The 71,254-nt window shown below is 46.7% G+C and overlaps 1 protein-coding gene across 2 annotated transcripts; it reads right to left on the bottom strand.

Annotated features, from left to right (window-relative positions):
- Positions 1–5,236: 5,236 nt before the first annotated feature.
- On the bottom strand, positions 5,237–54,064 carry xxylt1 (xyloside xylosyltransferase 1). 2 transcript variants are annotated; one of them, XM_078410908.1, is made up of 4 exons: positions 53,563–54,064; positions 46,159–46,306; positions 33,399–33,531; positions 5,237–8,595 (listed from the first exon to the last, which is right to left on the bottom strand). In XM_078410908.1, the coding sequence occupies exons 1-4, from the start codon at positions 54,031–54,033 to the stop codon at positions 8,199–8,201; spliced, it is 1,149 nt and encodes a 382-aa protein (XP_078267034.1). In that variant the 5' UTR covers positions 54,034–54,064; the 3' UTR covers positions 5,237–8,198. The 2 variants fall into 2 exon arrangements, with proteins under 2 accessions (XP_078267034.1, XP_078267035.1); XM_078410909.1 differs by lacking the exon at positions 53,563–54,064 and adding an exon at positions 48,391–48,773.
- Between the last annotated feature and the right edge of the window lie 17,190 nt (positions 54,065–71,254).

Raw genomic sequence — 71,254 nt, forward strand, 5'->3', positions numbered from 1 at the left:
GCAACAACTGACCTCATTAACACTTGCGGCTGGTGAACCCACGCTTCCTGCCTGTTCCTGTCCATTGTTAAATGTTACTTCCTCTAATGGGGCAACTTTGTCAAAGGACCATATTTTGACAGGACGTCACGGTACCTTACCGAGACAAAAACAAAAACTAAAACTCGGTGAAATCATCCTAACAAGTGCAAAACTGTCAATAGATGTTTGTGTCAGTCAGTTCAGTAATGGAAGCTGCGTGTCTTTGGTTTGTTTGCTAAAACCTCCACCACTCCACCTGCACTGTTTCATGATTGCCAGGAGCCATCATTCACATTCTTTACCCAGAGAAACACAAGCTTTTAAACAGTCATCAGCCTGATTGATCACAAGGTTTTTTTTTTTGTCATTATGGGTTCTGAATTGCTTCTAGCTTCAATAATTACAGGCGTAAGGTGAGAGGAGAGATTTGAGAGGGACCTCAGGGACAAGCTTTTCACTCAGAATGTAGTTCGTATCTGGAATGAGCTGAAGAAGGGTCTCAAGCCGAAACATCACCCATTCCTTTGCGCCAGAGATGCTGCCTGTCCTGCTGAGTTACTCCAGTACTTTGTGCCCATCTTATGGAATGAGCTGCCAGAAGAAGCTATAGAAGCAGATACAATTATGACTTTTAAAGGACATTTGGACAGATATATGGATAGGAAGGGTTTCGAACTATATGGGCCAAATGCAGGCAAATGGAACTAGCCCAGTATGCCAACATGGGCCGAAGGGCCTGCTTCCGTGCTGTACAGCTCTATGACTCTAATCAACAGGAGCAGGAGGAGCAGCACTCTAACTGGAAGACATTTCTGGCCAGTATTTGAAGAGCTCAGAATCATGCACTTCAAGATGTAAAGACAAAAGGAACTGCAGATGGTGGTCTACAAAAGATGACACAAAGTGCTGGAGTAACTCAACAGGTGAGGCCGCACCTCTGGAGAACATGGATGGTGACATTTTGGGTCGGTTCTTTCTTCAGTCTGAGTGTGGTGGTGTGGGACAAAGCTGGGGAAGGGGAGGTCAAAGGCTGGCAAATGACAGCTGGATAAGGATGAGGGGAATTTAATCGGCCAATGGGTGGAAAAAGACCAAAGATGAAAAGACACATGGCTGTGAGATAAGAGCACAGAATGTGATGATGGACGGGATGTGTATGCACTGGCCGCGGACTGGGGAGAGACGGGGGTGGAGGGGGGGTTCATGAAATTGGGGAATTCAGGGTCCATGCCGTTGGATTGTTAACACCAGGACTTTGTGTTTTTCCCAGGATTTGTGTCTCCTGTCAGGTGCTGCAAGAAGTCTCAACAAATGGCCTCTCAGTAACTGTGTGATTATCACCCGCACCTGCAGTTATAACCCTCAAGTGTGGCTGCATCAGGAGGAAAAGCAAGAATGTGTTCCTACAAGGAGCATGAATGAAGCGATACAGGTGTGGAACCAGGTCAGGCCAGCTCACTTCAGCAGAAGCGCAGCAGACACAGTCATGCCAGTGTGGTCACGTGGCAAGTTGGGCCTCAACACTACTGAGTTGACTCCATTGAATATATAGACACAAATTTACAGAGCGGTTTTCTGCAGTTTTTGTTTCGCATATTTTAACGATCACCCATACACTACACGTTGGGGACAATTTACAGAACCAATTGATGTACAAAATCTGTACGTCTTTGGAGTTTGGGGGGAAACTGGAGCTCCTGGATAATACCCACGCAGTCACAGGGAGAACGTACAAACTCTATACAGATCTCTGTACAGACAACATCCGTAGTCAGCATTGAACCTAGGTCTCTGGTGTGTAAGGCAGCAACTCTACCGCTGCACCAAAGATAGACACAAAATGCCGGACAGGCAGCCTATCTGGATAGAAAGAATGGGCAATGTTTCGGGTTGAGCCCCTTCTTCAGACTTCAGAAGGTCTCGACCCGAAACGTCATGCATTCCTCTCCAGAGATGTTGCCTGTCCCGCTGAGTTACTCCAACATTTTGTGTCTATTTTCAGTGTTCCTACCTACACATGGTAAATATACAATAATCATTTGACTGTGATTAAAGAGTAAAACAGGAAATAAAATGAAACACATAATTTGGTCTCCAAAAGCATGTGGATGATATTGAAAAATTGAAATAAAGCATATTTGTGATGACTTTCTGATTAAAGGTCCTGCACTTAAATATTATCTCCAGGTTCAAGAACAGCATCTTCCCAAAAACCTTAAGGCTCTTGAACACTACAAATGCCAACTAATATATGAACTACTAACTCTCTTGGTTGCACAGAGGACTTTGGGCTTTTTGCGATAACAGTTTAAAGAAAATTATTGAATGATTTGTTTACTATGTTATCCATGAGTACGATGTTTACACGTCTGTTAAGCTGCTACAAGGATTTAATTGTTCTGTTACCAGTACACATGCCAATTAAACACTCTGACTCTCTTGAAATGACAATGGAAGCAAAGAGCCCTAGTTTCCTTATTTCCCACCACAATTTGTCACCTTATGCCTTTGTATAAGTTGTCAACTGTGCATTTGCATCCCAGTTCAGTTGGTATGCAAATACTTACACTTCAGCATAAGAATGAGTTACACGGTTCAATTAAATTGCACAACAAATCAAATATACAACGCAGAAACAAGGAACTGTGGGTGCTGGTTTACAAAAGTCAGAGTGCTGGAGTAACTCAGCAGGTCAGGCAGCATCTCTGGAGAACATGGATAGGTGACGTTTCATAGAGTGCTGGAGTAACTCAGCGGGTCAGGCAGCATATCTGGAGAACATGGATAGATGACGTTTCACAGAGTGCTGGAGTAATTCAGACAGAAGGGTCTCAACCCGAAACGTCACCCATTCCTTCACTCCAGAGATGCTGCCTGACCTGCTGAGTTACTCCAGCATTTTGTGATACGTATCTATGCCTTTCATCATTTTACATAGTTCCCTCAGTTCACCCCTCAGCCTCTGACATTCCAGAGAAAACAATCTACAAGTCTGTCCAACCTCTTCTTATAACTAATACTCTCCAATCCAGGCAGCATCCTGTTAAAGGTCTTTCACTAATACTTTTATACAGGTGCAATATGACTGCCTGGCATTTATGCTCAGGGCCTGACCAATGAAGGCAAGCAGGCCAAAAGCCACCTTTACCAATATATCTACCTGTGTTGGAAAAGAAAAAAACTGCAGATGCTGGTTCAAATCAAAAGTAGACACAAAATGCTGGAGTAACTCAGCGGGACAGGCAGCATCTCTGGAGAACATGGATAGATGACGTTTCACAGAGTGCTGGAGTAACTCAGCGGGACAGGTTGCATCTCTGGAGAGAAGGAACCAAAGGGTCTCGACCCGAAACATCACCCATTCCTTCTCTCCTGAGATGCTGCCTGACCCGCTGAGTTACTCCAGCATTTTGTGTCTACCTCCTATCTACTTGTGTGGCCACTTTCAGGGAGCTGTGGTCCTGCACCCCAAGGCACATCTGTGCATAAATGCTCCTCGTGGTCATGTCATTTACACTCTACATTCCTACAGCTACTTCCTCACCTGCTCAGCCATGATGGTCAAGTGTGACAAAGAAAGGGCAGAGGAAGTGGACCAGGGGGATTGAGGGCGAGTCTGTCGGGGAGCAGGGGGGAGAGTGGGCAGAGGCCCCTCCATCAAATCTATTAAAAAACAGGTTTAGCTCGTTGGCCCAGTCCTGATTGCTTTCCCTCACCAGGCCACTGGTCTTCTTGTAGCCTGTAATGCTCATCATACTGCTCCACACATCCCTCATGGATGCTGCCTGACCCGCTGCCTTCCTTCAGCACTTGCTCCAGTCTCAGCAGCAGCAGCAGCCTCTCGTGTGTCCTGGTGCTTGGTCTCCATTCTCTGACTGCCTCACTAGCTGTGTGTAAATAGACCGCAGCACGCTGCACTAAACCAGGCCACCAAGATTCCCGCAGTGTGCAAGAAGGAACGGCAGATGCTGGTTTAAACCGAAGAAATGTATTTCTTTATGGAACTGAAGGAACAAGATAATAAACAAAGCTTAAAAGGCTTACGTGCATGAAACATAGACAAGTACTCAGACAAGTTACTTTGAAAGATGTACCAGTGTTTGCATTGTTGATGCAGGCAATCAGTCAGAATCAGAAACCGGAGTGAGCTTCACATCAGGTATTTGTACCAGCATCTGCAATTATTTTCTTATATTTCACATCAGGTATTGTTACTAAAATAGCAGACTGCATTTCACACACACACACACGACACCGAAACCAGTCTCTGCTGCAGGTACACACAGTGAAGAATGTCAGGAATGTGACCACACCTGTGCATTGCTATGAACATGATTCCAAGCATTGTCTTGGCTCCATTACCTGGGGCTTGATATTAAGTTCATGACATTTTTGGAATTGAATACTTGACAATAGCCATAAAGACTTAATTATGATTGATAATTCTTCATAAGCACAATATAAAAGCGTGATCTGCCCATTAGCTGCAAAATGGAACTATTTAAAATATACATGTCCACTGGCCCAATACACTACTGATGTGGAAGGAAACTTGAGCTAGCTCCCAACACCAACATAGAGCCACGCAGCACAGAAACAGGCACTTTGGCCCAACTCGTGCAGACTGATCAGCTTTTAGGGTCATAGAGAAATAGAGTGCTGAAAAAGGCCCTCGACCCAACTTGTCCATGCTAGGCAAGATACCTCATCGACACGCGTCAGACCTGTCCATGTTTGGCCCATATTCTTTTAAACTCTAAATGTGCTGCACCAGAATATTGCCAAGCTCATGCATGTTGCCATCATGTTGAGGAACAACTTAAACAAAGCAACAGAGCACATTGGGTCACAGCGCCTGGGCCAGGAGAGGAAGCATCCCAGCGTGTGCAGTGCATGCGGCATGCTGCAGAGGGAGACGCTTGAGGTTGCTGCTCAATCAGGGCATCGCTGCAGGATTCCTCAGGCTGATTCACCAGTGATATTTCCCCCACTGTAAGGTCACAAATAGAAGTATTCACTGACGATCACACAACATAAAGTTCAATCTGCAACTGCAGAGTGAGTGACGCATCCCAGCCTGCAGGTACCACACCCAGACCAGTCGACCAGAGATTGCACAAGTGCAGTGAGGTACAGGTACAATGGAAATGTTGCTCGCAGCAGCTCAGAGGCAAACAGACTCAGACACAACGCAAACACAGAAATTAGATGTTCATTTTATAAGACAGTGAAAAGAACAAGACGACACGACATGAATGTAAAATACACTGAGACAACACTTCCAGGGTAAAACAAGAGGCGTTCCTGCATGTTCTGTTGTCGAGATAAGCTCTCGGTCATTTCACAGCAGGAGTACCCAACTCCAAAAGTAAAACCTCTTCATTTTTAAAACAATGAACAAGCAATAATAATAATTTCAATAATTAACAATGGTCCTGTCAAGAATGCACGATGCCACCTGATCAACGTTAGATAAATGTCGGAGTAAAACATAATTTCCATTCACTCCCACTGTAATAACTGTAGAAAAGCAGGAAAAAAATACAAGTCAGTTGTACAAGTTTGAACTCGGAATAGTTGTGAAAATGGTGTAAGAGCAATGAAACTGGTCACCTGGCTCGATATTTGTTACACTTCTGACCAGGAACGATCGCCGATGATTTGCGTATGGAGCTTCCTTTGGACAGGAAGGCCTGATGGCACCTTGGATGCAGCAGGAAGGTAGTTCTCTTTGGTTTTGCATTCAATACCCGGCCTGATCACGTATTGTCTTTCCACTGACTGGTTAGCACGCAACAAAAGCTTTTCACTGTACCTCAGTACACGTGCCAATAAACTAAACTGAAAATGCATGCCGCATTGAATCAACCTAGTTAATAATATATTCCTTTATTCGTCCCACACCAGGGAAATTTACAGTGTTACAGCAGCAAAGTGGAGAGCAAGAGATCATTCATCATAAATAAAAGATAAATTGTCAGCAGTTTTCTGTGTGTTCTTAGCTGTTATTGTTGACTCGTCTGCTGGGAGCAGTGCTGGTTGTGCAGTCTCACAGCAGTGGGAAGGAAGGACCTCCTATATTTCTCCTTCACGCACTTGGGGTGAAGGAGTCTGTCACTGAAGGAGCTACTCAGTGCAGTGACAGTGTCCTGCATGGGGTGGGAGTCGTTGTCCAGCAGCGATGTTTGTTTTGCCATCATCCTCCTCTCTCCCACCACCTGCACTGAGTCGAGGGGGCAACCCAGGACAGAGCTGGCCTTCCTGACCAGCTTGTCGAGTCTCGTCCCTTCCGCCGCTGAGATGCTGCTGCTCCAGCAGACCACTCCATAGAAAATGGCCGATGGCCGATGCAACCACCGTGTTGTAGAAGGTATTTAGGAATGTCCCCTGCACTCCAAAGGACCTGAGTCTCCTTAGCAGATAAGTTACCAGATCCATAACTTTCTATCAGATCCATACCTTCCTATCAAGATCCATTTTGCTTGGAGAAATTATTTGAGTTAAGTTTTTTTTAACCAAAAGAATGTACTTTCAGGGATGTGCCATTGGTGTGTTGAAATGTGCTGAGCGCAAATTATGTACAAGACCAAATCTTGGCTCTGTTGACTCAATTTGCTGTCACTTCAGATATACTAGTGTTTGCCTCTGTGGACAGTGGTATAATCATTGCTGAAGGAAGTCCCATACACTCACAGGCTGAGAACAATCACAATCTTTATTAACACGGCAATCTCTGAACTGCAAATACCATTCCATTCCCCAAATCCTTCCACTGCCACGTGCCAGCTGGAATTCAACCTTTCAAAACCATTGAAATTAGACCAAATCTATAAAATGTTAACAATTAAATGAAAATGAGAGATGTGCATAAATAACAGAGAAAGTTTATCAGCAGGGATTAATGCAGTGATCTCTCTGTTCTGTAGGAAGACACAATAATGTGCACACAGATACCTCAACATTTTTGTCTTCTTCATCTTCACAGGCTCGTTCCGGTGAATTAAGGTACGTTCGGGCAAAACGATCATTTCAAATATGTTTCATACAAACATGTGAATAAGGAGGAGGACACCACCCCTTTATACCTGAACCCGCCTCGCCCCATTGTTTAACATGATCACTCATCTTACTGTAACATCAATTCTACATTCCCGTTTGCCTGCAGCAATCTTTCACTCTCCTGCTCTCCAAATATCTGTTTCCCACTGCCTCACGCACATTGACACCACTGTGTTTGCTGCCATTGAGGAAGATGCTCTAACTTGGGGAGACGAAGATTTGCCTCCACTCCATCTTAAATGAGTGAAGATTGATTTTTAAACGGCGATCCCTGGTCGTTGTTTCGCAAGAACAAACATGTTTTCCACCTGCACCCTGTCAAGACTTTTCAGGTTCTTCTGTGTAAATCTTCCAGATCTTTATTGTGAATTCATCTACCACAGTGTTAAAACCAGCTACCAGCAAGAACAAACATCTCTACACAGGATATCCAATGATTTAACAAACAAACATCTCTGATAAAAATGAACGTGAGACAGATGTTTAAAATACACAATGTGAGCAAGACAATGGAATCAGGTGTGGGGTAGAGTTGTGAGCTTGCCAAGGCTTTCTCAAAGAGGAGAGGGAAGAAAGCAACAGCAGACAAAGAACGGAAATGTCACAGTTAAAATGGAAAATGCTTGGGAATACGCAGCAGATCAGGCAGCATCCACACAAATAGAGTTAGTGTTTTAGGTTGACAATCTTTCACTCATGAACTGTGCTTCTCTCTCCATAGATGCTGCCTGACCTGCTGAATATCTCAAGAAATCTTCTGTTCCGATTTCAGTTTTCACTTTTGTAGCTTTTTTGCATAGATTGCAAGTACATGATTATACATTGGTTTGTATATTGGTTTTTGTGTACACGTTATGTACTCCTGGAAAGCAGTGACGAGTTTAATGAGAGCTTAGATTTGCCAGGATGTACTCCACTTTGATAATGCAGTTTTCCACACAACAAATGTATTATCTGTATCCATCACTTACAGAATGACAGAGACATAACAACGAGCAGATAAAAATAGAAGTTTCAAAATGAAAACAAAACATTTCTTATAAAAGGAATAAAGTTTTCCAGCAAAGGGAATGTTGTGCTTTCCGAAGGATCGGTACAAGTGTCCAAACGTTGTGCGTTTAATCATCTGGGATTGGAGTATTACAGTTTCCATGGTAGATTCTCACTTTCCCCTCACACTTGAAGTAGAGGTCAAAGACGTCGGAATACCCGTGGTCCCGCCACCAGGTGCAGAGCTGTCTGTTGTTGGTGCAGTGCAGAACGTGAAAGAGCTCAATGTGCTCCATTCCAATCAAGGTGAAGAAGTCCTGGTCGCCAAGGTGACCCTTGAAGTGGTACTTGTCTGCAAGTTTCCTTACCTTCTCTGCATCCAGGAGCTGATTGTAGAGAGCAGACTGCCGCATGGCTTGGAGATTGAGCAGCAGCACTCCGCTGTTGAAACCCGGGCGGCCATCTGGTGGCGGGTCCCCAACTTTAGTGTCAGGGTTCTCTTGGCGGTACTGCCAAAAGGTGTGCCTTGAGAAAACAGCAAAACACATCAATTCAACTAACAGGATCTCTCACGGTAGGTGGTCAGTAAAGTAACAGCTTGGAGAATAATCTTTGATAGAAACATCGTCCAGATTTTCCTGCAAAAGTACAGGCCTGCGATGTTTAATATAAACAGTACCATCTGCCTACTGCTTTTAGATAATTAATTTCTCATTTTTACTGCGAAGACCAGTCCAGCACAGGAACAGGGCCTTTTGCCCACAATGTCTGTGCAGAACATGGTGCCAGCATAAACTAATCTCCTCTGCCTGCACATGATCCATTCCCTGTGCAAAAGCTGATAAACACCACTGTTGTACCAGCCTGCACCAGCACTCCTGGCAGTGCGATCCAGCACTCACCACTTTCTGTGTCAAACACTTACCCCTCACATCTCCTCTCAGCTTTCCCCTTTCATCATTTATGTCTTTCTATCAGGTCTCCGATGTTCAAGAGAAAACCACCCGTTTATCCAACTCCTTGTGGCTAATGCTTTCTAATTCAGGCAGCACTCTACAGACTCTAAACCCTTCCAATCCATACATGTGTCCAAATGCCTTTTCAAAGTCATAATTGTATCTGGTGCTCAACTTTCAATGCACCTGGTGGCATATCACACTGCGTCGAACAGGAGTTGAACCCATAGAAAGAAGCCAATTCATTCTAAAAGAGGTCCATGATGTTACTGGAGTTTTTACTCAAAGGGGGCATGAGAAATAATGAATTAAGAAACAGCACCTGAATGTGACGCTCATCTGAAGGAACAAAATGCATTAGTCTGTATCCAAATTAAGACCCAGCAAATAATTACAGTCTTAAGCTTCCTGCCATCCACCAACAGCAGGCTCTACAGTGAAATCCTAAATAAACCTCTGACAATGCTTTTGAATTGGAGTCGGTAGGCAGTAGGAGGTCAATAATAAGCTGTGAAGAAATCAAGCTGCTAGAAATAACTGAATATAATTATGCAGCAGAGCCCTTGATGTTTTCATGCACAGACCCATACGTTATATTGTTGACTGCAGATATTCTACAATAGAACACTTTTAGAACGCACATCCAAATTCTTTTGACGAGAATAAACACACATGACGCAATGTTCTTGTTGGAATGTAAACAAACAGAACATTCCTGGAAGCTGCTACTGCCACGGACATTTATCTCAACAATGCATTATTATTCTCGAAGTGAAACAACCTGTTTGTGACAAGCTCTTTCTGCCAAACCTGCGTGTCCATCCCTGCACTACACTGGGACTTTACACATGCCTTTAACTACCTTTTCAATATGACAGTGTAACAAAGCCTTTGAGGGTATCATTTTGATATTTTTTTATAATGCATGGATTTGGTTATGATCGGGTTTTACTGAACCTTTTGTAAATTCCGTGGCAATACGTGCTCCATGCCGGCAGTCTATCTGTCAGACGAACTATCAACGTGACTGCCAATCGTGCCCGGGGAGATGGAGTTGGGAACTGAACGCTGGTTGAAGGTGATGAATCTTATTGACTCTTGTTTGCGTCGGACCAAATCACTTTAGTAATCTGCATGGCAACATCCTCTTTTGGTTCACAATGGAAGACTTCACAGAAACTTCAGAGAACAATCTGCTGCGCTTATGTGGGTTCACCACCATGGAGAAAGAGAAAGGTGAAATACTGGGAGCAGGAGTGGGCCAGGAGTGAGCCTTCTTCACTCAATATGATCACAGCCGATCGCTAAATTGCCCAAATCTCTTGCTCTCTCTCGCCATGATCTAACTTCTCGTTGATGACGATCTTGACTGCCTTCTGCGGTAGAGAATGCCACAGGTCACCGCCCTTCCTCATCTCAGTGCAAGCTCTCTCTGGAATGGTGAGGCTGTGATCCGCTCACGTCACCAAACTCAATGGTGCAGTGCATGATGGTTCCTCACAGAACAGTACCAGTCACTTCCCTCCAATCTCAACCAGGTGAATCATTTATTTTCCAATCCACAAGCTCACATGATGTGAGGTGGACCTCACCAAATCTCTTCCAGAATTTGACATAAACCTGGGCTGCAGACAGTGCTCCGCACACGACTCTAGTTACATTCGATAACTATCTCCTGCCCGTCACAGTGCTCTGCACACGACTCTAGTTACATTCGATAACTATCTCCTGCCCGTCACAGTGCTCCGCACACGACTCTAGTTACTCCAGTTACACTCATTAACCACCTCCTGCCTGTCACAAACACACCTGCATCTCTCCAATTGCCTCAAAATTCCCTCTTCAAGCCTCAACAATTTTCCCACAATGTATAGGGAAAACTGCAGATGCTGGTTTAAATCAAAGGTATTGAAATCAGTCTGAAGAAGGATCCCGAGCCGAAACGTCACCCATTCCTTCTCTCCAGTGATGCTGCCTGAGCCGCTGAGTTACTCCAGCATTTTGTGTCTACCCACAATGTATGTTGGACTAACAGTAATATTATTTCCTTCTTTAATCCTTCACCATTCTGCAGTGATGGGATTACACATGTTCAATGTGCAGGGATAATTTTCTTTCCTCTCAGTCAGCTTTGGAAAGTGGAGGCTCCACATCACTGCCTTCTCTCCCCGCTTCCTCTGAAACACTCATTTCTTGGCCATTCCTCCAACTATTCCCCGTGACTGTTTCAGTTACTATGTCCTTGCGCAGTTCAAGGATGCCCCCCACCCTGGCAGCCAGTATTTCTGATATCTGTCCTCTCTCCTCCTCCACTGTAACAGTGCTGATTCCAGTAGTAACTGCACCCACCATGGGAAGGAACACGTGGACTCAGTGACACCCAACTTCAGGACAACCTCCAAGAACAATGTTTATCCACACAACATGGCAAAAAACAGGGTAAAAAACAAATGTAATATGCTCCAATGCAATTTTCATTTCATTTTCTGTTGTATTCACATCTGGTACAGTTCTTAATTATTAATTTAAATGCAAGCTTAAATCCAGATAATTGGCTTGGGCACGGAATCATTTCAAAAACACATCCTTCCCACATAACAGCAGCAATTGCACGCCAAAAGAAAATCACAAGTGTTTTGTAATCACTTTGGAACATAATATGTATAGGAAAATAATTGCAGATGCTGGTACAAATCGAAGGTATCACAAAAAGCTGGAGTAACTCAGCGGGTCAGGCAGCATCTCAGGAGAGAAGGAATGGGTGACGTTTCGGGTCGAAACCCTTCTGGGTCACAAATGCTGCCTGACCCGCTGAGTTACTCCAGCTTTTTGTGATACCTTGGAACATAATATAATGCCCACATTAAAACAAGTTCCTTCTTCGACACTATCACATATTTCAATCATTACATGCAGGTCCCAAAGCTTTTTAAAATTTTATTTCTTCAGATGCTAGAATATTGAGCAAAACACAGAGTGCTGGAGTAACTCAGTGGGTCAGGCAGTATCTCTGGAGACCATGGATAGGTGATGTTTCACAGAGTGTTGGAGGAACTCAGCGGGCCAAGCAGCATCTGTGGAGGGAATGGGAAGGTGACGATTCAGGTGCAGACCCTTCTTCAGTTGGGCAATATTCTGTACACGTGCTTTTGCATCCAAGCTGAAGAAGGGCATTTAGGACAATCGAGAACATAACGTACCCCAAGATTCTTCCAAGTCCTTTACAAATGCAGAAAGAACATTTGTGGGCTCAAAACTGAGACTGAAGAGAGATTAATGCCAGTAAAGCCCAGTGGTATGAACATCGACTTCTCCAACTTTAGATAATTCCTCTGTCCCTCTCTTCCCCTCCCCTTCCCAGATCTCCCTGTATCTTCCATCTATATCCTTCCTTTGTCCCGCCCCCCTGACATCAGTCTGAAGAAGGGTCTCGACCCGAAACGTCACCCATTCCTTCTCTCCTGAGATGCTGCTTGACCTGCTGAGTTACTCCAGCATTTTGTGAATAAATCTTCAATCTGGTCATTTGAAAGAAGCCAGCACCGACAATACACCATGACAACTAGTTATATGGAGGTTGATATTTAGCAGTTTCTACATTTAAACTCTGCAAGTAAACTGTGAATGTGAATAATAGAGATTAGGTGTTGGAGGATTGGACGTGCTGACAACACTGAGTCACGAATGGCTGAACACAGTAATTAAGTGCTGCAAAGTGGAGTGTTTCAGCCACTGCTTTCACTATTCAGCACAGGTAAAGGGCAGTGGACCGCTCCACAGGCCAGCAGCCTTCATGATGCCAACCTCACCAGCTGAAACGTTAGGTAGAAACTCCACGCAAAATGACAACATCTGTGTGCCCCCACTCTGCCCACCCCCTGGGGCAGCGTGACCCCTCTCTCCCCACCCCCTGGGGCAGTGTGTCCCCTCTCTGCCCATCCCCTGGGACAGTGTGACCCCTCTCTCCCCACTCCTTGGGGTAGTGTGTCCCCTCTCTGCCCATCCCCTGGGACAGCGTGATCCCTCTCTCCCCACCCCCTGGGGCAGTGTGTCCCTCTCTCCCCACTCCCTGGGGTAGTGTGTCCCCTCTCTCCCCACTCCCTGGGATAGTGTGTCCCCTCTCTGCCCATCCCCTGGGACAGCGTGATCCCTCTCTCCCCACTCCCTGGAACAGGGTGATCCCTCTCTCCCCACCCCCTGGGGCAGTGTGTTCCCTCTCTGCCTATCCCCTGGGGAAGTGTTCCCCCACCTCCTGGGGCAGTGTGTCCCCTCTCTGCCCATCCCCTGGGGCAGTGTCCCCCCACCCCCTGGGGCAGTGTGTCCGGTCTCTTCCCACTCCCTGGGACAGCGTGATCCCTCTCTCCCCACCCCCTGGGGCAGTGTGTCCCCTCTCTGCCCATCCCCTGGGGAAGTGTCCCCCCACCTCCTGGGGCAGTGTGTCCCCTCTCTCCCCACCCCCTGGGACAGCATGATCCCTCTCTCCCCACCCACTGGGACAGCGTGATCCCTCTCTCCCCACCCCCTGGGGCAGTGTGTCCCCTCTCTGCCTACCCCCTGGGGCAGTGTGTCCCCTCTCTGCCCATCCCCTGGGGAAGTGTCCCCCCACCCCCTGGGGCAATGTGTCCCCTCTCTCCCCACCCCCTGGGACAGCGTGGTCCCTCTCTCCCCACCCACTGAGACAGCGTGATCCCTCTCCCCCCACCCCCTGGGGGAGTGTGTCCCCTCTCTGCCCACCCCCTGGTGCAGTGCTCCTCACCCCCCGAGTCAAGTCAAGTCTACTTTATTTGTCACATACACATACAAGATGTGCAGTGAAATGAAAGTGGCAACGCCTGCGGATTGTGCTAAAACTACAAAACAGAATAGTTTTTTTTTGTTGAAAAAGACACAACACAAAAAATAAATTAATACAGTAATTTAGGCCCTTATGATATAAGAGTTAACAGTCCTGATGGCCTGTGGGAAGAAACTCCGTCTCATTCTCTCTGTTTTCACAGCGTGACAGCGGAGGCGTTTGCCTGACCGTAGCAGCTGGAACAGTCCGTTGCTGGGGTGGTAGGGGTCCCCCATAATGTTGCTGGCTCTGGATCTGCATCTCCTGATGTATAGGTCCTGCAGGGGGGTGAGTGTAGTTCCCATAGTGCATTCAGCCGAACGCACTACTCTCTGCAGGGCCTTCCCTGTCCTGGGCAGAGCTGTTCCCAAACCAGATTGAGATGTTGCCGGACAAGATGCTTTCTACAGCCCCAGAGTAGAAGCACTGAAGGATCCTGAGAGAGACTCTGAATTTCCTCAGCTGTCTGAGGTGGTAAAGGCGCTGCCTTGCCTTACTCACCAGTACGGCAATGTGGGTTGTCCATGTCAGGTCCTCTGTGATGTGGACTCCCAGGTATTTAAAGCTGCTCACCCTATCCACAGTAATCCCATTTATCTCCAGTGGCGTGTACGTCCTCGGATGTCGTGCCCATCTAAAGTCCACAATCAGCTCCTTAGTTTTGTGACATTCAAGAGGCTGCTGTCCTGACACCAGAGTGCCAGATCAGCCACCTCCTCCCGGTAGGCCTTCTCATCGTTGTCGGAGATCATGCTCACCACCACAGTGTCATCAGCAAACTTGATAATGGAGTTGGAGCTGAACCTGGCCACACAGTCATGTGTGTACAGGGAGTACAGTAGGGGGCTAAGGACGCAACCCTGGGGGGATCCTGTGTTCAGGGTGATGGGTTAGATGTATGTATCCCCATCTTGACCACGAGGCCTGGCGGTGAGAAAGTCCAGGACCCAGGCACAAAGTTAAGCCCCAAATTCAGCAGCTTCTCAGCAAGTCTGGTGGGGACTATTGTATTGAAAGCTGAACTAAAATCAATGAACAGCATCCTCACATAGTCCCCCTTCTGGCTGTCAAGATGAGAGAGAGCGGTGTGCAGAACCTGGGAGACCGCATCATCCGTGGATCTGTTCGGACGGTATGCGAACTGCAGCGGGTCCATATTGCGAGGCAGGAAGGCACAGATGTGGTTCTTGATCAGCCTCTCGAAGCATTTCATGACCACCGAGGTGAGGGCCACCGGTCAGTAGTCATTCAAACAAGCTGGAGAGGCATTCTTTGGCACTGGTACGATGATGGATCTTTTGAAGCATGCAGGGACCACGGACTTGGCCAAGGAGAGGTTGAATATTGTGGTGAGCACTGGAGCAAGCTGAGTAGCACAAGGCTTTAGTACTCGCCCAGATATACCATCCACTCTAGAGCCCACTAGGGTTGCCAACTTCCTCACTCCCAAAGAAGGGACAAAGGGTGATGTCACCGCCCCGCGCATCACGTGACCTCACCCAGCCAGCGGCCACGTGCTCCTGCTCCACCAATGGCTGTGCAACCCGCCTCCCGGCCCGGGTGGCCACCATTGGTGGAGCGGGAGCACGTGGCCGCTGGCTGGGTGAGGTCACGTGGGGCGCAGGGCGGTCCCTTCTTTGGGAGCGAGGAAGTTGGTAACCCTACTAATACAGGACAAGGGTGGTCCCGTACGGGACAAACTAATTTAACCCAAAATAGGGGATGTCCCGGCTAATACGGGACAATTGTCAACCCTGGAACCCACAGAGCTGGCATCGAGGTGAGTTACTCCGGTTCCCAGGAGACCACTGATGAGGAAAAGGACTCGAGAAGGAGCACAAATAGCAGATTCGGTCTATAATCTTTTCAGGTATTTTCACTTATCCTTTGTTGATCTGCAATGGAAATATCAACATCAACTATGTGAAGGGCACAAAGGAAACACAAGAGAAAATAAAGGATAAACATATCTCAAAGTAATCAAAATAAATTTAACACCGTATTTTGAGCCACAAATTCAATTATTGATAAATGTTTCAAAGTGAGAGGCCTGGTCATGAAATTTCAAGCTTCAATGGTTACCGTTTGCTAATACATTGTTTATCTGTTGCATCTTGTCTGCACAACACTCCCATTATAATGACTGATGGCTTGCTGGAGAACGCTTGTTTAATTTAACAGCTCCTCACATTAAATTCAGCACAGTAATCAAGTGGTACAAAGAGATTCCATTCTCAAAAAAAACATCAATATATCACTAATGAAAATGGAACACAGTGTTTACAAGGACTCGACGCACAGCCTTGTGGCAGGTCAGAATGTGCACAGAGGCACAGAGCTGCACCAGAATCCCTCTGCTTACATTCCACCACGAATCACACTCCACTGACACTCTGCCTCATTCAATCAAACATGGTGAATACTTGATTGAACTTCCATAACTGTACGGTGGACAGCTTACTGACTGATTGCGTAAAGGCCGTAACTTGAGCGCATAGGAATGAAAAACACAGGGAGTGGTGGGGACTGCTCGGTCCATCACGGCTACTCACCTCCCCACCATCTGCCCGGTCCATCACGGGCACTCACCCCCCCACCATCGAAGGGATCTACAGGAGGCGCTGCCTCAAAAAGGCAGCCAGCATCATCAGAGACCCACACCACCCTGGCCACACTCTCACTGACCCACACCACCCTGGCCACACTCTCACTGACCCACACCACCCTGGCCACACTCTCACTGACCCACACCACCCTGGCCACACTCTCACTGACCCACACCACCCTGGCCACACTCTCACTGACCCACACCACCCTGGCCACACTCTCACTGATCCACACCACCCTGGCTACGTTCTCATCTCGCTGCTATCATCGGGAAGAAGGTACAGGAGCCTGAAAACCGTGACCTCCAGGTTCAAGAACAGCTTCTTCCCAACAACCATCAGGCTCTTGAACTGCGATACGATAGAACTTTATTTATTCCAGGAGGGAAATTGATCTGCCAACAATCATAAAACACAAAATACATGGAATTGAAGTGCCGAGTGGAAAGGAGATTGGGGATGTGCAGAGATTGGGGGACACTCTGCCCCAGGGGGTGGGGAGTGAGGACGTTGACAACCCTAACCCAGGTACAGTGAAATCATGTTTTTTTTGTACACAGTTCAGTAAAATCTTACTCAACACTTACACAATGATATCCAAAGACAAGAGAATAGCAGAGCATTTATTTTAAAAAGATTGTGAAGTTCAGAAGGATGCAAGGTACCCCTGTACACAATCACTGAAAGCTAAGTGCAGGGCAACAGGTAACGGCACGGTGAATGGCCTTTATAGTGAGGGGGTTAAGTGAAGGAGAGATGGCACTGCTGTTATGGAACATGTGGGGTACAGTACACCATGTGGTCTCCCCACCTACACAGTGAGGCATTTGCCACAGAGAGGGTGCAGTGCAGATTGTCTGGTCTTGTTCCATGGGAGGTGCGCATGGAGAGGGGAACTCCAGAGCCAGGCGGCACCGTCTCCAAACCTGGGGCAGGTCTGTGCGGTTTGAGAGGAGGCCACGTTTCTTCACTCGGCTGTTGCTGCTTTGCTGTTCACTACCAGGGACTGGACCCTTCGCACTGTACGTTCACACACAACAGCTTCACATTCCTGAACTTTAAGGCAATTGCGGGAAACTGGAGCCAAAGCTGAAAAGTACAATCGATTGGATATCAGATCAGGTGTGTAGGGCCAGGTCACAGGTGATAGGAGCAGAGGTAGGCCATTCGGCCCATCAAGTCTACACTGCCATTCAATCATGGCTGATCTATCTCTCCCTCCTAACACTGAGCTGCCACAGTGGCGCAGCGGTGGAGTTGCTGCCTTACAGCGCTTGCAGCGCCAGAGACCCGGGTTTGATCCTGACTACGGATGCTGTCTGTACAGAGTTTGTACGTTTTCCCCATTACCGCGTGGGTTTTCTCCGAGATCTTCAGTTTCCTCCCACACTCCAAAGACGTATAAATATGTAGGTTAATTGGCTTGGTGTATGTGTAAATTATCCCTAGTGTGTGTAGGATAGTGCTAATGTGCTGGGATCGCTGGGCGGTGCTGACTCGGTGGGCCAAAGGGCCTGTTTCCGCTCTGTATCTCTAAACCAAAGTAAACCCCATTCTCCTGCCTTCTCCCCATAACCTCTGACTCCCATGCTAATCAAAGTGGCCTATTCGTGCTCCTAATCTTTTATCCTTTTGAAGAATGGCCTGACAGATAGACAATAGGTGCAGGAGTAGGCCATTTGGTCCTTCGAGCCAGCACTGCATCTATATCAGATGTCTATATCATTTTCATTAGACTCAAAAAGGCAGGTCCATAGAAGCTGTTTCAGCTGTGAAAGGATGAAATCCAAGAGCAACAGATGTTTAACGAGAGAATAAAATGCAAAAGGTGTTGGCACAAGAAGTGGTCGGGGTGAATACCACTGATGTGATGGATGGCAGCATGGCATAGCTACAGGAGGATGAAGTATAAAGCGGTGGGAGGAGGTTTATGTGGATGTAACAATTAATATGAAGCAGCAGGCCAAACTAACTTGCTTCCAAGTTTCACGATCGAAGTGAAGAAATGCATCAAGAGTTGCTGCCTCTAATATCCAGATTTGCTAATGTTCACTGGAGCTTAATTTATATTCCAGTAATTAAACATACTGCAGCACATGTGCTGCACGAGTAATTAGCAACCAAATCCTTCTATACTGTCTACTATTTGCCCCGCAGAGATTGCCTGCCCTTCCTGACCTATAATAACTACAGTTTCTCTGTCTGAACAATACCACAGGTAACTCACTGGTGCGTGCCTACCACTTAACAATAAATCAGTGGATAATACACAAATAATGTAAGACATTATGCCTGGCTCCTGAAGCAAATCAATATTAAAGAAGAGAACTATAAAGTTGAAGCACGAATTACACAAGTAATAGCGAACTCCAAGTGGTTGAACAAATTATAATCAGATGCCTGGATACCCACAAGCAGATCTGAATGCTGGCTCTGAACAGACAATAAATCAGTGGCTGAAGAATGGTCTCGACCCGAAACGTCACCCTTTCCTTCTCTCCAGAGATGCTGCCTGACCCGCTGAGTTACTCCAGCATTTTGTGATACCATGAATCACTGGCTGATCACAATGTGTTCCGAACCTGAACACAGGCAATGTCAGTGGCATCAGCCACGATCAGTGATATTAGGCTAGTCAGTGTCGGGCTAGTCAGTGTTACCCGGGCTAGTCAGTGGAGTTGGGCTAGTCAGTGGTGTCGGGCTAGTCAGTGTCGGGCTAGTCAGTGGCGTCGGGCTAGTCAGTGGCGTCGGGCTAGTCAGTGGCGTCGGGCTAGTCAGTGGTGTCGGGCTAGTCAGTGGTGTCGGGCTAGTCAGTGGTGTCGGGCTAGTCTGTGTTACCCGGGCTAGTCAGTGTTACCCGGGCTAGTCAGTGGTGTCGGGCTAGTCAGTGGTGTCGGGCTAGTCAGTGTTACCCGGGCTAGTCAGTGGTGTCGGGCTAGTCTGTGTTACCTGGGCTAGTCAGTGGTGTCGGGCTAGTCAGAGGTGTCGGGCTAGTCAGTGGTGTCGGGCTAGTCAGTGGTGTCGGGCTAGTCAGTGGTGTCGGGCTAGTCAGTAGTGTTGGGCTAGTCTGTGTTACCCGGGCTAGTCAGTGGTGTCGGGCTAGTCAGAGGTGTCGGGCTAGTCAGTGGTGTCGGGCTAGTCAGTGTCGGGCTAGTCAGTGGTGTCGGGCTAGTCAGTGGTGTCGGGCTAGTCAGTGGTGTCGAGCTAGTCAGTGGTGTCGGGCTAGTCAGTGATGTCAGGCTAATCAGTGGTGTCGGGCTAGTCAGTGATGTCAGGCTAGTCAGTGGTGTCGGGCTAGTCAGTGGTGACAGGCTAGTCAGTGGTGTCGGGTTGGTCATTGGTGTCGGGCTAGTCAGTGGTGTCGGGCTAGTCAGTGGTGTTGGGCTAGTCAGTGGTTTCGGGCTAGTCAGTGGTGTTGGGCTAGTCAGTGGTGTTGGGCTAGTCAGTGTAGAGTCTTTGCCGCTGTGTACAAGTACAATTTGACACGTCTAAAGCACACGTGCACCTCTGCAGCCTCACAGGTCATTCATTCAGATCACGGTGATGAGATCGTCACAATTCTTTCTCCCAGTCTACCGATGGTAGGTTTACATTTCCATCTCAAATATAGAAACATGTAAAATAGGTGCAGGAGGAGGCCATTCGGCCCTTCGAGCCAGCACCTCCATTCATTGTGATCATGGCTGATCGTCCCCAATCAATATCCCATGCCTACCTTCTCCCCATATTCCTTGATTCCACTAGCCCCTAGAGCTCTATCTAACTCGCTCTTAAATCCATCCAGTGATTTGGCTTCCACTGCCCTCTGTGACAGAGAATTCCACAAATTCACAACTCTCTGGGTGGAAAAGTTTTTTCTCACCTCAGTTTTAAATGGCCTCCCCTTTATTCTAAGACTGTGGCCCCTGGTTCTGGACTCGCCCAACATTGGAACCATTTTTCCTGCATCTAGCTTGTCCAGTCCTTTTATAATTTTATATGTCTCTATAAGATCCCCTCTCATCCTTCTAAACTCCAGTGAATACAAGCCTAGTCTTTTCAATCTTTCCTCATATGTCAGTCCCGCCATCCCAGGGATCAATCTCGTGAATTGCCTCAATTACAAGGATGTCCTTCCTCAAATTAGGAGACCAAAACTGTACACAATAGAAATGTTAGCTGGCAGTGGCAGGAGATGCTGTCAAACAGCAGCGAATGGGAACAACCCACAAGGGGGAGTTACTAGTACACACGCTGTACTCCAGTTTGGTTGAATATTCTCCAACATTTATCCATTGCTTGTTTCAAAATGCAGGTGAGTCATCAATGTGACATTACCGATAAACAGGGCCAGAGAACGAGGAAACATCTGTTTGCTTGCACTTCCATGCATTCAAAGTGGATAAAAATAAATGTGAAACGTTTTTTTAAAATCCTGGAGGATCTGGTCGATGTGCCACAGACACGATTGTACATCTGTGCAGCCAGAGCTGACGTCATTGGCAGTCGCAGCGGAACACACTTGCTGAAACCAGCACTGGCACCTCGGCAATGTTTGTGAACGTTTTCCATTGTTGTGGATTGCTGCAGGCAGCCTTCAGACAGGAAGCCTTATCTTATCATTAATGACTGGGTCCGGAGGGGGCTACACAGAGCGCCTGTTGACACCATCTACTCATGGCATTGCCCCGTCAGTAGCCAAAATCAGTGCCAATTAAAATAAACGGCTCATTGATTGACAAAAACAATTGGCTCAACAATATAGGAAACTACGGCAGGAGTTGAAGTAAAGCAGTGACCTTCAACTTAACTGTCCGTCCGGTAAAGTCTCGCCACTTATGAATGACAAAGCCGAGTGCTAACACCATGAAGGCTGATGGAACAATCTGTGGAAGCCTGCATGCGACATCACTGAACAATAACTGCTGGAATGTAAAGCATACTCACTTTATACAGTTACAGTAGCAGCTGAACTTTGCTTCGAAGAGGATGACTAAACATCAGTCAGCAGTCTATCTGTCCCCCCCCCCCACAGATGCTGCCTGAGCCACTGAGTTCCTCCAGCACTTTTTTTTTGCTCAAAGTTCCAGCATCTGCAGTCTCTTGTACCCCCACACACCGCAAACGCTAGGTTTCGTACAGCATGTACCGATGTTGTATATTAAATTGCACAACAGTCTGGTCCCCATCTCAGTGCAGGCTGATGTCAAGCAAAACAAACATACTGGCCCGACACCTCATCTCTATCGAGCCCGGCCTGTACTGGGATTAGTGGAGAATTGTTCAACCTGCATCATCTTCACTCCACGGGTACTCAAACTCACTGGCTGAGCAGCTCATGCTGACGGACTTGCACGATTGCAGGCCAAGCTCCAGGTCATCGTGGCCCCCTTCACTGAAGCACACAGAGAATGGGCCAGAGCTCAGCTTCCACCAGGCTCTGAGAATGATTCATGAAAAACTTGCACGCTCCCCACATCACGGCAGCCTCTCTAAGATTAAAACTTGCACACTCCCCACATCACACAAGCCTCTCCGAGATTTAAGGATGTTCTCAAAGCCTTCATGAAAAAGTGGAAGGGTTCCCTGATCCCAGGCCAAACAGAGGGGGATTCAGACGATCCTGGCACCTCAGGCTCGTGCACTGAAAGCACCCACAGGCCCTGGGAGGAGCAACACAAGATTCAAGATAGCTTTATTTGTCATCCAAAAAAACTATTTTGGATAGTTCAAAAAATTCAGTCACCCACAGTCCAACAATAAAACATTAAATTAGGCAGATTACACAATAAAGCATTAAAATAGGCAAATTACACAACCCCAAAAACACACACAAAAAAGAAACATCCATCACAGTGAGTCTCCTCCAGTCCTCTCCTCACTGTGATGGAAGGCCACAATGTCTTTTCCCTTCCCCTGCCGTCTTCTCCCGCGGTCAGGTTGTTGTGGCTGCAGGCCGCACCGGACGGTGAAAGGTCCGCAGCGGGCCGACCCAAGCCCCGCGATCCGGGGCGGGCGAACACGCTGTCGCTGCCGCTGCTGCTGCACGTCGGGGCGGTCGTGGCTCCCGACATTGAAGCCCCCACCCAGCAGAAAAAAAACACAGACTCCCCACCCGCCTGTACAACCACCTGGCCCACCACCCATCCCACCCACCTGTACAACCACACGCCCCACCACCCATCCCACCCACCTGTACAACCACACGCCCCACCACCCATCCCACCCACCTGTACAACCACCCGCCCCACCACCCATCCCACCCACCTGTACAACCACTCGGTCCATCACCCATCCCACCCACCTGTACAACCACCCGCCCCACCACCCATCCCACCCACCTGTACAACCACTCGGTCCATCACCCATCGCACCCACCTGTACAACCACCCGCCCCACCACCCATCCCACCTTCCAGCGATAGAGTTGCTGCCTCACAGCGCCAGGGACCCGGGTTCCATCCGAAGGTTGCTTATCCATAAGGCGTTTTTACGTTCTCCCCATGACCTCCATGGGTTTTCTCTGGGTGCTTCGGTTTCCTCCCATACTCCAAAGACGTACAGGTTTGTAGGTTAACTAGCTTGGCATAATTGTAAATTGTCTCTAGTGTGTGTAGGATAATGTTAATGTGTGAGGATCGCTGGTCGGCGTGGACTCGGTGGGCTGAAGGGCCTGTTTCTGTGCTGTGTCTCTAGCCTGAATTAAACTAAACCACCCACCCATCTGACCCACCAACAACGGATAGACCTGACTGGGCAGACTGCACACCCAACACCAGCCTCCACAAACTCCAATCATTGTTTTATTTTTTAAAACAAACATGTGCTGTGGACAAAGGGCAACCAGGATTGATTATATCCAGGCTTTTAATATGGTGCTGGTTTCTACGGCTCAGATCTTGTAAATGACCTGATCATAACGTTGCCCTGGGTTAACAAAGAAAGCTGGCAGCTGTTAATGTAAAAATAACAGTCTGGATGAAGAAATTAAAAGCATTATGAAATTAGAAGCAAGTTGTAATGATTTTAAACGGGATGTTTCAATAACTCTGCAGAGTGGTATCATTCCACTCAGATGATCAGAGCACGTTTTGCACAACTACAGATTTTAAATGTAAACACAGGACAGGTCAGTGGTTCACTCCCTGTGCCTGCCTGGAAGATGTGGTGGGAAGAAGGATCTTGCTCTTGCACCACTACCTCCTTTGTCATTCAACCTCCTGTAGTTATTTAATCTCTCCTGCCACAGAGCTGTCCTTTGTCCTTCCTCCCTCACCACCCAACCCCCACCCATACCCAACACCTCTTTCAATGCCACTCAATTTAATTAAATTGTCCTGATGAAAGGTTACCGATGGGAAACATTACCCATCTCCAGGTGCTGTCTGGCCTGCTGCGCATGCCCGGTGTTTCCCTTGGTTTCAGATGTCACACAAGCATACTTCTTTGCTCTTATATTTCACATCTCACCCTGGCCCCAAGGGGTTCCAGGGTCTTGGCTGCCCTCATTACACGGGTCTGTCTGGTGGTCGTAGTTGTGGTACTGGATGCTAGCATTGGGTGAAGGAGAGGTGGGCAATAGAGTTTAGAGCTTGGAAAGTCTGAAGATGGGTCTAAACCCAAAACATCACCTATTCCTTCTCCCCAGAGATGCCGTCTGACCCGCTGAGTTATTCCAGCTTGTTGTGTGTATCTAGTGTTTGGGAGTCTCAACACTCTCACTGGAAGGCCAAACACATGGGATGTCCATGCAGAAGTTGGCAAAGATGTAAAAATATTCAGTCATTCTCCAGAGACACCATTTTTGAAATTAAATCAATCTTGGACAACAAAGTGAGATCAACAATGAGGAAGAAAATGGAGACAAGAGATTGCAGATGCTGGAATTCTGAGCAAAACACAAACACCAGTATGAAGGAGGTCCCGACCCAAAACATTGCCAGTCCATTTCCTACACAGATGTTGCCTGACCCATTGAGTTCCTCCAGCACTGTTTTTTGCTCAATGGGCAGGAAAAAACAAGTGAATAATCCAAAGTTAAATGAGAGATATGCGTGAGTTGAGTAATGTTATTACTGGATCACATCTGTACTCTGGAAGCTGGGAGCAGTCAGTCAGTGACCCAGCACTTCTGCAAGCTACATGGTCTGCAAGACAAATGCACCCTTTACACAGGGTGCAGAAGAGGTCTACCCAATGCTGCCTGGATTACAGGGCATTAGCTATAAAGAGAGATTAGATAATATTTTTCACTGGATCATCGGAGGTTGAAGGGAGACCTGATGGAAGTTTGTAAAATTATGAGAAGCAAAGATGATAGTATCCGTCCATCTATGAGAAATAATGGTGCAGGTTTGATATTTAGTTTATTGTCATGTGTACCGAGGTGTTTCACTTTCAACAGGATGTTGTCCTGTTTGGTCAGAGAATGTTTCATCTGAGGTCGACAGAATCTGTTTCCAGGGTGGAAATGTCAAAGCTTCTTAAACACCATTGTCACATCTGTGTCCACAGCATCCCTGACAGCACATTGCACGCACTCCTGCCCCGCACATCTCCTCGAGGCTTTGCCCCTCTCACCTTGCAGCTCTGCCCTCTAGTCTGTGACATTTCCACCAGGGAAAACGGCTCTGATTTTACTGTAAATTGGTTCAAAAGCAGCTAATATTTTATACTAATATTTTAATATACAACACATATGTTGAACTATTTGGAAGAAAGAAGGAACTGCAGATGCTGGATTACACAAAAGGGCACAGAGTGCTGGAGTAACTCAGCGGGGCAAGCTGGATAGGTGACGTTTTGGGTCAGAACCCTTCTTCAGATTGATTGTGGGTGGGGGGAGGGGGGAAGAGAGCTTGGGGAGAGGAGAGGCAGGTCAAAGCAGGGGAGGTAATTGGTGGACACAGGTAAGGGGGGTTGACAGGTAGCAACAAAGGCCAGAGATTCCCACCATCTGTCTATCAAATCCCCCCTCGCCCGTGACCACATGTTACCTGCCACACTTTCTCCGGGCTTTGCTCCCCCCCACCCTGCAATCAGTCTGAAGAAGGGTCCTGATCTGAAATGTCACTAACATGTTCTCCAGAGATGCTGCCTGACCCATTGGGTTACTCCAGCACATTGTCTATTTTCCCAGAGCCTTATGTAGCCTGGTTGTTACCACCTTTATCACTGCCAGTTCTTTACCTCTCCATCAGTGGGTTCACCAAGCCGACGACTGTTCTCAATATCCTCACTGACTACGTTGCCATTTGTCAATTCCCTCCACACGCGAGAATACTCAGGCAACAATCCTGCTCTTGCTGGGGAGCTTGGAGCCCTTCTCTGCTCTTTGATTCAGACGGCTGCAGTTTTTACTGAGCAAACACCGAGTTCTTCACCCAGCGATCGCAGAACCCTGGGAGCTGAACATTTGAACTGCTTCTCACTGTCTCTCGTTAAGAGTGATCGATGGACTTGTGCAACTCCCAGCCCTTGTACAACGGCTCTCATCATGCAGATTGCGACACGTACCAACTTCATGAAAGATGATCCAGTCGTTCTTGGACCAGTAAAGAAACCACAAGTTTGGACCAGGGCTTGGAGTATTGGCAGCAGCATAAAGTCACATGTCAGAGTCAGCATCTTCACAAACAGTGAAACATAATCCTTGTTTAAGCAACATCCTGCAGAAAGTGTGACAGCTTGCTAAAGCCCAACCAGTCACGTTTACATTGCTGCTACAGTACAATGGTTTCACATGTTTCAATTGTCTCCTCCACAGTACAAGTGCCAAGGCTGCACTTGCCAGGAAACAGCTGTGGGCACAGCAAACAGTGACGGGGGAGGCTCAGTCTCTCAGCCCACGAGCAACAATGGAGGCTGAACCAGCCAGCAACAGTCCCGGCCACACACGTGCTCTCCACAGATGCTGCCCAACCTGCTGAGCTACTCCCGCACTGTGTCTTTCTTTGCAAATCACCATCTGTAGCTTCTTCTTTACCCATTAAAGGACAAGGCAGTTTTGGTGCAGTCAGAAAGAAATGAAAAAGAGCCGAATCTATGGGATCAACAACCACTCAATAAAAGTGGTGATATATCTGCACGCAGTAACAGGAATAGTGACCAAAATAAAGGGAAACGTGTTAATATTCTTCTTAAATATGCTGACATTTTGAAAATATAGTACTCCTATCATTGCATAGTTCCACTGGAATTAAAATTTAATGCTACACCCAACAATAATCTGAGTCTGAAGAAGGGTCTCGACCCGAAACGTCACCCATTCCTTCTCTCCCGAGATGCTGCCTGACCTGCTGAGTTACTCCAGCACTTTGTGAATAAATACCTTCGATTTGTACCAGCATCTGCAGTTATTTTCTTATAATAATCTGAGTGCGGTTGAAACTAGTTGAATTTGTGAATCCTGAGGTAGCTGCTCCCTCTGTTGAAAGTCTTGTGCACAACGATGGCTCGACAACAGCTTGTAAACGTGCCCTAGTTTGTTCCAGACCACTGCGCTGAGCTGCACAGGAAGCTCTGTGGAATGTGCAACTATGCATGGACGGACAGGAGTCAGGATGTGCGCTGCACTGCAAGACTGGCGCAGGGTGGCAGAGGGGAACGCTCTGAACGGGAAACTTGTGGATGCTATGAGTCCATCAATGCATCACAACAAGCCTTTACAGGAGAGGGGGAAATGTTCTCTGTATAATTGACAGCATTATGCAGTCATGCTGAATGCTGAGAGATCTCAATGTTCCCCAAGCAATTAACAGGACTTGACTATCATACGTGGATGAAAATAAGTCTCGCATATAGAGTAAGAGGATGCTGTAAAATGATTGACTATTGACAAAATAACAAATTGGCAAGGCACCACTTGTGAAATTAATTTAACACAACCTGCATTTAAATTGTTCCTCTCACTAACGTCTCAAAACAATTCACAGCCAATGAAATATTTGTGGTCACTGTTGATTGTAGGACAGTCAATTCTGGCAGAATATACCTTTAGAAAGGAGACGAGGAAGAATTTCTTTAGTCAGAGGGTGGTGAATCTGTGGAATTCAATGCCACAGGAAGCTGTGGAGGCCAAGTCAATGGACATTTTTAAGGCAGAGAGTGATAGATTCTTGATTAGTACTGGTGTCAGGGGTTATGGGAAGAAGGCAGGAGAATGGGGTTGAGAAGGATAGATCAGCCACGATTGGATGGCGGAGTAGACTTGATGGGCCAAATGGCCTAATTCTGCACCTAGAACTTATGAATTATTTTTGCTGAGGTTTTTCTTGAAATAATTCATATTTAGAAACTCTGGCTGTTTCACAATAATTGTCGAAATGATCCAATGGCATGAGAGTGGTGAGGAGATGATCTGAAGCAACTGTTCTGGCAGTGATCACAGTGAGTTGGTAAAAGTGATATTTTATATCAGTCTTGGTGACTCAGCAGGTTCTATCTGCTCATTTAATGATTCATTGCAGTAGCTATCAGTCTACCCCACACAACCCCCACTGCTCGAGTGATACCGATTGTCCGTTTTGTAGGGAAGAACTGCAGATGCTGCTTTAAATCAAAGGTAGACACAAAATGCTGGAGTAACTCAGTGGGACGGCAGCATCTCTGGAGAGAAGGAATGGGTGACGTTTCAGGTTGAGGCCTCTGAAGAAGGGTCTCGACCCGAAATGTCACCCATTCCCTCTCTCCAGCATTTTGTGATACCTTCGATTTGTACCAGCATCTGTAGTTATTTTGCTACAATGCTTCCAGTCCAAGTCAGCATGGATTTATGAAGGGGAAATCCTGCTTGACTAATCTTCTGGAATGTTTTGAGGATGTAACAAATAAAATGGATGAAGGAGAGCCAGTGATGTCGTGTATCTGGACTTTCAGAAAGCCTCTGATAAGATCCCACACAGGAGATTAGTGGGCAAAATTACAGCACATGGAATTGGGGGGATAGAGAATTGGTTGGCAAACAGGAAACAAAGAATAGGAATAAATGGGTCCCTGTCAGAATAGCAGGCAGTGGCGAGTGGAGTGTCGCAAGGCTCGGTGCTGGGGCCGCAACTATTTACAATATATATTACTGATTTAGATGATGGAATTAAAGGTAACACTAGCAAACTTGCAGATGACACAAAGCTGGGTGAGCGTGTGAACTGCGAAGAGGATGCTAGGAGGTTGCAGGGTTACTTGGATAGATTGAGTGAGTGGGCAGATGCATGGCAGATGCAGTATAATGTAGATAAATGTGAGGTTACCCACTTTGGCGGCAAGAACAAGGAGGTAGATTATTATATCAATGGTGTCAGATTAGGAAAAAGGGAAGTGCAACGAGACCTGGGTATCCTTGTACACCAGTCACTGAAAGTAAACATGCAGATACAGGAGGCAGTGAAGAAAGCTAATGGCATGTGGCCTTCATAACGAGAGGATTTGAGTATAGGAGTAAAGAGGTCTTTCTGCAGTTGTACAGGGCCCTGGTGAGACCACATCTGGAGTATTGTGTGCAGTTTTGGTCTCTTAATTTGAGGAAAGACATCCTTGGTATTGAGGCAGTGCAGTGTAGGTTCACGAGGTTAATGCCTGGGATTGCGAGACTGAGGAAAGATTGGAAAGACTAGGCTTGTATTCACTGGAATTTAGAAGGATGAGAGGGGATCTTATAGAAACATATAAAATAATAAAAGGACTGGAAAAGCTAGATGCAGGAAAAATGTTCCCAATGTTGGGGGAGTCCAGAACCAGGTCTAAGAATAAAGGGGAGGTCATTCAAAACTGAGATAAGAAAAAATGTTTTCACCCAGAGTTGTGAATGAGGAAGTCTCTGCCACAGAAGGCAGTAGAGGCTAATTCACTGGATGAATTTAAAAAATGAGTTAGATAGAGCTCTAGGGGCTAGCGGAATCAAGGGATATGGGGAGAAGGCGGCACGGGTTACTGATTGTGGATCATCAGCCATGATCACACTGAATGGCGGTGCTGGCTTGAAGGGCCAAATGGCCTCCTGCACCTATTTTCTAAGTTCTGTGTTCTATTCCTTCTCTCCAGAGATGCTGCCTGTTCTGGTGAGTTACTCCAGCATTTTGTGTCTACCCCCAATCCTAAATGTTGTCTGTCCATTCCCTCCGCAGATGCTGCCTGACTGGCTGAGTTCTTCCATCACTCTGTTTTTCTCAAGATTCCAGCATCTGCAGTTCCTTGTGTCTACCAATTACACTGTAGATTTTGTCCTTATTATTTTATCAGCTCAGCATTGTAAAGCCATCTTTTTCCAGGTGAGTTGGTACTCTGCTTTTGGGAATTGGTCCCTGAAAGTGCAACTATATGTTGTTCTGGATTTATGACACCTTGGTTGTGTTAGCCACGTACTACTGAGCATTTCTAATTCTTTATTTGAACAATCAGTTAACAAGTGTTTCTTGTAAGAATCCTTTTCAACATAATTGCATTCCCTTTCTAGAATATGCTGCCCTTTAGTTTGCTTGTCTCCCTTTCTTCCCTCATGCTCCATATTTTGAAGTGAGAATGTGACAAGGATGCCCTCACTGCACAGGGAGCCACAATTTAGACACGTTGTCTGAAAGGGTCGTAGAAACACATTCAACAATAATCACTGGACTGCAGTGTTGAGAGGTGGAGACGGCACAGTGGCGCAGTGGTAGAGTTGCTGCCTTACAGCGAATGCAGCGCCAGAGACGCAGGTTCGATCCTGACTACGGGCGCAGTCTGTACGGAGTTTGTACGTTCTCCCCGTGACCTGCGTGGGTTTTCTCCGAGATCTTCGGTTTCCTCCCACACTCCAAAGACGTACAGGTATGTAGGTTAATTGGCTGGGCAAATGTAAAAATTAGGGTGTGTAGGATAGTGTTAATGTGCAGGGATCGCTAGACAGCGCGGACCCGGTGGGCCGAAGGGCCTGTTTCCGCGCTGTATCTCTAAATCTAAAAAATCTAAAGAGTCCTACGCTACAAACACCGTGGGTTAGATTTGAAAATGACGCGGGCAATGTGAATGGGTGGGGTGCTGAACATGGGGTCACTGGGCACAACTAGATGAAGGGTAGTGGATACTGCCAGCATTGTGCGTGGATAATCCAATCTATTTCACTTCTCAACACCATCCACGCAAACTGGCTGCTGCCCAGAGTGAAAAGGTCAACATCTCAGTCTGTGATATGCGACAATGTGAGAGATTAAGCCATCTCTGGCAAGTTCTCAAATGATATTCTACATTGAAAACACAACCCCAACCGCATTGTACTTCATGCTATTGAAATTTTGTAACTAACTTCATGCAGTAGAGAGAAACTTTCAAGTGATTTCATGAGCAAACCTTCATGAGCAAATATCGTTCAACAATAATATCCACGATTTTGCTGTACAAATGAGAACCAAAGAGCATTCATTGAAGGCTTCACATGTCGGTGATGTTGGTTGAGGCCAATGCAGTAGAAACAGTCAATGTTGAGACACCACTGATGATAAGATTGCTGAATGCAAAGACATTCTTTGCATGTCTCAATTTCTCTCATCAGACGCACTGTATCACAGAGAACACACAGCCTCGAGTATTCAGCTTTTGTCCAACCATCTGCCAATTAAAACGTCACCTATCCATGTTCTCCAGAGACGCTGCCTGACCCGCTGAGTTACTCCAGCACTCTGTGAAACGTCACCTATCCATGTTCTCCAGAGATGCTGGCTGAGCTGCTGAGTTACTACAGCACATTGTGATCTATCACGGAGGTCATCCTTCCCCAGAGTCACTTCTAAACTCAATTTGGAAAAGGTTATTTTATGAGAGAACTCAAATAAAGATGTTGGTTTTCACATCTATCTGACATGGTTGAATTGTTTTGCTGCTTTCACTGAATCCAAGTTTGAAGTCATGTTCTGCCATTTCTCTGGATCATATTCTCTGGTTAGCACGTAACAAAAGCTTTTCACTGTACCTCGGTACACATGACAATAAACTAAACTAAACACAAATACACTGACAGTTAGCTATCGCCTTCAATGACATGGAGACCTGTCATTTAGTCTCACAACAGCTGGACCAGCTCAGTGAAATGTTAACAATCTGCAAAAGGTCGACAACTTGAAAGGCACATTAAATCTTTCCAGATGAAGTAGCAAGGGTGGAAAACATCTACTGTGTCTGGGAACTGGTCCAATAAACCCAAACCTATCTGCTGCGTAAAAGCTGCAGAGCAAATAGACAATAGGTGAAGAAGTAGGCCATTCGGCCCTTCGAGCCAGCACCGCCATTCAATGTGATCATGGCTGATCATTCTCAATCAGTACCCTGTTCCTGCCTTCTCTCCATACCCCCTGGTTCCGCTATCCTTAAGAGCTCTATCTAGCTCTCTCTTGAATGCATTCAGAGAATTGGCCTCCACTGCCTTCTGAGACAGAGAATTCCACAGATTCACAACTCCCTGACTGAAAAAGTTTTTCCTCATCTCCGTTCTAAATGGCCTACCCCTTATTCTTAAACTGTGGCCCCTTGTTCTGGACTCCCCCAACATTGGGAACATGTTTCCTGCCTCTAACATGTCCAACCCCTTAATGCCATGCATCGAGCGTGCTGCCCTGTGACTCTCCAACTCTCCTGGGCCGGTCTCCCATCTGGGCACCAAGACTCAAACATGAAAACACACTCAGCCTCCTTGTCAGGCCTGGGTTGTATATAGCACCCAAAATTCCCAATGTTCAGGAAACTTTCTATTAAACATGAAGGTGCACTTATTGCAACTGGTCAAATCAACACTGTGGCATTCAGGAAACGTTTCATTTCACCTTCCATTAGTCTCTGACATATAAACGCAGTGCAGGCTCCTCAATCACCTCTTATTTTGTTTTAAGTACAGCTCTTCAAAGCCCAGTGCAGTGGATCGACTACACTGCTGACACTCATTACTCCAGCGCTGGGTTGCTGTGGTAACAGATCTGCTCTGAGCATTTTGCCAGAATCACAGCCTCCCTCACCTACCCTGAGGGACAAGTTATGAAATCCAGCACAGATTATTTCCTCGTTTTGTTTAAAAATTGTGAATTAAATTTGTTTCTATAGATTTTCTCCTTAAAAAGTCATTAAACAGTGGCAATAGAATCTTTAAAAATAAGGTGTCATTGATAAATGATATTTTTATATTTTTCAATAAATTTTTATTCCATAGTAATTTTTCAGAATTTGTTCATTTCTGTGCAGATATATAATGTAGAGCTACAGAGCAGATATATTCATCAAATATCAATGTTTCCCTCTGGCAATTGCCATTTCTCAATTGAAGTTAAATTTATTCAACTCTGAAGTCTATAGAGATTGAACTGAAAATGGAAATCACACCATCCTCTGCACACAAGACAGTCATACAACATGGAAATTGGCCCTTTGGCCCGACTCAGCCATGCCGACCAAGATACTCCATCTAAGCTTGTCCCACTTGCCCGCGTTTGGCCCATACCCCTTTACATTTGTCATATCCCTGCACCTAGCCAAGTGTATTTTAAATGTTATTTCATTTGCCTCAACTAACACTTCTGGCAGCTCGTTCCATATACCCACCCAACAACCTGTGTGAAAAGCTGCCACCTCAGGTTCCTATTAAATCTTTCCCTTCTCAGCTTAAACCTACAATGTCTGGTTCTTGATTCCCCTACCCTGGGAAAAAGACAGTGCAGTAACCCTTTGTATTCCCCTCATGATTTGATTTGATACACCTCTGCCAGATCACCCCTTCCTGTGCTCCAGGTTCAGGTGTCTGTGACCTTCACTTCAACACTGGCCAGGTTTTGCAGCCCCAGTGGTGATTCCCGCACCTGCAAACAGGCTGCATGTATTCCCCTCATGATTTGATTTGATACACCTCTGCCAGATCACCCTTCCTGTGCTCCAGGTTCAGGTGTCTGTGACCTTCACTAACACTGGCCAGGTTTTGCAGGCCGAGTGGTGATCTCCGTACCTGTAAACAGGCTGCATCTCCCTTGCGATACCCAGAACAGCTCCAGGCTGGAACTTGTCAAACTCTTCAAACAGCTCCCTGATGTTGGACATGTACTTCACATCCAGGTCCAACTGCACGATACGTGTCAACTCTGCAAAACAAAAGAAGGAAAAAACGGCAGGTCAGGTCTAGGTCAGTGGAAATTGGCAGGATGCATGATATCCTATGTTCATTCAAAGGCTCCAAACGTCTCTGACACAGAGTTCAAATGTTACTTCGCACATGGTCAGAGACAGCGAAGAAACATGGATGAAAAATGGAGACTTCTGTGAGAATTACAGTAAGCTTCATTCTATCGTGTTATGAAAGGTGTTGCTCATTTTATTTTCATTTGTTTCTTGTGGCAATGAACCAGTAAATGCTTAAAGATGTTGAGTCAGAGTGGTACAGCTCAGAAACAGGCTGGCAATTCGGCCCATTATGTTCTATCTTATGTTAATCCCATTAACCCACACCAGGACTGCAGCCTTCCAATTCCTTGGAGATTCAAGTAGTAGCATGGATGCATCACAATGCCATGAGTACTTGCCTCCACCGCCTCTCCAGGGAGCACGTTCCAGCCTCCAACCATCACGGACCCTCCAAACCTCCACCCTCTCAGCTTAAATACCTCCACCAGTGAATAACTGGTTTTACAATCTACTCCACCTATCATTCTCATCATTGTATATACTTCCCTCAGCTCCAGGGGAAATAAACCTGGCCTCTCCATTCTCTAAAACTGAACCAGTCCAACCCAGCCAACATGGTGTCCCATCTCTTCTGCACCCTCTCAAGAACAATCACAATCTTCCTCCAGCGTGGTGACCAGAACTGCACACAATTCTCTAGATGTGGCCTAACCAATGTTTTATGAAGTTGCAACATGACATCCTTTTTAGTTTTAGTGATACAGTGTGGAAACAGGCTCTTGGAACACTGAATCCATGCCAACCAGCGATCACCCATTGCTTGTCCTACACACGGGGGGGCATTTTACAGAAGACAATTAACCTCTAAACTTGCATATCTTTGGAACGAGGGAGGAAACCAGAGCACGTGGAGAACACCTGCCTGCTCTTTGTCCATGGGGACCTGCACTAGTCTCTGGCCCTCCAGTTGTCCATGGGGACCTGCACTAGACTCTGGCCCTCCAGTTGTCTATGGGGACCTGCACTAGTCTCTGGCCCTCCCCCACCACAAGATGTTTCCTTTGTGAATACTGATGAATCATTTAGATATGACCCCATAGTTTCCATCTCCTTACATGTTGTCTGTAAAAGACACTCTCTGTTCCAGGGCTATGATTTTGCCATGAATGTACTTACACACCTCCACCAGATGTACCATAATGCCACCCGCCAATGGTTTTGTATCATATCTCTTAGCTTTACTCAGTTCTTTATACTTTTGATGGATCCTCTCCATCACTAGTTACCATTACATGCTTCAATGTTTCTCTTTATCCAAGCTTCAACATCCAGGGCTGCCCATTGCTGTGACCCCCGGCTTCCACCCTGACAGAGGTTTACCAGAGTGATCCCAGGGGTGATTGGTTTCATGCATGAGGAGCGTTTGATGGCTCTGGGCCAGTACTCAATGGCGTTTAGAAGGATGGGGTGGGGGGGGATCTCATTGAAACCTGTCGAATTATGAAAGGCCTAGATAGAGTGGATGAGAAGATGTTTCCTGTGGTGGGAGACTCTAGGACCAGAGAGCACAGCCTCAGAATAAAACACCGCACCTCTAGACTGGAGATGAGGAGAAATTTCTTTAGCCAGAGGGCGGCGAGTCTGTGGAATTCACTGCCACAGATGGCTGTGGAGGCCAAGTCATTGGGTATTTTAGGGTGGAGATGGAAAGGTTCTTGATTAGTAAGGATAACAAAAGTTACAGGGGGAAAAGGCAGGAGAATGGAACTGAGAATGAAAAATAGATCAGCCATGATGGCCTAATTCTGCTCCTATGTCTTATGATATCCTTCAATACTGAAATAATGGAACCTTTGACTAACAGTGCAACAATTCCTCCCTTCTCTCTCCCACGTCTCCCCTGAGAATTCCACACCTTAGGATAATGAATTGCCAGTATTGCCCGTCCTCTAACCATGCCTCGTTGATAGCATGGGAATAATGCAGAGGTTGCAGGATCAATTTATTCCAAAGAGGTGGAAAGACTCTAAGGGGAGTAAGAGACACCTGTGGCTGACAAGGGAAGTCAGGGACAGCATAAAAATTAAGGAGAGGAAGTATAACATAGCAAAGAAGAGTGGGAAGACAGAGGATTGGGACTCTTTTAAAGAGCAACAAAAGTTAACTAAAAAGGCAATACGAGGAGAAAAGATGAGGTACGAGGGTAAACTAGCCAATAATATAAAGGAGGATAGCAAAATTTTTTTAGGTACGTGAAGAGGAAAAAAATAGTCAAGGCAAATGTGGGTCCCTTGAAGACAGAAGCAGGGGAATTTATTATGGGGAACAAAGAAATGGCAGACGAGTTAAACCGTTACTTTGGATCTGTCTTCACTGAGGAAGATACACACAATCTCCCAAATGTTCTAGGGGCTGGAGAACCTAGGGTGATGGAGGAACTGAAGGAAATCCACATTAGGCAGGAAATGGTTTTGGGTAGACTGATGGGACTGAAGGCTGATAAATCCCCAGGGCCTGATGGTCTGCATCCCAGAGTACTTAAGGAGGTGGCTCTAGAAATAGTGGAAGCATTGGAGATCATTTTTCAATGTTCTATAGATTCAGGATCAGTTCCTGTGGATTGGAGGATAGCAAATGTTATCCCACTTTTTAAGAAAGGAGGGAGAGAGAAAACGGGTAATTATAGACCAGTTAGTCTGACATCAGTGGTGGGGAAAATGCTGGAGTCAATTATAAAAGACGAAATTGCTGAGCATTTGGATAGCAGTAACGGGATCGTTCCGAGTCAGCATGGATTTACGAAGGGGAAATCATGCTTGACAAATCTACTGGAATTTTTTGAGGATGTAACTAGGAAAATTGACAAGGGAGAGTCAGTGGATGTGGTGTACCTCGACTTTCAGAAAGCCTTCGACAAGGTCCCACATAGGAGATTAGTGGGCAAAATTAGGGCACATGGTATTGGGGGTAGGGTACTGACATGGATAGAAAATTGGTTAACAGACAGAAAGCAAAGAGTGGGGATAAATGGGTCCCTTTCGGAATGGCAGGCAGTGACCAGTGGGGTACCGCAAGGTTCGGTGCTGGGACCCCAGCTATTTACGATATACATTAATGACTTAGACGAAGGGATTAAAAGTACCATTAGCAAATTTGCAGATGATACTAAGTTGGGGGGTAGTGTGAATTGTGAGGAAGATGCAATAAGGCTGCAGGGTGACCTGGACAGGTTGTGTGAGTGGGCGGATACATGGCAGATGCAGTTTAATGTAGATAAGTGTGAGGTTATTCACTTTGGAAGTAAGAATAGAAAGGCAGATTATTATCTGAATGGTGTCAAGTTAGGAGGAGGGGGAGTTCAACGAGATCTGGGTGTCCTAGTGCATCAGTCAATGAAAGGAAGCATGCAGGTTCAGCAGGCAGTGAAGAAAGCCAATGGAATGTTGGCCTTCGTAACAAGAGGAGTTGAGTATAGGAGCAAAGAGGTCCTTCTACAGTTGTACCGGGCCCTGGTGAGACCGCACCTGGAGTACTGTGTGCAGTTTTGGTCTCCAAATTTGAGGAAGGATATTCTTGCTATGGAGGGTGTGCAGCGTAGGTTCACTAGATTAATTCCGGGAATGGCGGGACTGTCGTATGTTGAAAGGCTGGAGCGATTGGGCTTGTATACACTGGAATTTAGAAGGATGAGGGGGGATCTTATTGAAACATATAAGATAATTAGGGGATTGGACACATTAGAGGCAGATAACATGTTCCCAATGTTGGGGGAGTCCAGAACAAGGGGCCACAGTTTGAGAATAAGGGGTAGGCCATTTAGAACGGAGATGAGGAAGAACTTTTTCAGTCAGAGGGTGGTGAAGGTGTGGAATTCTCTGCCTCAGAAGGCAGTGGAGGCCAGTTCGTTGGATGCTTTCAAGAGAGAGCTGGATAGAGCTCTTAAGGATAGCGGAGTGAGGGGGTATGGGGAGAAGGCAGGAACGGGGTACTGATTGATAGTGATCAGCCATGATCGCATTGAATGGCGGTGCTGGCTCGAAGGGCTGAATGGCCTACTCCTGCACCTATTGTCTATTGTCTATTGTCTAATATCAGAAGACTCCTCTATTAAACCTTTGGGTTACTCGTTATATTCCTTGTTTCAAAACAGAAATTATTCCATTGATGTGCATTTTCTCATTTGTCCTGCCTACTGAACTTAGTCTGAAGAAGGGTCCTGACCCGAAATATCACCATCCTTTTTCTCCTGACTCACTGGGTTACTCCAGCAATTTGAGCCTTTCATCTTTACTATATCTGCTCCAGGTGATTGTATCTGTACATCTAAACAACTGCTATGAGCCCTGTTGCTGCCAGCTCAGCTAAAACGCTTAATGTTTGAGTAAAACAGTGCTCAGCTGTTCATTTCCCACGGGCCACATAATCCTGATTAACCAAAACCACTTGGGTTAATACAACTCCATTATAATTACATCCATTGTTCCCACAACCGTTCCCATCCATCTAACCGTAAAATGATGACTAACTCTGGCAGACCCTGAACCACAATGACAGCATGATTCAGGAGCCAGCCACACTCTGCCTTCCTCGTCCCTACCACACTCAAAGACCCATTTCCACCTCTATTTTCTCCTCAAACTTCTTAATCTATTCACCCCTTCAGAAATGGAGAGATTTGTCTCTGTCTCTAAAGAACCGGAGAGATGGACTACTTCTTCCATCTTTTTTCCTTTAAGGCAGTCCTTTAATATTTCACACAACAACAAGCTTTTCACTGCACCTCGGTATACGTGACAATAAACTAAACTGATTTCCCTGGACTCCTAGTCATCTGCTCCATTTTCACCTGGAATGAATTGCCCCAACTGTGAAGCATCTTAAGATACTTTTCCTTCATTAAGATGCCATTTAAGTGAACGACAGTATTTGTTCTATGGATTAGGCACTCACTTGGTATAAAGTTCAATAAAAATCAGTACCATGTTTGAGTAATAGAGCTTTCAACTGCTCATTTCCCACAGAGAACACAAGTTCTGATTGAAACAGAATTCTTGGCAAATCCATTATAACGATTGGGATTAAGTGCATTTTCCCCACAGCACAAAATGATCAATCTCATTGTCAGATCAAAAACAATTTCATTATTGAAAATGAGTATTTTAGTTTTGTAGAGATAAACACAATCATTGTTATTAAATGATTAAATAGTTGCCAAGTACATTTGTGACCATTTTAAAGCTGGACAATGTTAGAGGCTGGTGGTACTCATTGGCCATGTCCACCTGCCCTTGGGAAGGAACGGTGTCACCTTCTCAAATCACTGCAGCTCTTCTGCTGAAGGACCTGCCACATGACTAATTGGTAGACAATTTCAGAATTTAGAGCCAGGAACAATGAAGGAATGGCGATTTATTTCCAAGTCAGGAATACGTCCGGCTGGGAGAGGAGTGTGGGGAGATGGAGCTGTCCCATGTTGTTCCACCTTGCCCACTTTGTGTACTGTTAGAATAGATGAGACAAGGAACTGTTGGGACCTGTGTATCAGACACATCAGGTGTCGAGCAAACCAACATTAAAGTGGTGGACAGGGAGCCAATGGAAGGCTGCTTTCTCCTGGATTGCGTTGAGCTTTGTCGTGCTGTAGCATCACATCACAAGGTCTACAGCTGTGCTGTAGCATCACATCACAAGGTCTACAGCGGTGGCCACTGCCAACAAGAGTATAACGCATCCTCCCAGCCAAGGCCCAGGTCACAACCATCTGCAGCTCACTACTGATCAGAAACTCAACCAGATCAGCTACAACTGGCTAGAAGAGCAACTCAAAAGCTGAGGTAACTGGCGGTCAATGACGCCTCTGAAAAGCACATGGCCTTGTTGGTCAGGCTCCGAATCCACAAGAACACTGCCACAAAGTGGGTGCTGGGTGGGATCAGTGCGAGGACCACTTCACTTTGGGCTCTGCCTCTCTCTCCTTTTTCTTCTGAAAATGCTGCGTGGGAAGGAGAGGGAACGCCCTGAGTGGGAAGCCTTTGCCTGGCACAGTTACACACTGACTCAGGAATGTTTGTTTTCTAATTCTTCTCAGTTGGTTTATTGTTGTGGTGGTGTCGTTTTTTTTGTGTGCTATCCAGTCGGATCAGGTTATACTATACCCAAGTACAATCAAGCCATAGACAAGTATAGCAGGTAGTGCAAAGAGGAAAATTCCAGAGTGCAGAATATCGTGTTACGGCATGTTAGAGTTACAATTACAGAGGAAAAAGTCCAAGGTGTGAAATGAGGTAGGTTGGAAGATCAGGATTACATCCCAGCTTATAGGAGGACTGGTCAGTAGGAAGGTGATGTTACTGAACTGGTGCTCCATGCTTTCAAGCTTCCGCATCTTCAGGCTATTGGGAGTAGGGGGAAGAGGGATTGACCAGGGTTGGAGTGGTCCTTAGTTATGTTGGCTGCTTTCCCGAGGCAGCATGAAGGTAGGTCAGTAATCTGAACATAAACTCTTTCACTAAAACTAGTGAAGCACAGCGAGGTGGTTCTCCCAGGGGAAGATGTGACGGCAGATGAGTTTATCTCCACAGCTGTCACTTGTTAACATGTTTTAAACTGAACCGATGAATGAAAGGAGAGCTGCTGGCATTGAGAAAATTAAATGGTGCTGTATCATTGGACTCAAATACCAGTTTTAGATTCAATGGGAAGGTATTTAAAATTACTTAAGTATATTAAATAACTATTAACTTTTAATTTTGTTTAGAAATATTCTGGTTCGCTACATTCCCACATGGGAGAGGGAAGGGAAATTATGAGCAGACCTGTACGGATGGACAAAAGATGGGGAGTAAGATGGAGCAGAAAAATATCACCTCCTCCATCTGCCAGTTTGTTAATAAATCAGAACCAGGCTAAAGACAGAGCACTCAGATGGAAAGTTATAAAAAGAGACAGAAGATGTAAAAAAAACAGACTGGCAGCAAATATGAGAAGTAATCCAGAAGTAGTCTGTGGAACTTCAAGAGGAAAATGGTTGTAGGAGGTGGGACAAGCAGATGGGAATCTGCTGCACAAGACATCGGGGAGCTGCCACACTCAATGAGCTCTAACACCAAGGAAAAGATGCAGCTGAGGTTAGCTGCAGCTGAGACAAGAACACATGCTGTAGACATTTAGGCAGTCACAGATAATCTGCAAGAGGAGTAAATCCCGTCGCCCTTTCTCCCGTCATACAGCGACCCTCCGTGGCTCCGGTATCAACATACTAGGAGCATGGAGAACCAGCTGGGAACAGACATCGCGACCTCCTCAATTCACTGTCGCACTGAACACCACATCCCCACCCGGCTCGGCCATGCCCCACAAACAATGGGTCGCCCTGAACCGGCTCCGCACAGGGGTCGGCCGGTTCAATGCCAACATGCATCATTGGGGGTTGCGTTCATCAGCAGCCTGCGTGCGTGGAGCAGACCAGCAAACAGCGCAGCACGGCATTTTCGACTGCACTGTCCTCCGTCGCCCTGGTGGAGGGGTAGACCTCACGGCCCTCGACAACAGCAGATTGCACTTGGTACAGCGCCTGGAGGGCATTACATAATTTCTGCTGCCTCAAACGCAAGAAGATAATCTGCAGCTTGAACGCCCTTCTCCAGGACTGGGAAGACAGACAAGTAAAGAGTTTACATTGCAGAGAGTGTGGGGGAAGGAGTGGACCTCTCAAAGAGCCGAGCTCAGATAGGACAAGGCCATGGTAGCCACAGTGATACCCAGCTATCAGAGGTTCTGCTGGGTGCGTTAAATGAGGAGAATTGGAGAGAGATTCAATGGAAATTTTTAATGCAGAGATAGATAGATTCCAGTCTATTTATTTACGTCAGTAAAATTCTGCAGGTGTTGAATTCTGAAACAAAACAAAGCACCCTTGGAGATAATCACCAGGTCACCTGTGCCTGGGGAGAAGGTGCTGATATTTCAGGCACACATCATTCTTCAGTCTAGCTTGTTCATGCAGGATTAAAAAATGACTGGTGTCAGATGTATTGCATAAAGCAGCACAATGCTCCAAATATCTAACTGTTCTGTTCATCCTTTGTTGGAAATAATTCATGGCTTTGGAATGTAATCTTAATAGAATTTCTAGAATTGTTGCGTCCCCATCCAATGTGAGACTCCAGTCTAGTATAACAAACCTAAACAGAGCTCAAATTAACATGGACATGGAAAAGACAAAAAATAAACTTTGGCTTGGCACAAATTGAGAAAAGTACATTTTAAACATTGGCAAATGCTTGACTAATCTACTGGAATTTTTTGAGGATGTGACAAATAAAATGGATGAAGGGGAGCCAGTGGATGTAGTGTATCTAGATTTTCAGAAAGCCTTTGATAAGGTCCCACACGGGAGATTGGTGAGCAAAATTGGAGCACATGGTATTGGGGGTTGGGTGTTGACATGGATAGAAAATTGGTTGGCAGACAGGAAGCAAAGAGTAGGAGTAAACAGAATGGCAGGCAGTGGCGAGTGGAGTGCCGCAAGGCTCGGTGTTGGGGCCGCAACTGTTTACCATGTATATTAATGATTTGGAAGAGGGAATTAGAAGCAACACTAGTAAGTTTGTAGATGACACAAAGCTGGGTGGCAGTGTGAACTGTGAAGAGGATGTTAGGAGGTTGCGGGGTGACCTGGACAGGTTGAGTGAGTGGGCAGATGCGTGGCAGATGCAGTATAATATAGATAAATATGAGGTTATCCACTTTGGTGGCAAAAACAAGGAGGCAGATTATTATCTCAATGGTGTTAGGTTCGGCAAGGGGGAAGTTCAGTGACACTTGGGTCTCTTTGTACACCAGTCACTGAAAGTTGGCGTGCAGGTACAGCAGGCAGTGAAGAAAGCTAATGGCATGTTGGCCTTCATAACGAGAGGATTTCAGTATAGGAGTAACGAGGTTCTTCTGCAGTTGTATAGGGCCCTGGTAAGACCACATCTGGAGTATTGTGTAGTTTTGGTCTCCTAATTTGAGGAAGGACATCCTTGTAATTGAGGCAGTGCAGCATAGGTTCACGAGATTGATCCTGCGATGGCGGGACTGACATACGAGGAAAGATTAAAAAGACTAGGCTTGTATTCACTGGAGTTTAGAAGGATGAGAGGGGATCTTATAGAAAATTATAAAAGGACTGGACAAGCTAGATGCAGGAAAAATGTTCCCAATGTTGGACGAGTCCAGAACCAGGGGCCACAGTCTTAGAATAAAGGGGAGGCCATTTAAAACTGAGGTGAGAGGGAACTTTTTCACCCAGAGAGTTGTGAATTTGTGGAATTCTCTGCCACAGAGGGCAGTGGAGGCCAAATCACTGGATGGATTTAAGAGAGAGTTAGATAGAGCTCTAGGCGCTAGTGGAATCAAGGGATATGGGGAGAAGGCAGGCACGGGTTATTGCTTGTGGACGATCAGCCATGATCACAATGAATGGTGGTACTGGCTTGAAGGGCCGAATGGCCTCCTCGTGCACCTATTTTCTATGTTTCTATGTAAATAGTAGTTTCCTTTGGCAACAGCAGGTAAGGTGGCTTTTGGAAATCCAGTGCAGACCTGTGATGTTCACACAGTGAGAACAAGCCAGGAAATTCTCCTCAGTTATAGAGTTACAGCGTGGAAACAGGCCCTTCGGCCCAACGTACCCACTCCGACCAATATGCCCCATCTACATTAGTCTCACCCGAGTGCTTTTGGCTCATCTATATACTAAAACTCTTGTTTGTTTGTTTGTTCCTGAACTATAGCCAAAATGGTACACAACAGCGCGACAATTTTAGGCCCACCTTACTCACCGTCGTCCCATTGGTGCTAATGGAAGAAGTTTCATTGAAATCGGTGTTATATTTTTAAAGCTATTCGCATTTTAAAGTTTAAATATATCTCCTAGGGAGGGATGGGGGGAGGGAGGATAAAGGGGGGGGTTGAGAGGGATGGAGTGGGGGGGAGTGGAGGGAGGGGGAGGGGAGGAGGGAGGGAGGGGGCAAGGGGGAAGGGGGGGAAGGGGTGCTGTATCAATGCAGGAGAGGTTTGGGCCCAACCGGTTCACTTGGCCTAGTATCCCTCTAAACCTATCCTATCCATGTACGTGTCCAAATGCATCTTAAACATTGTGACAGTCCTCAGGAGGGTGTTGCTTTTACAACAAACAGCAGCTGATAACTAAATGCAGAGGGTTTTTTAGTTTTAGAGATACAACACGGAAACAGATCCTTCGGCCAACCGAGTCCGCACCGATCCCCGCACATTCGCACTATCCTACACACACTCGGGACAATTTACATTTTTGCCAAGCAATTAACTTACAAACCTGTACGTCTTTGGAATATGGGAGGAAACCAAAGATCTCGGAGAAAACCCACACAGGTCACGGGGAGAGCGTACAAACTCCGTACAGACAGCACCCATAGTCAGGATCAAACCAGAGTCTCTGGCGCTGTAAGGTAGCAATTCTACCGATGCACCACCATGCCAATAGTGGCACGACTGCTCCGATTGCTCAGGTAGAGTTAACACGGCTTCTCACACTGCACGTTCTCACCATGAGAAGTTAGAGAAGTCAATGTTCATACCACTGGGGTGTACGCTATCCAAGCGAAATATGAGGTGCTGTTCCTCCAATTTGCGCTGGGCCCCATTCTGACAATGGAGGAGGCCCAGGACATTGACTTCTCTAACTTCAATTAGCCCTTGCTTTCCCTCTCTCTCCATCCCCTCCCCCTTCCCAGTTCTCCCACCAGTCTTACTGTCTCCGAAAAACATTCTATCTTTGTCCCGCCCCCTTCCCTGACATCAGTCTGAAGAAAGGTCTTGACCCGAAACGTCACCCATTCCTTCTCTCCAGAGATGCTGCCTGACCCGCTGCTTTCCTCCAGCATTTTGTGTCTACCATAAGAATGGTAGTTCATTGCACTTCCCTATGGGTGTTTCCGTAAATACATCACTCAGTAGTGAAACTGAAGGTCTCCAAACTTCCAGGTTATTTTCCTGTTTTTTTATGTAATATTCCCATTGTTTCATATCCTGTATTTTAAGCAGTAGGTGAGCTGAGAAATCAGTATAAGAGAGTCCCAAATGACTTAAAAATTAAAAAAATTACACATCCCCCCCAAATTTTGAACATATTAAATTTTGGTCACATTTTGATCACAAATTAGCTCAAAAGGATCATAGGTAGGCCCATTTTTTTCAGGCTGTGGTATTTCAATATGATTTAATAACTTTCAAATTTGGCCACCCATGTCACAGGTTGACGTACCCTTATTTGTGGAAACACCCACATGCAAGCTCTTTACTAAAATCTGCAACAGGTTTGTTCTGAATTAGTCATTCTTTCAAAGAAAAATACCAATTTCTTTCAGAGACGTTTACTTTCAGAAACTGAAAGGTGTAATGCTGAATTACACACAATCCACAAGTTCTCTTTGAACCAGCAATCTAACACCAATCTTTACCAAGTGTGCAGCACTTCTCTAGTTTGTTCACTTTAGTGTATTGTCACGTGTACTGAGGTACAGTAAAAAGCTTTCATTGCCTGTTAACCAGCCAGCGGGAAGACAATACATGATAACAATCAAGCCATTTACAGTGTACATGAAAAGGGAATAACGTTTAGTGCAATGTAAAGCCAGTGAAGTCTGATCAAGGATAGTCCGAGGGTCACCAATGAGGTAGATAGTAGTTCAGCACTGCTCTCTGGTTGTGGTAGGATGGTTCAGTTGCCTGATAACAACTGGGAAGAAACTGTCCCTGAATCTGGAGGTGTGCGTTTTCACACTTCTGTACCTTTTGCCCGTGGGAGAGGGGAGAAGAGGGAGTGACCGGGGTGAGACTGGTCCTTGATTAAGCTGCTGGCCTTGCTGAGGCAGCGTGAGATATAAATGGAGTAAATGGAAGGTTGGTTTGTGTGATGGTCTGGGCTGCGTCCACAATTCGCTGTAGTATCTTGCGCTCTTGGATTGGGCTGTCCTGAACAACTCTTATTATTATTTAAACTTTTCTACTGTCTATAAACTTTTGTTCTCTTCTGGTAATTGGTTATGTGAATCTGTCAAAATATCTCCACCCTTTGAACTGCTACGGATTGCCTTTCTGATCCAAGAGCCTCAGCCTTCCACAACCATTCCAGTTACATCGCCATGCAACTACATGTGGTCTATCTTGGCAACAAAGCTCACAAGACATCAACACGCCCTCCTGACATGAAACTTATGGCCACCATTCCATCTCCTCCAAGCCTGTGCGATGGCCATACACTCACCAGAGGTCAGGAGCAGTTGAGGGCAGTGACTCTGCCACTCTCTGGAATAATTCAGCTGAAGAAATAACTACCAAACATTGCAGTGAAATCCCAGCGAATAAAAGTAACCCCACTCTCAGACTTTCAGCTCATTTCCAAACGACATGCAATGAAAGTTAAATTGATGATATGTTAATACCTGCCAAAGCCACATTCACTTAGGAGAGGAGATTGTGTGAATGATTTCACAGAAGAAACATTCAGTGATTGCAGGATATTTCTACCGCCACTGCTCAGACAACACACACAGGTTTACCTGCTGGCATGATTCTGTGCATGGCCACGGACAGGAAGAAAATGGAATCACTGTAGTAAGCTCCAGCGCCGGCACTGAACAGCTGCTGCATCGGTTCAACCACAGGGAATAGCTTGTGGGTCATGGTGTCCACGTCATGGAAGGTGAGCTGTCACACAGAGTGCAGAGAGGGTTAGTTTACTTTATTGTCACATTTGTTGTACAGTGAAAACGCTTTTGTTGTGTGCTGACCAGTCAGCGGAAACATATGACGTGCACATAGGCAAGCAGAAGGCAGAGAAACATAATGAGGCAGAAACCTTGGTGCCCCTGAGGACCTTTGTCTATAGATTCCATTCCCTTCTTGCATCTTGACACTAGCTCAACATCAGCATGGAGGTGCTGCTCGTTATGGGGTCACTGCTCTGCTGTGATCGGGGGAATGTACCGATATCTGCAATCGTTCAATGCAAGCAGGTTTTTATTTATCGACATTATAAATTTAATTCTGCTTTTATGCAGAGACAAATCACTGGTTAGGAGTGGTTAGGAGTGACCAAGGTGCAATCCTGCCCCCTCCACACGCACACGATCCTGTGGATGTTCCAGTTTCCACGCTGGTCCCCAGGATATACTGGATGTTGGCTGAGGTTAAATGCGGTCAGATGATGGGACAATCAGGCGTGTGAAGATGTGAGAGCAGAGGGGTAACAGGGAAACGTGGACGAGCAGTTTGACGACATTGTTCTGAAAGCTCAAGCCAACAGGACAGGCTGCACAACCTCCTCCAAACTTGGATCTGGATCACGTGCAGGCAGAGGAGAGTAGGTTATCTTGGCCACATGGTCGGCATGGATATAGCGGGCCGAAGGGCCTGCTTCTGTGCTGTACTGCTCTAAAATACCAGATGCAAATAATGTGGCCAACTTGATAAAGCCTCAAGTTTCAAAACCTGAACCAACAAAAATAGGATAAGTATCTCAGGCTGTCAGCTGAAGCACCACAGACAATGTGGACAAAGATTTGTGGTGCAGTCTTTCATAGGTTTGAAGATCAAAAGCAAAGTGGTGTTAAAACATTCCAGAGAACTTTAGAGGGGGGAGATTTAGGAAGAGATTTATTTAAAGGAAAAAGGAAGAGGTTAGGATAAGACCCCCCGAGCTCAGACAGCAAGCATCTGAAGGTTTGACCAACAGGGGAGTGATTACCATCCAACATATATTCATAGAGCCATACAGCGCAGAAACAGGCCCTTCGGCCCACCTTGTCCGTGCTGACCAAGTTAGAATACGGGGCTGGTCCCATTTTCCTACATTTGGCTCAAATCCCTCTAAATCCTTGCATCTGTCCAAATGCCCTCTAAGTCATAATTGTATCCACGTCTATCGTCTCCTCTGGCAGCTCATTGCAGACACGGACTATCCTCAGTGAAAAAGGTGCCCCTAATGTCCCTTTTAAATCTCCCTTCTCATCTTAAGTCTGCTCCCTCTAGTGTTAAAATTCCTGTACCCTGGGAAAAAGACAATGAGTGTTCACTTTATCCATGCCCCTCAAGATCTTGTACACCTCAATAAAGCCAGCCCTCAGCCTCTTACACTCCAAAGATAAAAGTCCCAGCCTATCCACCCTCTCCCTGTAACACGCCCGCAAGCCCAGGTAACATCCTGGTGAATCTCTGCTCCTGCCTTTCACTTTGTAGCTGGGCAACCAGAACACCTTTCTTATTGGCACAATTAGAAGACGTGGATTTTATTGTACTCTGAACTCTGCACAAACAAATGCACGCGAGCCCTTCAATTAATGAGGATGAAGAGACAGTGGAACTTTGCGTGAGCTCGGCAGCTGAAGAATAGTCAGTGCAGGCTCTGGGAATGGATCAGGGAATGACCTTTCCATATTCTGATCCCATGTTTCATGCCCGATTGCAGCAACAAACTTCAGACAAAAGGCATGAGAAAGACTTTCCACTGCTGAAGGGCAGGGATTCACTGTAAAATAATCCCGTCTCCAAAACTGAGCCATAACAAATCAGCATCTTGCAATGCCAACTGTATTCAATAGATCAAAAACTTACTCTGGTCAATGACTCTATTCAGGAAATCTATTTACTGACATTTCCAGTAACATGTGGATACCCAAAATAAATGCAAAACTGAAATGAAATCTAGTCAATTCAAGCAGGGCATCCCCTGCAAAACGTTGAGGTGTGCGGCAGGGGAGAGGAGCAGGACAACATTTAAACTCATTTCAAACCTCCAGTGTGGTTCCACTTCATCAACTCTCATCAAACTGGTCAGTGGTTCCTAAAGTTACGCAGCACAGCAACAGGCCCTTCAGCCCAACTTGTCCATGCTGACCAAGATACCCATCTAAACTAGTCCCATTGGCCCGGATTTGAGCCATATCCTTCTGAAACTTTCTTTTAAACATTGTAATGTTACCCGCCTCTACAGTTTTTCCCCCCATTACTCCTTCCATAAACCCAACACTTTATGTGGAAAAACTTGCTTCTCACATTACTGTTACACTTTTCTCCTCCCACCTTCAATCCCAAGTCCTCTAATATGAGAATCCCCTACTGGGTAAAAGACTGACCATCCATCTAATCTACACCCTTCTTTAAGTCTCCCCTCAGCCCCCTACACTCCAAGGAAAACAGTCCCAGCCTATCCAATCTCTCGTGTAGGAAAGAACAGATGTTGGTTTAAACCGAAGATAGACACAAAATGCTGGAGTAACTCAGCGGGGCAGGCAGCATCTCTGGAGAGAAGGAATGGGTGACGTTTCAGTCGAGACCAATCTTCAGATTGAAGTCTGAAGAAGGATCTCAACCTGAAACGTCACCCATTCCTTCTCTCCAGCCTCTCCCCATAATGCAAGAGCATCAGTCTAGGTAACATCCTGGTGAATCTTTCCATTGTAATGACATCTTTACATTGTCAGGGGTTATGGGGAGAAGGCAGGAGAATGGGGTGAGGAGGGAGAGATAGATCAGCCACAATTGAATAGTGGAGTAGACTTGAGGGGCCGAATGGCCTAATTCTTCTCCTATCACTTATGATCATTCCTATTGCACACACGGTACTCCGTGGTCTTAGCAACAATTTGTACATGACAGTTGTAGCAAATCTTAATCAATGTCCTAATAAAGTGGCTGAACAACTGCCAAGGAGTTGCCACACTCGTGGTTCAACACCTCCTTCACCCTGCTTCCCCCTCCATGCACCCCTGCAGCCCAGCTCTCTGCCTGGTGGCACACGTGGGTAGATCACGAGGCCCAGCGCCAGGCGAAGCCCCGTCACTGACCACCTCTGGCAGCCCCCACTGTCCAAAGCAAGTGTCACTGTTTACATTTCTTGTACTCAAACATTTAAAACCAGGTCAATTGGATTTAAGTAAATCAAATCTATTAAAACAATTAGTTTAATTAAACTACAATAAACCACGATGAATTGAGAGCCCCAACCTGAACGTCACCTATCCATGTTCAGAGATGCTGCCTGACCCGCTGAGTTACTCCAGCACTTTGTGAAACGTCACCTATCCATGTTCAGAGGTGCTGCCTGACCCGCTGAGTTACTCCAGCACTTTGTGAAACGTCACCTATCCATGTTCAGAGGTGCTGCCTGACCCGCTGAGTTACTCCAGCACTTTGTGAAACGTCACCTATCCATGTTCTCCACAGATGCTGCCTGAACCGCTGAGTTACTCCAGCACTTTGTGAAACGTCCATGTTCTCCACAGATGCTGCCTGACCCACTGAGTTACTCCAGCACTCTGTGAAACGTCACCTATCCATGTTCTCCAGAGTTGCTGCCTGACCCGTTGAGTTATTCCAGCACTCTGTAAAATGTCACCTAACCATGTTCTCCAGAGATGCTGGCTGACCTGCTGAGTTACCCCAGCATCGGTGTCTTTTATTGTAAAGCACCACCTGTGTGTATGGAGTTTGTACGTTCCCCCTGTGCCCGCGTGGGCTTTCTCTGGATATTACGGTTTCCTTCCACATCCCAATGACATACAGGTTTGAAGGTTAATTGGCTTCTGTAAAATTGTCCCTAGTGTGTAGGATAGAACTAGTGTAAGGTGCTCACTGGTCAGTGCGTATTAGTTGGCTGTTTCCAAGCTGCTTCTCTAAAGTAAAGTAAACACCTGCAGGTCCTTGTGTCCACAAATTAATTGTTTCACGTTCTGCTTTGTCCCCGGCACAATCAGAGCTGGGTGTGTCTCTGATTTGCACTTTGCATTGTGTGGTCAGAGGGGTGAACCAGGGTCCCACAGAAATCTGCGGGCATCAGAGTTCCCTCGGCAGCCTGCCAAAGTTGACGTCTGCTCTGATGTATCTCCCTCTGTCCAACAGCACCATCCAGTGTTCAAGCACAGCATCCAACACGGCGAGTACAGGTAGGAAGAGGTTAAAGGCAACAGATTAAAGTCCAACACACAACAGGCAGCCAGCAGTCAAAGGCAACAGATTAAAGTCCAACACACACAAACTAAACCACCAAAGGTTGAGAGCTGATTGTCAGAATGCTCCGTCATTTTCCCAGGGTAAAACATTCTAAACTAGAGGGCATAGGCTTGCAGTGGGAGAGGAGAGATTTATGAGGGATCTCAGGGCAACCTTTTCACTCAGAGGGTAATCCAAATCTGCAATGAGCTGCTAGAGCAATCAATAGAAATGGATAGAATTACAAAATGTTAAAAGACATGAGCAGATATATGCAAGTGCAGGGTTTAGAGCACAATGGGCCAAAATAAGGGACTCAGCGGGTCAGGTAGCATCTGTGGAGGGAATGTTTCAAGTCGGGACCCTTCTTCTGACAATTCCTGCAGCATTCTGTGCTTTGCAATTGAACAGGAGAGTCGGGTATCCAACATATAATTACATATCCACAGTCACTAAACATTGCTCTAACCACTGACAAAGTAACATTTGAGAATGGGCGGCACGGTAGCGCAGCGGTAGAGTTGCGGCTTTACAGCGAATGCAGCGCCGGAGACTCAGGTTCGATCCTGACTACGGGTGCTGTACTGTACGGAGTTTGTACGTTCTCCCCGTGACCTGCGTGGGTTTTCTCCGAGATCTTCGGTTTCCTCCCACACTCCAAAGACGTACAGGTATGTAGGTTAATTGGCTGGGTAAATGTAAAACATTGTCCCTAGTGGGTGTAGGATAATGTTAATGTGCGGGGATCGCTGGGCGGCACGGACTTGGAGGGCCGAAAAGGCCTGTTTCCGGCTGTATATATATGATATGATATGATATGATGAATAACTCCTGCAGTTTAGAGCAAAACCGTGTAAGAATAGAAATCATTTCATAATCTGAAACTTTTAAACGTGCACAAAACGCCCTTCCAAGTATGTAACTTTTAAGCATAGCACCAATGCTATCTATGAATTTGTTGGCCGAATCACGGGTGGAGATCAGGCAACAAACAGGTGGAGACAGAACACCTAGTTGACTGGTGGCACAACAAGAAGCTCACGCTCAACGTCAACACGGTCTCCAGGACCGGACAATGTTTCCCCCTCTACCCTCAAGCTCTGTGTAGAACAACTGGCACCAGTCTACGCAGATATTTTCAACCAGTCCCTGCAAACCTGTACTGTCCCTGCCTGCTTCACAGTCTCCACTATTGTTCCTGTACCCAAAAAGACAAGGATCACTGGTCTTAATGATTACAGGCCTGTCGCACTGACGTCTGTATTCATGAAGACCCTTGTAAGATGTGTGCTGGCCCACCTGAAAAATATCACAAACCCCCTGCAGTTTGCATACCGGGCCAATAGATCAGTGGATGACGCAGTCAACCTAGGCCTGCACTTCATCCTCCAGGACCTAGACTGCCAGAACCCCTATGCAATGATTTTGTTTTGTGGACTTTAGCTCTGCATTTAACACCATTGTGCCAGAGCTACTACACTCCAAACTCTCCCAGCTGACTGTGCTTGAACCCCTCTGTCAGTGGATCATCAACTACCCGACAGACAGGAAGCAGCATGTGAGGTTGGGCAAGTACATCTTGGACCTGCAGACCCTCAGCATAGGAGCACTGCAAGGCTGCGTACTCTCCCCTCTCCTTTACTCTCCCCACCCCAACGACTGCACCTCCCCAGACTCCTCTGTCAAGCTTCTCAAGTTTGCGGACGACACAACCCTGATTGGACTGATCTAGGATGGGGAGGAATCTGCCCACAGACAGGAAGTGACATAGCTGGCGCCCTGGTGCCATGCAACAACCTGAAGCCTCAATGCTCTTAAGACGGTGGAACTGATTGTAGACCTCACTCACCACAACTTCAACAGTCACAGACCAAAACTGAACACAATACTCCAGAAACAGAATAGAAGTAAATCATGAGTAGGAAGGAACTGTAGATAATGCAGATTCATGTTTCAAATAAAACACCCATAATCTTAGAATGTTTATATCACTGATATAAATTTTACTTTTTATTCAAAATTCAAGTAGTTTTAAAATTTTCAATTCTCCATCATGAGAGCAGGATGAGGCGACATGTACATGGGTATGATTTAGAAGTCATAGTTTTGAGGCGAGAAGGGGAAAGTTTTATGTTGTACAAGGCAGTTTTTTTTAACTGGAAGGGTGGTGGGTGCCTGGAACGCACTGCCTGGGGCGGTGGTTGAGGCAGATGCGATAGTGGTGTTTAACAGGCTTTTAGATCAGTACTTGGATATACCGCCGTGAGGTGGGGTGGGGTAGAACAATGGGGACTCGGCGAGGAGGATGGGGGGGTGCCGTGAAGGGGGAAAGGGGCAACTTGGTGGAGGACGGGGAATTTGTAACTTTGTAAGTGCCCTTTACGGGTGACTATTGCATTCCTTGGCAAGATAGGGAAGCAAAGAATTTCACTGTGACTTGTCACATGTGCCAATAACGTTTTCATTCATTCATAATTGGACATGAATTATGCACAGGTGAAGGTTAGTGCAGGCAGCATCTGTGGAGAACATGGATAGGTGACGTTTCACAGAGTGCTGGAGTAACTCAGTGGGTCAGGCAGCATCTGTGGAGAACATGGATAGGTGACGTTTCACAGAGTGCTGGAGTAACTCAGCGGGTCAGGCAGCATCTGTGGAGAACATGGATAGGTGACGTTTCACAGAGTGCTGGAGTAACTCGGCGGGTCAGACTCAGGCAGCATCTGTGGAGAACATGGATAGGTGATGTTTTGGATCGAGACATCAGGGTCTCCATGTTCTCCACAGATGCTGTCTGACCCACTGAGTTACTCCAGCACTTTGTCTTTTTTGTGTAAACCAACATCTGCAGTTCCTTGTGCCTACATTAGTTTACCCCAACCTGGCAACATCACGGTGAGCAGGGACGCTGTGGGCCGAGGGACCCGTGCTGCTGTTGCTGTTGCTGTTGCTGTGAGAGGCGCTGCCGCGGGTACCTGCCAGGGGAAGGTGGCGGCCCGCAGCTGCTCCCGGACCAGCGGCTCCCCCAGCCGCTTGCTGGCGGGGTCGGCCACGAAGTGAAGGTGGAGCTGCTCCCCGTCCCGCAGTTCTGCCCGCTCCGCCATCGAGCGCACGGCCACGGCCAGCCTGGCCCGGAGAGCGGGGTTCCGGTCCGCCTTGGTCAGCATCATCAGGACGTGGAGCTGCTCGGCCCCGGGCCCCAGGCTGCTGCCCCCGACCCCCGGCTGCAGGGCCCCGACCCCCTGCCTCAGGCTGCCCCCCACCCCCAGCTGCCCGCCGCCTCTGCCCGCCTGGCCCAGCCTGCTGAGGCGGCGTGTGGTGCTGGAGAAGCTGTGGCGCTCCGAGCCCAGGTAGTAGAAGGCGCACACGGCCAGAGCGGCGGCGCACACCAGCGCTGCCTGGGCCCAGCGCGGCGGCAACAGCGGCGTCCGCACACACGGCGCCATCTCCCGCCCGCCCGCCCGGCCGGCCAGGGGACACCTGGGGGCCGTACCCGCACACACACCGCCCTCCCGCTCCCGCCCGCAGCGGCCGCGCACAGCGCCCCCTCCCGCCCGCCCGCACACACGGCGCCATCGCCCGCCCGCTCGCCCAGTGGACGCCTGGGGGCCACAGCCACACCCACACCGCGCTCCCGCCCGCAGAGGCCCCGCCGCGCATAGCGCCCCCTCCCGTCCGCACACACGGCGCCCTCGCCCAGGGGACGCCACACCCACACCGCGCTCCCGCCCGCAGAGGCCCCGCCGCGCACAGCGCCCCCTCCCGTCCGCCCGCAGAGGCAGCGCTCCCTCCGCGCACAGCGCCCCCTCCCGCACGCACACCCACCACCAAAGATACTAGAGGAGCAAGATGGACCACTCCGTTGTAATCGCCCACACTGAAGTGTAGTACGCAACGGAGCGGAATAGCCGCCATTTTAGTAAGCAAACCCCGCCGCCCGCTCTGCCTCTCGCAGTGTAATCAGTGTTGTTGTTGGGGGGGGGGGGGACAGTATGTGTGATGACACCATTAAAATGCAGAATATATCTCATCTATCAACTCACATTTTTAATTTAAAAAAAAAATGTTTTCCCCCTGCTTAATTTCTTTGATTTTATTATTTCTTACTGTTTCTGCCCATTTCCCTCCCATCCTCCCCCCTCTTTTGTGCAGTTCCCCTTGTATTGCTCAAACACACACCCTGCACAAATTTAACTTATACTAGAACAAGTGGACCCATTGGGCCCATTCCTCATAGTGGGGGGGACAGGGAAGGGGAGAGGGTGTCACTGAGCGGGCCCAGGACTCAAAGCCTCTCCTGTATTGGTGTAGCACCCTCAACCCCCTCCCCCACACTCAATCCCCCTTATCCCCCCATCTCCCCCCACTAACCCACTCCATCTCCCCTACCCACCCCCACTTGCCCTTTCCCCCAGCCCCACTTGCCCCTCCCCCAGCCCTGTCTCCACCTCCACTCCGAATGCATACCTGGAGTCTGTGTAGATGTTGATAAATTTGCCCTTGGCTAGAATGCATGCCCAAGTTAGCACAAAGAGTTCAGTTTGTTGTGCTGAGAGGGGTTTTTGAAATCGTCAATGCTCCGGTGGCTATGTCAAAAATGTTAATGGATTAATTATAAATGTCAGGTTAGGATTATTTAAAAGTGTAAACTCGTACCTTCTCAATCGTGCCTGGGTGAGGTATTTGGTTTGGCCCACATTCATTAATGCAGCTACACAAGCATGTAATCCAGGCAAGGTCTGGGTGCATTGGGGGTATCCGCGAGCTACTGCATCTAACCTGACCGAAAAGTATGCCACCGGTCGTTTGATATCGCTGCCTCCGCTTTTCCCCTGTCTTTCCTATCCTCCTCTTCTTCGGATTCTGTTCCCGCACCTGCATCTTCTTGGTCTCGTGCCCTTACTTCTCCCCTGGCTTCCCCGGTTGGAATTTGGGGGTATAACGGAGCCACTAATGGTGCCTGTATTTCACTAAGGGGACTGGCACCTACTGGTGGGGCATATGGAGGAGCGGAGGTCTCCTCCATGTGGGACCCTCCTCATCTTCACTAGCAAAAAGGGTTGTCATGCCAGACATAGGGTCGACGGAGGATTTACTGGTACCAGGTTTTTTCTTAACTTCAAATTGTTTTGGTTCTGAACTCTTTTTATCAATGCTCCGAGCGCGCTCTTTTTTAGGGGTTTTTTCTGCCCACGGACACTATCTGGAGCACCTTCCATTCTTTCATAGTTCCATCCTTATTTCTCTACTCAATCCCCTTCTCACATGCATTATCCATCCAACTACTCTCTCTTATCGCCTCCCTCTTCTTTTCTGCCTCACTCTTCCATTCTTTTTCCATTTCTTTCCTGCTTTTTCCCAAATTGACATTTCTGCCCTTTTAACAGTTTCTACATCCCATGTTCCTTCAACTGGCCCGGACTCGTCACACAAACGTTTGGTTAACTTATAACTTCTAGAATCATTATTATAACACATGTGTTGCACGGGCGTTCCCCTGTCACTCTTATCCAAATTATTCCTCATCTTAATTTACGACAAATCTTTTGAGTTTGCTATAGCCAATTGCCGACTAATTTCCCAGTAGCAAAAATCTCTTAATTAACGACAAACCTTTTGAGTTTGCTATATCCAATTGCCGACTACTTTCCCAGTCGCAAAAATATCATAATTAATGTTAGAAACATAGACATAGAAAATAGGTGCAGGAGTAGGCCATTCGGCCCTTCGAGCCTGCACCGCCATTCAATATGATCATGGCTGATCATCCAACTCAGTATCCTGTACCTGCCTTCTCTCCATACCCCCTGATCCCTTTAGCCACAAGGGCCACATCTAACTCCCTCTTAAATATAGCCAGTGACTGGTGTACTTTCAATGACTGGTGTACCACGACACCCAGGTCTCGTTGCATCTCCCCTTTTCCTAATCGGCCACCATTCAGATAATAGTCTGCTTTCCTGTTCTTGCCACCAAAGTGGATAACCTCACATTTATCCACATTATACTGCATCTGCCATGCATTTGCCCACTCACCTAACCTATCCAAGTCACCTTGCAGTCTCCTAGCATCCTCCTCACAGCTAACACTGCCCCCCAGCTTCGTGTCATCCGCAAACTTGGAGATGTTGCATTCAATTCCCTCGTCCAAATCATTAATATATATTGTAAATAGCTGGGGTCCCAGCACTGAGCCTTGCGGTACCCCACTAGTCACTGCCTGCCATTCTGAAAAGGACCCGTTTATTCCTACTCTTTGCTTCCTGTCTGCCAGCCAGTTCTCTATCCACATCAATAATGAACCCACAATACCGTGTGCTTTAAGTTTGCATACTAATCTCTTATGTGGGACCTTGTCGAAAGCCTTCTGGAAGTCCAGATATAACACATCCACTGGTTCTCCCTTATCCACTCGACTAGTTACATCCTCGAAAAATTCTATAAGATTCGTCAGACATGATTTACCTTTCATAAATCCATGCTGACTTTGTCCAATAATTTCACCACTTTCCAAATGTGCTGCTATCCCATCTTTAATAACTGACTCTAGCATTTTCCCCACTACCGATGTTAGACTAACTGGTCTTACCTTCGTTGTCTGTTTCTAAGGATCTCAGCTGAAACCAGGTCTACCTCCTGACGAGGGACCACAGTGTTCCCGGGAGCTTCTTTGGAAGGTCGGTCTCAAGGGATCCGACTAGAGCACAATTTTCTCCCCATCCAGTCCCGGTTACTCTGCAGCCTCATACTCAGTCATCTGTTGTTGGTTCCAGCGAGATCCTGCCGACTACGCCAATGTTAAAGTTTGGTTCTTAAAACAGACAACACAAACAGTTAAAGATAAATAATAATAATAATAATATTCATTTATTGTCATTGCAACGAGTACAACGAAATTAAAAAACAGCCAATCCTGACGGTGCGTACAAACATATATGCAATAAATGCAAAAACAAATAAATACATAAATACAATTAAATTAAGTATTTATTTGTTTTTGCATTTATTGCATATATGTTTGTACGCACCGTCAGGATTGGCTGTTTTTTAATTTCGTTGTACTCGAAGCTTTAATTATCGTCAGACGGGAGTGTGGGGACCAGTGCCAGGGCCTTCTTAACGCATGGGCCTGATGGGCACTTGCCCGGGGCCCCACGAGCATAGGGGCCCCATTTTATCGACCATTTACATTTTTATTCCTGTGAGTAGTTGTCGTAGGGGCCCCAGTACACTGCTTTGCCCGGGGCTCATAATGCTGCAAAGACGGCCCTGACCAGTGCTAAGGATGTATGACCATACTTAGCATTCCCCGTGCTTCCACTCAAAGATACAGCATTTTTGCAGCATTTTTATACAGAATTTGCAGCAAGAATGTTTAACACAACATTTCCTTCCAATCAATCACATTGTATTGGAACACAATATACGTCACCCTACAGTCATAAAATATTCCACACAATAAGTCATTAGTCGAAGGTAAGAATCTTTATCATACCACAGAAGGTCCTGTTTTATACACTCCCACAAGTAGTCAACAGTTAACCACATCCTAATCTTAACGAGAGCATTGTCCATCGTCTTTCCCAGACATTCTTCCCAGGCATAACAGTATATACCGCTCTACAGGCTTTAGGAATCACATTGTTACATCCTGCCTGGTGCAATTTTACAAACATCAGCTATTCGGGAGCCAAAGTTCAGGCTCATCCTGTTCATTCATTCTGCCATTTTATTATTTCTGTGGTTTCCAAGGATTGTAAGTTTCAGCTACCAGACACATCCTTACGAGCAATTAGCATTCTTCCACTTTCAACAATATAGAAGCCCCCAAAGCATACAAGCAGGTTTGCAGACAATGGCCAAGCATCACTTCATGCAAAGTTAATAGCCATTAACTCTTTCAGAATCATCAGAGTTGTAAATACTCAGTTATGGTGTGTACTAGTTGGGGTTGGTGAATTTTAGGACAGGAAGTAAATCAGAGGGTTTGGAGATTGTAAGCAAATGAGGGCAAGGTAAAGCATCTAGGATGCTTTATTTTATAGAGCAGATTTGAGGGTGCAAATAACATGCTCCTGTTGCTATTGTTACATTTTCATGTTAAGTGAAAACTCTTTGTCAGCTGTTTCCTTCATTTTGGACAAATCATCTGATATAACTTGCAAAGTTAATTACAGCAATGAAAGACATGGGTTTGCAAGTTGTCTAAATTCAGGGCTGGGAAAGGTATGGTCCAGTCTCTATGAACGGCCGCTCTCAGACAAGAGTGGTCTGAGCCAAGGAAGCCAAGAAATTTCCAGAGTAAAATCGAAACCCACACAATCCGAGCAAGAACGTGCAAACTCCACACAGACAGCACCCCAGGTCAGGATCAAACCCGGGTCGCTGGCACTGTGAGGCAGAAGCTCTACCTGCTGTTCCACCGTGCCATCCAGAGTACTCAAGGAGGTGGCCCTAGAAATCGTGGATGCATTGGTGATCATTTTTCAATGTTCTCTCGACTCTGGATCAGTTCCTGCGGACTGGAGGGTAGCCAATGTAACTCCACTTTTTAAGAAGGGAGGGAGAGAGAAAATAGAATTATAACAGAAACAGTTAGCCTTACATCAGTGGTGGTGAAGATCCTGGAGTCGATTATTAACGATGTCCAAAGACGTACAGGTATGTAGGTTAATTGGCTGGGTAAAATGTTAAAAAAAAAATTGTCCCTAGTGGGTGTAGGATAGTGTTAATGTACGGGGATCACTGGGCGGCACGGACTTGGAGGGCCGAAAAAGCCTGTTTCCGGCTGTATATATATGATATGATGATGTTATAGTAGCAGAATTGGAAAGCAGTGACAGGATCGGTCAAAGTCAGCATGGATTTATGAAGGGGAAATCATGCTTAACTAATCTTTTGGAATTTTTTGAGGATGTAACAAATAGAATGGATAAGGGAGAGCCAGTGGATGTGGTGTATCTGGACTTTCAAAAAGCCTTTGACAAGGTCCCACACGAGAGATTAGTATGCAAAATTAGAGCACATGGTATTGGGGTAGGGTATTGACATGGATAGAGATCTGGTTGGCAGACAGGAAACAAAAAATATAGTTTAACGGGTCTTTTTTAGAATAGCAGGCAGTGACGAGTGGGGTGCCGCAAGGCTCGGTGCTGGGACCCAATACAATACATATTGTATGTATTGCAATATATATTAACGGTTTAGACAAAGGAATTAAATGTAACATCTTCAAGTTTATAAATTCACCTGTCTCTGACTGTGAGGGACCTACATTCGTCTTCACTAATCTTTTCCTTTTTACATACATAAAGAAACTTTTAGTCAGTTTCTATATCCCCCCTAAGCTTTCTTTCATGCGCTTTTTCCCCTCTCTTAATTAACCCCTTTGTCCTCCTCTGTTGAGTTCTATATTTCTCCCAGTCCTCTGGTTTGCCGCTTCTTCTGGGCAATTTATACGCCTCTTCCTTGGATTTAACTTGGATAGATAGATAGAAAGATAGTTGGAGATATCGAGAGATAGATAGATGGAAATAATTGTGATGTGCTGGAATGATTTGGTATTGGTCCCATGAGTAGGTCTACTAGTGAGAGTTAGTGTGAGCCCCGAGCCCACCCTCCACAGCACAGTGAGGCTATAACTCATACACCCACTGTTAATGATGGCAGGCATGTCGACTCGAGCAGTCCTGGAGTAACTAGGTCACACACATTGTGTACAAACGTGACACCCATAAAACACTCCATAAAGTGCCGCAGCTGTGGCAACAGAAACTCAGCGCAGAGAGTAATGAAATCCAAAGTGTGTGGGGCCGACACCCAAACTACTTGCATCCAGTCAAATACTTTATAAATCACAGATCCCAGAGAGCTAACTGGTTCTCCTGTGAGGTCTGAAGCAGTTCTGGACATCCCCCTGCACCACATTGCCAGTTGTGCGCTGGGTTTATGAAGTGTTGGAGGATTCGCCCAAATGCTGTAACTTCCAGGCACTGACCCGGCCTAAACAGAATGGCCATCCAGCCACGAGCCCAAGCCCTCCACTGCATCGTTACTGGGAATGCTGCAGTTGTGGCCACGCACGTACCTTGTCAACCACACCGATTCTGAAATATTTCCTCAACAAATGAAGGCATTTGTTAGCTGAAGCACTGACTCCACAACACATGTAGTTTTGAGGCTGAGCTCTGCCACAACACTGCCAGGAGTTTAGTTTAGTTGAGTTCAGAGATACAGTGCGGAAATAGGCCCTTCGGCCCACCGTCCGCACCGACCAGCGGTCCTCGCACACTAACGTTACCCTACACACACTAGGGACAATTTTACATTTATACCAAACCACTTAACCTACAAACCTGCACGTCTTTGGAATGTGGGAGGAAACCGGAGCACCCGGAGAAAACCCACGCAGGTCATGGGGGGGAATGTGCAAACTCCGTACAGACAGCACCCGTAGTCAGGATTGAACCTGGGTCTCTGGCGCTGTGAGGCAGCAACTCTACCGCTGCACCACCTTTGTATTGACACTCTCCATCTCAGCATTGCTAACTGCTAACTCCTTCCTATAATGTGAAATAACAGATACTTTCATCAGCATGAGAACTATTTGCATTTCTGACTTTTCACGGCAATTCAGTGACACAAAGGCAGTGCTTAGTCACTGTAACAGCAGCAACTCAGTCCACACACACCAGCACTGCAGCCGGCCTGCTCAGCACATCCTCCACCCACCAGGGGGTGCTGTCTGCACAGCATAACCGGCGTCTGTAGATGCTGGATTAGCAAATTCGGTATTACAGTCAGCGGTTACCAACTGTCCCGTATTAGCCGGGACATCCCGTATTTTGGGCTAAATTGGTTTGTCCCGTACGGGACTGCCCTTGTCGCGTATTAGTAGGGTTGCCAACTGTTCCGTATTAGCCGGGACATCACGTATTTTGGGCTAAATTGGTTTGTCCCGTAAGGGACCACCCTTGTCGCATATTAGTAGGGTAGCCAACTTCCTCACTCCCAAATAAGGGACAAAGGGTGACGTCACCGCCCCGCGCCCCACGTGACCTCACCCAGCCAGCGGTCACATGCTCCCGCCCGGCCCGGGCGGCCACCATTGGTGGAGCGTGAGCATGTGGCCGCTGGCTGCGTGAGGTCACATGGGGCTTGGGGCGGTGACGTCACCTTGTCCCGTATTTGGGAGTGAGGAAGTTGGCAACCCTAATTAAAGGTGCTCCTCGACTTACGATGGGGTTACGTTCTGATAAACCCATCGTAAATTGAAAATATCGTACATCGAAAACGCTTATCGCGAGCCCGGTAAAAATTCAAAATTCGTAGTACGGTTTCTACTGAATGTGTATCGCTTTAGCAGCATTGTAAAGTGGAAATATCGTAAGACAAGGAGCATCTGTACAACTGCGCGTGCCCACGTCATGGATCATTCGGGATAAACATTCTCGCCCGCTGAGCCGCTGCGTGTGTACAGACCTGCGTTTCATACGTGTTTTCCAGTTTTGCTTCTTCGAGGTAAGAAAATACTGCTTTAAAAACTATTAACTAGGTGTATTTATGGTTCATTTGTACAAAACTATGATGATTTTGATGGTTTAATTGGCTTTTCCTTGGCGGCTTGCTGGCCCGCTTCAATGAGTGAGCAAGATCGGGACGATTAATAACAACCATTTGTTATTGATTTTGTTTGGGGGGGGGGAGAATGAAATGAAATGTATGATTTCTGCAACTATCAATAGATAATATGGAAAGTATTTGTGGGGTTTTCACCTCTTACTGTACTAGTCTACGGCCATGGGCTGTATGCACGTTTGTTGACTTCTGAATGAGCTCTGCATGTACATGTGTAAGTAAAGTTGTGCAGTACCAAACTTAGTCACAAGTCTCCTGACTAATCATGTCTCTTCTGATTCCCATTACATTGGATAATTTTAATCAGTATTTGACATTCTAATATCCAGTTATAATCTTGTGATTGTATAAATTAGTTCAATATTCTTGCACCATTTTCTTTCGCATTGTAACTTGTACCGATATGTAATGGACATGCTTACAGATCGTGATTTGATAAGGTCCACGCAGCCAAAACAGATAATAAATAAATGCCCAGCACTGAGATACATTCTCGACTGCACCGAGATATTTATAGAATGACCACAGCATCTACAGTTGCAGGCTTTGACATGGCCTGACTACAAGAAACACAACACTGTGAAACTATTGGTTGGAATTGCCCCAAATGGTATGATGACATTCTTATCCTATCATTGAGTCCGTCCTCACCTTCTCCATCATGGTCTGGTTTGGCTCAGCCACCAAGCACGACATCCGGAGGCTGCAACGGATCGTTCGCACAGCTGAGAAGGTTGTTGGCTGCAACCTTCCCCCCATTGACGAACTGTACACTGCAAGGGCCAGGAAGAGAGCTGGCAAGATCATCTCTCACCCCTCTCACCCTGGCCACCATCTCTTCGAAGCACTTCCCTCTGGAAGGCGACTCCGGACTGTCAAAGCAGCCACAGCCAGTCACAAAAACAGCTTTTTTCCACAAGTGATAGTTCTACCCAATAACCAAAGTCTGTAGTCTCTTTTTTGCTCTGGTTTATTTTCACCCACATGTTTAGACCGTAATGGTGTATCCTTATTGTTTTGATGTGTTTATGGTTTATTCTTAATTGTTAACTGTATGTTTGTGTTGTCATTTGTGAGCGGAGCACCAAGGCACATTCCTTGTATATGCATACTTGGCCAATAAACTTATTCATTCATTCATTCATTCATTCATTCAAAGCTTGGGGTGGGCGATCATCTGATACACACATTGTTAGGTAGAGTAGATTTTTGAACTTAGTTGATCCTGGGGATTGCAGAATGGCGGAAAGAGGATTTCCCATTCAAGAAGACTTGATGTTTCACCAAGCCTATGTAGAGATTCCCCTCCCTTCCCAGCGGCGGTTATCAGCAAATGACCAGAGAACATGTACACAAAACCACGAAGGTTGCCAATGTCCACATTCATGTTGAACGGGCCATAGGTCGTCTAATGTGGTTTAACATCCTGAGAAACACGTTACCCATCACTTTAGTTCTGCATATTGATGGTATTTCACCGCAGCAGCATTATGTAATTTACTGCCTCCATTGGCGTGTAAATGAGACGTTGCTGCACTTGCAGATCATTTTGATCTGAAGTTCAACTTTATGTTCAACCAGATTTAATGTGAACTGAAATCCGGAACTCAATCAGTAAATGTACAGAAGTTCATACAACTCTTCATTTCTTTCATTTCATTTAATCATTGATCAACCATTGTTTCAGGGTACATTGGCCATTAAGTTACACGTATATGTTTAGAAGTGGTTACACTGTCCCGCCCAATACGTACGCTCAGTTTATACAGCGCTGCGATCGCCATCACTGGCAACGCTCGTTGTTTATCCCGAATGACCTTTGACAAATCCCATGATTCCTTGCGTTTATCGAGATTCCGAACTTGCTTATCCTGAGCTAAACTCAAAGTGCTGGAGGAAACTCAGCAGGTCAGACAGCATCCGTGCAGGGAACGGACAGATGATGTTGCCAGTCAGGACCCTTCTTCAGGCTGGTGGAGCAGGGGGGAGAAGCCTGGAAAATGGAGGTGTGGGTGTGGCAAAGCCTGGCACGTCTCTCATCTGTGTTCACCTGATATTGGCCTATCATCTGTGCTCAACTATCACCTGCCCCTCTCCTGTATCCACCTGTAACTTCCCACTCACCTGTACCCACCTATCACCTGAGCAATCTGTTTTTTGCCAAGACATTGAAACTTGTGGGGCTGTGTCAAGGTTCCAGTTGGCTGCTTTCGCCACTGGATGGAGCTCTGGTTGAGTGGAAGGCTGGAGATACCATACGATACGATGGACTGCGGTTCCTCCCAACACAAACTGTGGATCAAGTTGCTCTCTCTGTCTGACCAATCCCTTGGCCTGCAGCCTGTAGAAGCAGATCTACAATCACACATTACAATCACCCCACACTCTTAAACCTCTACTCCTACACCAACATATCTTACTAGTCCCTTATCCTGTATCTGTACACTGACACTGTGGATGGCTCGAGTGACATATGGTCATAAGGGATAGGAGAAGAATTAGGCCATTCGACCCATCAAGTCTACTCCGCCATTCAATCATGGCTGATCTATCTCTCCCTCCTAACCCCATTCTCCTGCCTTCTCCCCATAACCCCTGACACCCGCACTAATCAAGTATTGTAATCATGTATTGTCTTTCCGCTGACTGGTTAGCATGCAACAAAAGCTTTTCACTGTACCTCGGTGCACGTGACATTAAACTGAAGTGTAAACTGTTACGAGCCACCTTCAGGTTATATCCTCACTGCCTGTGAATATTTGCTCTGACGTTGAAATCCTTCACCGCTAATCCTCAGTTGGCTGACCTGTCCTCACCTGTGACAGGTGTACAACTACTCTCCTGATGCTCAGGTGATTGATGTCAGTAACGGGTCCCCAGCAGGTATGCAGAGCCCGGCTGTCCAGGTGTGGAGATGCACATCTCCCCCGTGGACCTTCACCTGTCAGATGAAGGTGGCTGGTCAAAGGTCAATGGGTGAGTGGGTGGACACGACCCTGGGGCAGGTTGTACAGGCAGCCCCAGTACTATCAGTGATGAGCAGAGAGAGACATACAGCGCGGCATCATCTCAAATCACTCCGGCAGCAAAGCCCGCCTCCCACAGGTGACTGTAACTGGCCATGTACAAAATGAAGGACAAATCCAACCTATCAGCAGCGCTCCATTAGTAATGCTGCCTCGGAAAAGCAGCCAACAGAATCAAAGAATTAGACTCAAGGAATTGCAGATGCTAGTTTACAAAAAAAGACACAAAGTGCTGGAGTAACTCAGCGGGCCAGGCAGCATCTCTGGAGAAGGTGGAGAGGTGACATTTCAGCTTTGGATCTTTCATCAAACTGATTGTAAGGCGTGGGGCAGAAAACTGGGAGAGAGCACACCTTTCCAATCCATGTACCTGTCCAAATGTCTTTTAAATGTTGTGATAGTCCCTGCCTCAACTACCCCCTCTGGCAGCTCGTTCTATACACCCACCACCCTCTGTGTGGAAAAAGCTGCCCCTCAGGTTCCTGTTAAATCTTTCCCCCTTCACCTTAAACCAATGCTCGTTTAGGTTTAGAGTCCTCAAACTTGGGAATGAGAGCTATTTATAGCCCTAATGGTTTTATAAATAATGTCATCCCTTCATCCTCTGGTATTCCAGGAATAGGATCGCAGCCTCTCCTCACAGCTCAACCTCCAGACTACGAACATACTCGCAATTTTTGTGGTTCCCATTGCAGTTTGTGTGGGAACTACATCTGTCATTTAGGGCGGCACGGTGGTGCAGCGGTAGAGCTGCTGCCTCACAGCGCCAGAGACCCGGGTTCCATCCTGGCTAAGGGGGCTGTCTGTACAGAGTTTGCACGTTCTCCCCGTGACCTGCGTGGGTTTTCTCCGGGTGCTCCGGTTTTCTCCCACATTCCAAAGACGTGCGGGTTTGTAGGTTAATTGGCTCGGTGTCAATGTAAAATTGTCTATAATGTGTGTCAATAGACAATAGACAATAGGTGCAGGAGTAGGCCATTCAGCCCTTCGAGCCAGCACCGCCATTCAATGCGATCATGGCTGATCACTCTCAATCAGTACCCCGTTCCTGCCTTCTCCCCATACCCCCTCACTCCGCTATCGTTAAGAGCTCTATCCAGCTCTCTCTTGAAAGCATCCAACGAACTGGCCTCCACTGCCTTCTGAGGCAGAGAATTCCACACCTTCACCACTCTCTGACTGAAAAAGTTCTTCCTCATCTCCGTTCTAAATGGCCTACCCCTTATTCTTAAACTGTGGCCCCTTGTTCTGGACTCCCCCAACATTGGGAACATGTTATCTGCCTCTAATGTGTCCAATCCCCTAATTATCTTATATGTTTCAATAAGATCCCCCCTCATCCTTCTAAATTCCAGTGTATACAAGCCCAATCGCTCCAGCCTTTCAACATACGAAGGTGAGTGTTAGTGTGCGGGGATCGTTGGACGGTGCGGACTCGATGGGTCGAAGGGCCTGTTTCCGCGCTGTATCTCTAAACTAAACCGATACGTGTCTGAGTTTCCCATCAGGTCTGGCCCCGCACTGTGCGGGGACTCCAGACGTTTATGGATCGAGGCAAAGACGGCACAACTACTGTGTTTACATGCAATTTAATCCATTGTTTTTGTAAAACGTCCTCCAAGCACAGATATTTTTTCCCTGCAAAGACTCATTCGGCCTGCAGATGGCTCTCTGCCTCTACTGCCTCCAAACTCAAATAAATCAAATAAATCTCCACGTCAGGGTTTGTTAACCAAACTCTCCGTTTGAATTATATCACCAACAGTTAACCAAGTCAGAAACCTGTGTGCTTTTCACTTAAAATAAAACTACATCTGTTGATTAAATTGGACCTTTCTACGTAAATACAAGTCACAGCAAATAGCATGGACTCTTTAGCTTCACAGCTCATTGGAAATGTCTTGTTATCTCTTAAAATTAATCTGAGGATTTGAGTATAGGAGTAACGATGTCCTTCTGCAGTTGTACAGGGCCCTGGTGAGACCACATCTGGAGGATTGTGTGCAGTTTTGGTCTCCTAATTTGAGGAAGGATATCCTTGCTATTGAGGCGGTGCAGCGTAGGTTCACCAGGTTAATCCCCGGGATGGCGGGACTGTCATATGAGGAAAGATTGGAAAGACTGGGCTTGTATTCATTGGAATTTAGGACGAGAGGGGATCTTATAGAAATGTATAAAATTATAAAAGGACTGGACAAGCTAGATGCAGGAAAAATGTTCCCAATGTCGGGGGAGTCCAGAACCAGGGGCCACAGGCTAAGAATAAAGGGGAGGCCATTTAAAACTGAGATGACAAAAAACTTTTTCACCCAGAGAGTTGTGAATATGTGGAATTCTCTTCCACAGAAGGCAGTGGAGGCCGATTCACTGGATGAATTTAAAAAAGAGTTAGATAGAGCCCTAGGAGCTAGTGAAATCAAGGGATATGGGGAGAAGACAAGCACAGGTTGCTGATTGTGGATGATCAGGCATGATCACAGTGAATGGCGGTGCTGGCTCGAAGGGCCGAATGGCCTCCTCCTGCACCTATTTTCTGTGGAGAACATGGATAGGTGACTTTTCACAGAGTGCTGGAGTAACTCAATGGGTCAGGCAGCATCTCTGGAGAACATGGATAGGTGACGTTTCACAGAGTGCTGGAGTAACTCAGCGGGTCAGGCAGCATCTGTGGAGAACATGGATAGGTGACGTTTCACAGAGTGCTGGAGTAACTCAATGGGTCAGGCAGCATCTCTGGAGAACATGGATAGGTGACGTTTCACAGAGTGCTGGAGTAAATCAGTGGGACAGGCAGCATCTCTGGAGAGAAGGAATGGGTGATGTTTTGGGTCGAGACCCTTCATCAGCCTCATTCATTCATTGTTCAGTTTAGTTTATTGTCAGGTGTACCGAGGTACAGTGAAAAGCTTTTGTTGCGTGCTAACCAGTCAGCGGAAAGACAAGGCATGATTACATTCGAGCCGTCCACAGTGTACAGCTACATGATAAAGGAATAACGTTTAGTGCAAGGTAAAGTCCAGTAAAGTCCGATCAAGGATAGTCCGAGAGTCACCAATGAGGTAGATAGTAGTTCAGCACTGCTCTCTTGTTGTGGGAGGATGGTTCAGTTACCTGATAACAGCTGGGAAGAAACTGTCCCTGAATCTGGAGGTGTGTGTTTTCACATTTCTGTACATCTTGCCTGATGGGAGAGGGGAGAAGGGGAGTGGCCGGGGTGAGACTTGTCCTTGATTATGCTGCTGGCCTTGCTGAGGCAGCGTGAGGTGTAGATGGAGTCAATGGAAGGGAGGTTGGTTTGTGTGATGGTCTGGGCTGCTGGCCTTGCTGAGGCAGCGTGAGGTGTAGATGGAGTCAATGGAAGGGAGGTTGGTTTGTGTGATGGTCTGGGCTGCTGGCTTTGCTGAGGCAGCGTGAGGTGTAGATGGGGTGGGTGGGAGGGAGGTTGGTTTGTGTGATGGTCTGGGCTGCTGGCCTTGCCGAGGCAGCGTGAGATGTAGATGGAGTGGGTGGGAGGGAGGTTGGTTTGTGTGATGGTCTGGGCTGCTGGCCTTGCCGAGGCAGCGTGAGGTGTAGATGGAGGCGATGGAGGGGAGGTTGGTCTGTGTGATGGTCTGGGCTGATTTGTGAAGCAAACCTAACCATCATTAAGATGAAAGATCATTAAATATGCCTGAGTTGCACATCAGCAGTGGTGTAGAGATATTGTTGTTGTTGTTGTTCGTCCTTCGGGTTCGAAGATGACCATGACTTCACTTTCAGTTGGAGGATTGGTGACTGTGGGTCTGGAAGTGACTGGTGAGGCCAATCCGGGCCTGGAAGGCACGCCCACACGGAGGACACAAGTGGATGGGTGCTGCAGTGGAAGTGGAGGTAGCCCGGGCCTTGCGCGCGGTGCGTTTCCTCTGGGCCTCTGCAGTGCGTCTGTTCTCTGCTGCACGGGCTCCTGTGGTGAGCTTGCTACGCCAGGGTTGGACGGTCCAGAGCAAGAGACTCCCAAGTGCTGAGGTTAATGTCCAAGTCTTTGTGGGACACTTTGAGGCAGTCCTTAAACCGTTTCTTCTGTCCTCCTACTGAGCGATTGCCCTGACACAGTTCTCCATACAGAAGCTGTTTTGGCAGTTGACTCTCGGGCATTCTGACGACATGGCCTGCCCATCTGGCTTGGGCTTTCCGTAGGAGGGTGTGGAGATGTGGTGTCGAGATATTAAAGTTGGTTTTAATCACAAAAATTTCAACTTAATATTGCATTATTTTAAAATATTGTTGAAACATACTGAATTTTCTCTTGGAAAACTAAAACACTTCATGGAGACCGGATGTGCGGTTCAGGCATTTGTTTAATTATCTCTAATCTTATTGCTAAATGTACTGCTTCATTATTTAGTGCAGACACACAAGGGAGGCTGGTGCTGAGTTGTGGTTTGGGCAGGGTTTATATGCTGATGTTTTTGCTGTAATATTCACGTGTTGAATAGATTAGACTTTGTCCTCTCTCCAGCACCCTGCTTTCAATGGTCAATTCTCAAGTTAAATAGTGAAGCCAGAAGGTGAGAATGTAACTGAACATCTGCACATATCAGTATAAGAAAATAACTGCAGATGCTGGTACAAATCGAAGGTATTTATTCACAAAATGCTGGAGTAACTCAGCAGGTCAGGCAGCATCTCGGGAGAGAAGGAATGGGTGATGTTTCGGGTCGAGACCCTTCTTCAGACTGATGTTAGGGGGCGGGACAAAGGAAGGATATAGGTGAAGACAGGAAGATAGAGGGAGATCTGGGAAGGGGGAGGGGAAGAGATGGACAGAGGAACTATCTAAAGTTGGAGAAGTCAATGTTCATACCACTGGGCTGCAAGCTGCCCAGGCGAAATATGAGGTGCTGTTCCTCCAATTTATTTTTGTGAATAAATACCTGCACATACCAGCATCAATCTGTGTATCTGTACTGAAGAATAATCAGTAGATTTAGCAACAAGTTCAAAGATAATTAAAAATGTCTGAATGACACATCTGGGATTCTGTGAAGGGTTGTGGTTTTGACCTAATGAGGAACAAAAAAAATTGCTTGTTTCTCAGGGTGTGCTGGTTCACACTGCTGGAGACACTGGCAGCAACACAGCCTAATTACCAGATATAATTTGTCGTCTCCCGAGGAGAGGTTAAGGACGGAGAGCACAGATTGCTTTGAGTTGCTGGCTGCCACCGTGTCATGTGTCCAGCACTAATCAAGTTATCATATCAACAGCTCTGGGCAGTCACAGCCGTTAGTGCGGGCCCTGTGAGGGGAATGTGCTGGTTACAGTGCGGACAAATGTCCAGCAGCGGGGTGTTGCAGCTCCCTGCCCGACTGACAGCTCCCATCAGACTGGAGGGGGGACCAGGTAGAGGGGGTATACACTCACACTCACACTAACACTAGCACTCACGCTCACACATGCACACACGCTCACACTCACATTCACCCTCACACTCACACTTACACTAGCACTCACGCTCACACTAGCACACACGTTCACACTAGCACTCATGCTCACACTCACACTAGCACTCACGCTCATGCTCACACTCACCCTCACACTAGCACTCACGCTCACACTCACACGATCACTCACGCTCACACTCACAATCACACACACTCACACTAACACTCACGCTCACACTCATGCTCACACTCACACCCACACTAGCACTCACGCTCACACTGATGCCCACACTCACCCTCACACTCACACTAGTACTCACGCTCACACTCATGCCCACACTCACACTCACACTAGCACTCACGCTCACACTCGCACTCACACTCGCGCTCACACACTCGCACACACACTTGCATACACACTCACAATCACGCTCACACTCGCACTCACACACTCGCACACACACTTGCATACACACTCACAATCGCGCTCACACTCGCACTCACACACTCGCATACACACTCACACACACTCACCCTCACACACTAGCACTTACGCTCACACTCATGCTCACACACACACA

Source organism: Rhinoraja longicauda, chromosome 13, assembly GCF_053455715.1.
Source record: "Rhinoraja longicauda isolate Sanriku21f chromosome 13, sRhiLon1.1, whole genome shotgun sequence".
Taxonomy (NCBI): domain Eukaryota; kingdom Metazoa; phylum Chordata; class Chondrichthyes; order Rajiformes; family Arhynchobatidae; genus Rhinoraja; species Rhinoraja longicauda.

What these genes read in the sequence shown, in the direction of transcription:
- xxylt1 (XM_078410908.1), bottom strand. Translation starts at nt 54,033, where the DNA reads ATGGCGCCGTGTGTGCGGACGCCGCTGTTGCCGCCGCGCTGGGCCCAG. An exon ending in GCACAGAATCATGCCAGCAG is followed by an intron (nt 33,532 to 46,158) that starts GTAAACCTGTGT and finishes TTTGTTTTGCAG; the next exon opens with AGTTGACACGTATCGTGCAG. An exon ending in GAGATGCAGCCTGTTTACAG is followed by an intron (nt 8,596 to 33,398) that starts GTACGGAGATCA and finishes TGTTTTCTCAAG; the next exon opens with GCACACCTTTTGGCAGTACC.